The sequence below is a fragment of the Pimephales promelas genome, chromosome 4 (genome assembly GCF_988280905.1).
Source record: "Pimephales promelas chromosome 4, fPimPro1.hap1.1, whole genome shotgun sequence".
Taxonomy (NCBI): Eukaryota; Metazoa; Chordata; class Actinopteri; order Cypriniformes; family Leuciscidae; genus Pimephales; species Pimephales promelas.
In genome coordinates, this window is record NC_142772.1 from 12,595,470 (window position 1) to 12,667,558 (window position 72,089).

At 37.2% G+C, this 72,089-nt stretch overlaps 2 protein-coding genes across 6 annotated transcripts; both read left to right on the forward strand.

The window, feature by feature from the left end:
- The first annotated feature begins 13,195 nt into the window (after positions 1–13,195).
- LOC148981642 (uncharacterized) lies at positions 13,196–26,467 on the forward strand. Of its 5 annotated transcripts, none has more exons than XM_089129973.1 (10): positions 13,196–13,341; positions 16,167–16,229; positions 18,921–19,111; positions 20,223–20,418; positions 22,324–23,109; positions 23,206–23,286; positions 23,378–23,458; positions 23,552–23,632; positions 23,726–23,806; positions 24,816–26,467. In XM_089129973.1, exons 3-10 carry the CDS (start codon positions 18,930–18,932, stop codon positions 24,936–24,938), a joined length of 1,611 nt encoding a protein of 536 aa, XP_088986099.1. In that variant the 5' UTR covers positions 13,196–13,341; positions 16,167–16,229; positions 18,921–18,929; the 3' UTR covers positions 24,939–26,467. The 5 variants fall into 5 exon arrangements, with proteins under 5 accessions (XP_088986099.1, XP_088986102.1, XP_088986101.1 ...); XM_089129976.1 differs by lacking the exon at positions 13,196–13,341 and adding an exon at positions 14,127–14,400 and having other exon boundaries at positions 22,972–23,109; XM_089129972.1 differs by lacking the exon at positions 13,196–13,341 and adding an exon at positions 14,130–14,400.
- Positions 26,468–28,127: 1,660 nt separating this feature from the next.
- LOC148981643 (uncharacterized) lies at positions 28,128–47,024 on the forward strand. The gene is made up of 5 exons (XM_089129772.1): positions 28,128–28,161; positions 35,506–36,258; positions 37,531–42,704; positions 46,603–46,752; positions 46,847–47,024. The coding sequence occupies exons 2-5, from the start codon at positions 35,506–35,508 to the stop codon at positions 47,022–47,024; spliced, it is 6,255 nt and encodes a 2,084-aa protein (XP_088985898.1). The 5' UTR covers positions 28,128–28,161.
- Positions 47,025–72,089: the final 25,065 nt, after the last annotated feature.

Consider the following 72,089-nt stretch of genomic DNA (forward strand, 5'->3'; position numbering starts at 1 on the left):
AGGGCAGTATAGCACTACGTATGACTCAGATTATTTTTTCTTCTTCTGAATTTTACAACCATTATGGCTGTTTTTGAACGTAAACATAATTCTTAAATGAAAAAAGGGAAAAACTGGTTTAATTATAATATTTGTATAATTTAATTTAGAAACAAATGATGTATAATTACATTTTTAGAAGATATGAGGCTTTTAGTGTTTACTGTTTACTTTTTTGACATTACTTTAATCTTTTGCCAAAGTTGCACATGCCTACTGGCTAATAAATGTGATGTATCTGTCGAGCTATCTGTATCTATCTGTTTCAAGCAATTTCAAGCATGCTAAGAGTCCCAAAAGTATCAAAAAAGAATGTTAAAGTTTGATTTGTTGCCACAGCAACAGTATCAAAGATATCAAGAATCCATTCACAGGTCTACATCTGCTGTATTTTTACATTATACAGATGAAGTTTGAAGCAAATCGGTTAAAAATAAGAGGGTGATATCAAAGCATTTTGAAAGTAACACACTTCCTGCTGCCAGTTGGTGGCGCTATAACTTTGACTCACAATAGTCACATCCATGTAATCAGCCTCTTACAGTGAACACACTGCTGAAGTTTCATCAAGATCAGTTAATGTATGCTGAAGTTCTGACACACTACCTGTTTCACGTTTCTCGCCATAATTTTGTTTCCTTGCCACGGCCAAACCGTTCGAGATATTAAAAATCCCCTCGCAAACTTTCATCCTCAATGCCTTGACTTCATGCTGACCGAGTTTCGTGCCGTGTGTTTGAATTCTCTAGGAGGAGTATTGCACATTCCATTGCGAGCGTTTTACAAACAAACCTCAATAGCCGACTTCCTGTTGGGCTGGGGTAAAAAGTAAGAGCGTGAGGTATAGATGAAACGATGAGATCAACATGTGTACCGAGTTTCATATTATTACATGCAAGCGTGTTTGATTTATGGACCAAGTGTTCGGACCCCGTTCCAGGGGGCGCTGTCTAGCCCCCCTGCCACACCCAGGTACCATCTTCAGCCCGGCTCTGATGGCAGTGGGATCTGACCTGTGTGCAAAGTTTCAAGAGTTTTCAAACCCATTAAGGGCCCCAAAAGCCGCTAAGAGTCTCAAAATCATAAAAAAAAAAGAATTTTAAAGTTTGATGCGTTGCCACGGCAACAGTATCAAAGATATCAAGAATCCATTCACAGGTCTTCATCTGCTATGTATTTACATTATACAGATTAAGTTTGAAGCACATCGGGTAAAAATAAAAGGGTGAGTTCAAAGCATTTTGAAAGTGACACACTTCCTGCTACCAGTTGGTGGCGCTATAACTTTGACTCACAATAGTCACATCCATGTGATCGTCCTCTTACAGCGAACACACTGCTGAAGTTTCATCAAGATCAGTTAATGTATGCTGAAGTTATAACACACTTCCTGTTTCACGTTTCTCGCCATAATTTCGTTTCCTCGCCACGGCCAAACCGTTCGAGATATCAAAAATCCCCTCGCAAACTTTCATCGTCAATGCCTTGACTTCATGCTGACCGAGTTCCGTGCCGTGTGTTTGAATTCTCTAGGAGTAGTACTTCAAATTCCATTGCGAGTGTTTTATGAACAACCCTAAATAACCGACTTCCTGTTGGGCTGGGGTAAAAAGTAATAGTATGAGGTATATATGAACGATGAGATCAACATGTGTACCAAGTTTCATATTATTACATACAAGCGTGTTTGATTTATGGACCAAGTTTTCGGACCCCGTTCCAGGGGGCGCTGTCTAGTCCCCCTGCCACGCCCGGGTACCATCTTCAGCCCGGCCCTGATGGCCGCGGGTTCTGACCCGTGTGCTAAGTTTCAAGAGTTTTTGAGCATGTTAAGGGCCCCAAAAGTGCCCGAATAGTCGTATAAATAATAATAATAATAATAAATATAGCTGCGAGCAGCGATGGCGGGCCCAAGCCGGAGGCACCGCAACCCCGGTTCCTTTAGTTACCTAAAGGCACCCGGGTGGCGGTGCCGAAGGCTTTGGCCCTTTCATGATTAAATGTTAAAACGGCTTGCCATACTCTGTCATTTCGACTAGTCACAATTATGTTACAGATATCTTAAATGATAATACAAACTATCCAAAGTGTAACGACTAGACAGAAAGACTTTGTTGATATCTACAATGTTAATTCCGGACAGGCAAACTTAGCTTTTAAATGTTAAAAGGGCTTGCCATACAGGGACGTAGGCTCAGAGAGAGGCTCACCATATTCAGACCAAAATATCTGACTTCCTCTTGGTCCGAGCTAATGACTATGTATTAGAAAGTTGTACGGCTTGAGGAGTACAATGTATATAGCGATTTTTGTAACTGTAGATAAAACTAACAACCCCACTTTTAAGTATATATATGGTGCCTTTAGTGTTATTCTGCACGACGTGCAAAAACTTAACCCCCGCTTTTTTAAGTATATATATATATATATATATATATATATATATATATATATATAAAGAGGGTTATTCTGCACGACGTGCAAAAACTTAACCTCCGCATTGACTGTCGAAGAGAAGTGTGCAGAAGAGCTTGCATCAGTGAGGGCTTTGCAAAATATATATACATACAAACACACACACACACACACATATAAATGAGGTTAGTGTTTTACAATATTAAGGAAAGCAAATGTATTGAAATATAGCACATTAATTTTAAATTCATTCAGCTTCAATTACCAATTTGTAGTTTACCAATTTATCTTACTTTTATTTAAAGCAAACTATACATTTAAAAGGGGGGGGGGGGGGGGCAAGTCAAGTCAAGTCACAGGCTATGTCAAGTCAAGTCAAGTCTTGTAGTAGGTTAAGTCAAGTGCAAGTCAAGTCACCTTATTATTTTAATTTTACATGCAGAATCTGATCTTAATAAAATGAAAAGACAAGATAAGTATTTGCCAGTAAATTACAATAATTTGCATTGTAAATACTCATGTTCAGTAAAATACACCATGGAATCAAACAAAATTGTAACTTCATAAAATTATTTATTTTTCACTTCTGCCAACAGTGTGTTTGAAATGTTTTAAATTTTCAACATTGAGTCCATAAAACAAATAACAGCTTAACATCCTACAGACTCTCTGAACACCTTCCTCTCTCTCAAACACAGTTTACAAACAATATTAAACTTTGTTACATTTCTCCTCTCTCTCTCTCTCTCTCTCTCTCTCTCTCTCTCTCTCTCTCTCTCTCTCTCTCTCTCTCTCTCTCTCTCTCTCTCACACACACACACACAGTGGCGGTTCTAGACCATTTCAACTGGGGGGGCCAAGCTGGGGCCAGTTGTACTGTTAGAGGGGCCAGTTACATTTAGACCTTATCATTTTCTGCACTGCACTGAATGCATAAATAAGCAAAATACCATGTTTATAATTATCCAACAATTTGCATTTGCATTATATTTTTACATTTGCATTACATATATCAGTCTGTATTTGAATTTCCATTTTATTTTTTTACATTGAATATACAGTATGTATATATATATATATATATATATATATATATATATATATATATAATTTTTACAAATTAATCTACGATTTTTGTGGGTTTTTTTTTTTTTTTTGCAAAAAGATCAGCAAATTATCCTCTAAACTGGCCTTTTTAGGGGGCTTTCCTCTCAGGGTGAATGAGCTTTTTTATAATTGTTTTTTTCCTGACATCTTTGAAAGACAGAAGCAATAATTAATGCATCCTTGGCCAGGATATAATTATAAAATATGACATGATTTTAAAAGTGACCTATAATATCGACTATGCAATACACTTTAATTTATCTAGTGCTAATAAAATTATTAAGCCTATTTGGAGAGAGAGATGTTTATAATGTGACAATATGTCAGTCATCGTGATTCGTGTAATAAGATGACTAGGCCTAGACTACTTGTTCTGAGCAGGTGTTGTCAGTGAACAGGCTGTAAAACTGTTGTCTAAGTTACAGACTGATACTAATTAAATGGGAAACGAATCGATTACCTAACGTAACCTCGGTTCTCTCTAGATGAGGGAACGAGCATTGCGTAAGCTAGCTTACGCTACGGGAAAGATTCATCTTACATCAGTCAAGTTGTCATAGTTTTTGTCAAACAAGTTGTGAATTTGTTGTAACATTAAAACAGGAGATCATGACTTACTCCGTGCTCCAAGTGATGTTCGGAGCTCCAGTGATTAGTTTCATCTGTGGGACGGGTGAAGAAACTTTCGGAAGATGTTGTAACAGAATCATATGAACAATTCCAGGATATGCTTTTTTTCATTGGTTGTTGCGTTAAATTTTACCCAGATACAATAGTGCCCTTTTCTGATTGGCTATTAAGTAGCACTTCTCTTTTTTTGATTGGCTGATGCGTAGCAGGGTCGACTGCTGAACTCCAGGCGAGACGCGCTTGATTCTCACGTGAGAGCGGCGCGGCCAGAGAAATTGCGTATATTAAATATATTATTAATAGTTTTTCCGCATGAGAAATACAATGTGTGACGGGAGTGTGAGACAAAAGACTGAAACGAGTGACTGTCATGCTCAATGCGTGACACACTATAAAAAAAATATTTCACACTGACTCCACATTTAGGGGGGCCACAAGGGGGTCCAAGCTTGTTGTCGCAGGGGCACTGGCCCCCCCAGGCCCCCGCCTAGAACCGCCACTGCTCACACACACGCACACACACACTTTCTCTCTCTCTCAAGAAGCAAAAACATGACTGCTAAAGGTTGTATCAGCGATGGCGGGGTAACATCACTTAACATCACGAGTGATATTCCCTTAGGCCACGCCCCCTTGTCTCCCCAAAGTATTATAAGCAATCATGCGCATCCCGTGTGCAGAATGATGCACTTGAAGCAACACCAAGTCACAGCACGCAACGCTTCACATTGAAAAGAACATAGCGAAGGGATGGTATCTATAATCTATGCTTAGTAGGGCTGCACGATTTGGGAAAATGTTATATTGCCATTATTGAGCCAATATTGCAATTGCGATTTGCGACTCCGATATAATAAAATGGTTTCATGAGTCCAACTTGCTTGGTTCTAAAGTAAAATGCACACACAGATTAATGTTTATTTCTCAACTCAAACTAAAAACAACAACAACAACAATAAATGATTGATAACACCTATAATGATCAATAAACCATCAACCAAACCAACATTACAGTGATTCCATCAATTGAAAGCCATCAACTTTTTAAAAAATTATTAGGCTTAAAAAAAATATATAACAGCTTTTAAATTAAGTGAACTTCAAACAATCCCCACATAAACCCATAATAAAAAACATATTTACCTGTGCCCTTCCTGTCTTAACAGGTACAGAAATTGAATAAAGTTATCAAACAGTCTGCGCTGCCTGAATCATAAATTATATATATAATAATCCTTATTAAAGCTACAAAAGTTCTTTACTCAAGATCAGTGAGTAATTTTCTAATTTCCCTTTGTTCTTTTAACTTTACTGAAAGAACGCTTTATTCGCTGCTGGCCCTTTAAGAGCACCCGTTGCCGAGACGCGGATCTCACACGCGCCTCATAGCACAACTCACAACTCTCACATTTTGGCATAATTGTGTGTGCTATTGTTCGTTCAAGCTCGAAAGAGAACTGTTTATTCTGGGCTGGCACACGGTCAGTGCATGCGCATTATGCGAGTCTCATCTATTCTAATCTAGGGCACTCACAGGCAGCTTTTCACTTCTTGTCGTGCAAAATGCGAAAAGGCATTTGAACCAATAAGAGGGGGATCTTGTAACACTAGTCAAAGGATGACAAAAAAGAAGAGATGCTGCGCTAATAGCCCTACTTTGTTTATTTCATTTAAAATCGCGGCATTTTGCGTTATATAATTGCATAGGTTTGAGATCGCTATTACGACTGCGATATAATTAATCGTGCAGCACTAATGCTTAGTGTATTCTAAAGGGCAATAAACTCCACTCCAGCAAGATAGTCATTTTATGCAAATCATAGACCTTTATGCCTTATCTACAAATAAAGTATAATATTGGGAACATTGATCTTGAAGAGAGTGTCGTCGTGTTACTGTCGCAACCGAACGCGACGCGCTAATGCTGATGCATGGAGAATGACTGAGGCGAGATGACTTTCCGTTAACTTTAACTTAGAGACTAAAATATTAATTTTACCACACATTAAGCTATTGAATGACTTTAGAAGTCTTGGAATATAGTGTGAAAACTTGATTGTGCTTTACAGTTTTTTATGCCTTTAGTGGGGCTTAACAAAATAACACAATATGCAGAATGTCGGACGTCACTTATAGGCTAAACTGTTTTTATAGATAAAACTAGGCTATTTACATTCGGCAGTCATGAAAACAAATCTCAGATAACGGTTGACTAGGTAACAATGTGTAATTTTGCGCCGGAGTTCTCCTTTAACTTACATTAGCTAGCTAACTACGAACGAGCTAACCAGATAACATTAACAAATTGACAAGCACTTACTGGGCAGAATATGGCTCTTCAAATGACGAACGAAATTGGAGGTTGTCATCTGACTGTCCGCGATCTTAACGTTGCATGTCTTGCAAAGCGCTGTTCTTTTGCCATCTTGTTGTAAGAAATTCTTGAATCCAAAAGCGACGACGACCCTCGTTATCCCTCCGGCTGACATGTTGATGTGATCTGATGTAAGTGGGCGTGGTGTGCGCGTAAGGTATGAGAAGGCATGACTGATGATCTCTGATCCAGTCATGACAGCGCTATTCTCAGCCTGCGCTCCAGCTGGATCAACTTTATTTTTTTTTACATAATTTATATATTTTATATTCAAACTGAAAACATGATGTGATTAACACTCAAGTCATATTATTACATGCAAGTGTGTTTGATTTATGGACCAAATTTTTAGATCAAGTTTATGGACCAAGTTAATTTAATTAATAAACTAATTATATAAAACTATTAATGCACTACAATTAAACTGGTTATATGCCTTTACTTATAAAAAAATAAAAAACTTATTTAAAAAAATACCAGGCTTAAGGCATTTATTTTTTATGCAGGCCATACACACAGGAGTGAAATGGTTAATACCCCTCCCCCTACAAACACACACACATTCACAGACAGGCAAAGACAGCAGGCTCAGATTGAGCAAGACCACATTCAAACAAACATATCTGACTTTCTGTGGGTCCTAGCTAATGAGTGTCAATTAGAAAGTTGTCCGGCTCGAGGAGTACAATATACATACCGATTTTTGTAACTGTAGATAAAACTAACAACCCCACTTTTGTCAAAAGGTGGCGCTACTGAGCCCTCACCACGCCCGTTTCTGAAACTTTGCACGTGTCTACTGGCTAATAAATGTGATGTGTCTGTCGAGTTTCATGCAATTTCAAGCATGCTAAGGGTCTCAAAAGCATCCTAAAAGAATGGTAACGTTTGATGCGTCGCCACGGCAACAGTTTCAAAGATATCAAGAATCCATTCACAGGTCTACATCTGCCGTATGTTTACATTATACAGATGACGTTTGAAGCAAATCGGGTAAAAATAAAAGGGTGATATCAAAGCATTTTGAAAGTGACACACTTCCTGCTGCCAGTTGGTGGCGCTATAACTTTGACTCACAATAGTCACATCCATGTGATCGTCCTCTTACAGCGAACACACTGCTGAAGTTTCATCAAGATCAGTTAATGTATGCTGAAGTTATAACACACTTCCTGGTTCACGTTTCTCGCCATGATTTCGTTTCCTCGCCACGGCCAAACCGTTCGAGATATCAAAAATCCCCTCGCAAACTTTCATCCTCAATGTCTTGACTTCATGCTGACCGAGTTTTGTCGAATTTGGATCAAAGCTCTAGGAGGAGTATTTAACATTCCATTGCGAGCGTTTTACAAACAAACCTCAATAGCCGACTTCCTGTTGGGCTGGGGTAAAAAGTAAAAGCGCGAGGTATAGATGAAACTATGAGATCAACATGTGCACAGAGTTTCATATTATTACATACAAACGTGTTTGAGTTATGGACCAAGTGTTCGTACCCCGTTCCAGGGGGCGCTGACGAGCCGCCCTGCCACGCCCGGGTACAAGCTTCAGGCCGGCTCTGATGGCCGCGGGTTCTGACCCATGTGCAAAGTTTCAAGAGTTTTCGAGCACGTTAAGGGCCCCAAAAATGCCCAAAAGGTTACAAAATAATAATAATAAATAATCCTTAGGAAAACAATAGGGCCTTCGCCCTTTCAGGGCTTGGGCCCTAATAATAATAATAATAAATATAGCTGCAAGCAGCCATTACCGGGGCCAAGCGCAAAAAGGGGCAACATATGCCAAAATGGCAAGGAGTGGCAGACCAACTGCAGCAAGGAGCAATTAAGGGCATTTTGAGAAAACTTTGGGCAAATGGCTAAGAAAATCACATAAACATTAACTTATAAGACGATTTAATGGGTTATCACTTTCTAACAATAGGTGGCGCAGTTCCGAAATAGATGTGATGTGGTCAGAGTGAGGTGACAATGACGCATGCAAAGTTTGGTGTCAAAATGTGAAGGCATTGCAGAGATAAAGCCTAAATAGTAATTTTGGCAGCATGCCTAAACTTTGATGCTGTGGTATACGAAAACGGTTTTGTCTATCATCGTGCAATTCATAACTTTTAGTCGGCACGGTCTGGAGATGATACGATTCAATTTTCGTGAAAATCGGACAAACGGTCTAGGAGGAGTTCGAAAAAGAAGGTTTTTCAAAGAAATAAAGATGGCGGACAGGAAGTTTGTCTGATTATGGAAAACCTGATATCTATGTTTTCGGCATAACCCAACGAATCTATTAAGATCAGTTTCATTGCAATAGGCACATTTATTCAAACGTTATTAGCGTTTTCAGAAATTAATTATAACTTTTGACCAACAGGTGGTGCTGTCTCAAAATCTTTTGAGTACCTTCAGGGCATGCTGCTTGTGGCACACACTGAGTTTTGTAATGTTAGACCAAAGCATTTATTTAGTATAGTATTGTATTTCACAAAACTGTATTGAAGTCAATGGGAATTTCACGTTTTGTTCTATTATAGCGCCACCAAGAGGATCAGTCCCCCAAATTTTTTTTATGTGTCCTCAGAGTGACCCCATACATATGTGTGTCAATTTTGGTGTAAATATCTCAATATACTTCCGAGTTATAAACATTTATATGAAAAAACACGTAAAAAATGACTGACACATGACTTTGTTTGAATTTTACTACCCCTTACTATCAATATTTTCGCATTTGGGCATTTGCGTATGGTTAACGAGCTATGTTTCCGTTTTTCTGACGGTGGTTTCGTCTTGATCGGAGCAGTGGTTTCGAAGATATTGCCACATGTTTTTTTCCTACTAAATCACTACGCTACACAAATTGTAAGACGAAACCCGACATATTTGATATCGTTGGACTCGGCAACGATTCAGGAACTCAAAAGGATGACTCCAGTGAAAATAAGTGTACCACACCAAAAGTTATAAGCGTTTGGAAAAAAAAATCACCACTAGGTGGCGCTGTTCCGAAAGTTCTCAGGGTCCTTCAGGGCATCGTACTGATGACCCATACTGAGTTTTGTCACAATTCGTTCATGTGTTCAAAAATACAGCATTTTAGCACATAATTCAAAATGGCTGACAGCCAAAATGGCCGAGCTGGTAAAATTGGATATCGGTCAACTCGGCATGACGCCTTGAATCTAACGAGACCAAGTTTATGATATTTGGAGAAACTGTTCAGAAGTTATGAGCAAAAATAGCCATTTTTCATATCTTCGGACCAGTAGGTGGCGCAGCGCCGCAACGCTGCATGTAGGCTCAGGTCATGCTTATGATGACATGTCGACATGTTATGATTTGTTGTGTAACATTTGTCTCGTGGGTGTGTAAGTTAAAAGTTAACCTGAGAATGTGAATTTAGAGAAGTTTTTAAATAATTGCAAGAGGTTAAAAATGAAACTGTTAGTTAGGTGTGTTAATGTGGCATGTTTTGTACTAGTTTTAAGGAAATGTTCATTTTGTCATGTTTTGTTTATTTGAGTCGTGATGTTTTATGTGTATTTATTTTAACACTAGGGGAGCTGTTCTAAGGTAGCAGCATTGTAGTTGTAGTCTATTTTGTATAAAGCAACGGTAAGAAACAGTTATTTTTGTTGTCCAAAGAATTCGAATAATATTGTTTACCAATTATGTGTTTGTCACTTTTGATTATCAAATTTGTAATAGTATTGGGGTTGGTCGTGTGATTAGCTTATAGATTATTGGGGTTTATGTATTTATTGTGATGTTATTGTAAGTATGATGTGCTGATGGCAAATGCATGCATTGAAATTAAAAGGTAAGACTGAAATGTAACTCTGGGGATAAGGTGAAGTATGCTATTGGTGGTTTGGTGAATAATGTAATTTTGGCTAAGAATTAAAGTAATGTTAACATATGCATTTTTTGAAATGTGGTCGGGGAAAATGCTTTAGACTATTTTTGTGTGTTTGAGACGTTTGATAACTTGTTTATCAAATTGAGTAACATGCATTGTGTGATTTGAGATACTGATATTGTGATGTGCAGGGAGCGATGTGTAGCTAGGTAGATGTAAAATTTGTTTTTTGCACAGGAGGTGCCAGTGTATTTATGGTTTTCTTCATTCTTTATTTGCAGATGTCTTTCAGTTTTATTCATGATTGTCATAAGTGAGGTATTATGGTGGATTTTTTATGCAGTGCTTGGTTTAGTTATGAGTAGTTATATTATTAAATAAGGCATAAAAAAATAGTTTGGTTCCGGTTTCCGACCGACCCTGTCTAATTATGTGCGACTGAAATTTATTTTATGGGCTTGGGGAAGAAATAATAAAAAATGAAATTAATACACGAATAAAACAATTGTGGCGAACTATTTCACACATTGTTGGTCAAACTGAACTATAATGTACAAGTCTTTGTTTTTTTTTTTTTTTTTTTTTTCATTTTAGGACACTTTTATTCATACACATACAAATGCATGCATTAGGCAAGCACACACCACATGATACGTTAAAGTGTAACTTTCATTTGCCTCCCAAGTTTCATTAAAAATCATCCCAAATCCTAATCACCTCTTCTACTGTCTACCAGTTCATTTGCCATGTATTTGTTCGTTTCTTTTATTATTTTATGCAATCCAAAACACTCTAACCTGCGCTTTGTATCTCCAGAGCCTGGTACGCTTGTCCGGGACGAATTTTGAAAGGCAAATAAAAGAGAATTTTACTTGCCCGAAAGGACAAGTAGCCTGATTAGAACATCCATATCAATAATCACTAATCCGAGAGAATGATTCTGATTTTATTAAATTTATTGTAAGTTGCGATTGATTATTAGCCTACTGATGGTTGCGCTGTTGACGCTTGTGCAGTCTCTCGAGGAGATCTACATACAGGTGCGCAGCACAGACACACACACACACACAGACACACACACACAAACTCAGTTAACAACATAGTGCCTATAAAACATCTAAATGTTATATTTTATATTGCTATATTTTAACATATGTATTAAGCAGGCTCAATTGTTTTCCTGAATACGATCACGATTGAAAATGTGACATTGATTTTCTACAACAGTTCAATAAACAATAACATTTTAGTCACTTACATGATTTTAGATGCAATATAGGCTGTTTTTGTTCTGTTTCAGCAGCGAAAATAGCTCCAAACAAAAATCACAGTAGAACCACGGTGAATCTCACAGGAACACCCATTCGTTTTCATTACTGAATAATTCAGCATTTTGAACGAATCGGTTGAGTCAAAGATTCAATGACTCCTTCATTAACATTTGTCTCATTCTTGAATGAATCAACCGTTTAAACGAATCGTTTGAATTTATGAATTACTGACTCACTCATTAATATGGCCGCCTGCCACCACCTATTGGCGGTTTAGTGTTATGTTTATAATAGCCTATCTTTCCAATGTTTCTTACTGCCACTGAGAAAAGAAAAAAAAAAGAAAAAAAATCTCCTACTGACCCATGACCTAAACTGACAAACAATTGGAACCAAACTTTTTTTTATGCCTAATATATGTTTTGTTGTTTCACATTTGTCTTGTGGGTGTGTAAGTTAAAACTTTTGCTGACAGTTAAAGCTTTTGCTGTCAGCTTAACCCTAACCCTGACAGTAACTTTAGAGAAGTTTTTGAATATTTGCGAGAGGTAAAAATTTAACCCTTAGTTTGGTGTGTTAATGTGGCCTCTTTTGTACTAGTTATAAGGAAATTTTCATATTGTCATGTTTAAAGGGATAGTTCTTTGAAATTCATTTTTGATATGTTTTAGCTTATCTTAAGGGCATCGAAGATAGGTGTGTTTGTTTCCACAGTATTTTCAATTTTGATAATTTTCTGTCAAAGTGTTGTTGTTGGTCAGTCATATAATTACTGAATGTTTTCACCCTCGGTTCGAAAAACCTCAAAGAGCATGCACAGAGAAGTCTAAATTAAACATGATTCAATGACTCGTAAATGTAGCCTAAGTACACATTGATGGACTAAGACACGAAACAAGCGTTTTTTTGTGAGAAAATTAACAGTATTTATAGTTTTTTCCTTGTATAATCAGTGACATGTGCAACCTGAAGGTATGCTTCAGTTTGCGCATGTGCCGGAAGTGATTGCTTGAGCGTGTATGTCACTTATTGTTTACAGAGATTTCGGAAGTTTTACCTTTCACTGTGAAGATCTAAACATATTTAGATGTACAGGAAATTGCAATGGAATGGAATCTAAATATGTTTAGTGAAAGGTAAAACTTCTGAAATCTCTGTTTAAACAATGAGTGATGTACACGCGCAAGCGATCACTTCCGGCGCATGCGCTGAACGAAGCGCCCGTGTCTTCAGATCAGTTGGACATGACTGTGGTATAAATACTGTTGTTTTCTCACAAAAATTGTTCCTTTTGGTCTTAGGCCATCAATGTGTAGCTACTTACATTTACGAGTCATTAAATCATGTTTAATTTGGACTTCTCTGTGCATGCTCTTTGAGGTGAACCCAGCGTGACCTCTTAAACCTGCATTATGGCTGAGTGACGACAACGGTTTGACCAAAAAAACATCAAAATTGAAAATACTGTGGAAACAAAGACACCTATCTTGTATGCCCTTGAGGTAAGCTAAAACTTATCAAAAATTAATTTCAAAATGAACTATCCCTTTAATTTATTTGAGTCCTGATGTTTTATGTATTTATTTTACCACTAGGGGAGCTGTTCTTTAGCAGCAGCTATCGTGGTCGTACGCCATTTTGTATAAAGCAACGGTAAGTAACAGTTCTTTGTGTTGTCCAAAGAATCCGAATAATATAGTTTACCAATTAAGCATTTGACAGTTTTGATTACTGTATCAAATTTCTAATAGTATTATGGTCGTGTGAATACATTATTGGATTCATATATTTTATGTTGTTCAGAGTGCGATGTTTTGATGGCAAATGTACGTAAGTAGATGAGGTAGGCTATGACTTATCTCTGGGGATACGGTGAATAAGCTAAAGTTTCAAAAAGTCGGTGTGTTTATTTAAAAACGTCGAATATTCGATGGTTGTGGGACAAAACCAGACATACGATTATGTGTTAAAGTTTTATTATTTAATCTGAGGGATAGGCCTATGTGTCCACGTGCTAAACATGAGATTTGAAGTATGTTTTGGGACAAGAAGTTTATGATGTGGATAATGGTTGGCAAAATGCAAACTAGGTGTTTTTGTTTAACTAAAGTTTGACTGAATGTCAAATTTACTTTTGAAAATAGTTTATCTTAACCGTTGCCAGAGCGTCGGCGCAGTGAAGCGTTTTTTTAGGCCTAGTTTACAGTTACTATATCATAATTATTTAATATTATCTCCACAATTTTTACATCGTTAAAAAGATGACTCAAGTTTCAGTATTTGTCCACTATTGTATTCTGAGAAACTTGTAGTAACTGTTTAATCTTATTTTGTGTGAGGAGTTATGTAATTAAAAAAATAAGCTGGTATGAATTATGACCGTCAGACCCTCCCATTCAGGAAAAAAAAAAAACTCCTGTGGTGTCGTCATGACAGCGCTTGAGAAAACGACGTCCGTCTGGGCTTTTAGCTCAACAATGTGCAGATTTTGGGGAATATTGATAGATTCGCATAGGTTTACCTCATATTTCTATAGACAAGAATAATATTTATTGAATTTATACCCAAATGCGTCGATGTAATCTTTATGAGCGCTTGCTGTTCTTAAGTACTGTGTTTTCAATACATACTGGCCGCCTGAAGGCGCTCTCTGCACAGAAATTTCTTTATATAGGCCACACGAAGAATAATCATAACCATGTGAAATTCCAGGTAGGTCTTGACAGAAACAGAGAAGTTTGTCGTAACATGTAGATAAAGATGTTTGAAGATAATAAACATGATTGCAATGTTATTTGATTTACCTGTCTTTTTCGAGCTTTGTGAGGTATTTTCATAATAATAGCTATAATATTCATAAACGAATGCTAATCGAGACTATCATTGTGCAGAATGGGCTATATGCACGCATAAGTTCCGCATTTGACGTAAGGATGCTCGTCCATTTCCGGTTGTGTAGATTAAAGCGGAGGAAAACCGGAGAAAACGGGATTATGGCAGAGTCTTCAATATTTACTCTCCTCCCGTCTTTGAAACGAAACGTACATACGTTTAGATGTAATTTTATATATAGTTATGTTTATTTAATATAATTTTAAAAAGAAGCATAAACACAACGAGGGGTGTCTGTTTTATCTGTTTTTGTGACTAACGTTTCATTAGTATAACCATGGAGTATAAAATTCAATATAAATTCTCGGTATTGCATTGGACTCTATGATCGGCGGAAGTTATCGAGCATCCCTAATGCTTCACCGGAAATAACGCCGTGCATAGAGCCCATACTATAAAACGATATATATTCTGGTTTTTTTATTTATTTTTTTTTTTACTTGAAGCCAAATTAGATCACAAAAGATTATTTAAAACACTCAAGTCTCGTTATAAAGTAAATTTGGAGCAGAAACATGGTTTTAATCTAGTAAATTGTCGTGGATTGATGGTGTTCTAAGTTAACAAGCTAGCTTGCGCACCGCTAACCATCTGTAATTTTTATCATTTTTTCTAAATATAAATGCTTACTAAAATGTTTCTTTTTTCAAAAAGGACAGTTGATACGGTTTTAAATGTGAAGTGAGACTGATTGATACAATGCCATTTTTTCATTTAGACGTTTAATAAAAATACATTTCTAATAAGTTAATTAAACTTTGAAGCCATTTATAATTATGGTTTTTTTTTTCAATATGACTAATTTAATGTACATTTACAATAAACTGAGAGGTGTCGGCTTTCAAATGAGATCATGCTAGTGCTTTTAGTACAAAGGATTCATGAACTGTATCTGTTTTAGTTTGGGTATGCTATTTCTTTGGATTTTTCAAAATTGGGGTTTAACAGGTGGGGCCACAGCCCTACAGAGTTTAGTTCCAACCCTGGGCAACACACACATACTTACAGTTTTCAAATGAGCCTGAAGGACTTGAATAGTTGATCAGATGTGCTTAATTAGGGTTCAAGCTAATTTCTGCATGGTTGTGGCCCTCCATGAACTGAGGTTGACACCCCTGGGTTAATGCAATGTCACAGGAGGAGATTAAAGATAAAAATGTCCTAAAGGTTGATTCATATTATGTCAACAAAATGTTGATGGATGTAAAATTTCAAAAGTTTCCTTTTAGTAAACTTAAAGACAAATTATGTTCTCAATGCTTGATTACATGTGTAGAGTTCCTGATGATAGTCTGAGCAAAGTTTCATGTTGTGTGGAGCTTTAGTGTTTTAAAAGTGGCTATTTTTTTATGCCATCGTAGTCGTGCTCCTAGCTGTCATGTTCAAAAGTCTTTGACTGAATAAAATTAGGTAAAAAAATTAAATGTGGGGTTTCCATTCTGCTTTTAAAGAAAAGTTTGCCAAGGGTAGATTATCAAAAACTTTGTAGGTTGCATTTTGGTGACAGTTCTGCTTACTAAGAGAAAAATAGAGGATGTGTAGATTATGTTACAATGACAAATCATATTATGTCTTTGTTTTCACAGGATTAAGTTAATATTATTGCAAGACAATTGGTGTACCACTTTTTTGAAAGTGTGTGAAAGAAGGTAAGGATTTGTTTATGGAAAATTCAGGTTGAAAGTGTTTTATTGCTGAAAACAATTATGTGCCAGTGGTGTTAGTTGTAATCACCATTAGATGTAGTTCAGTCTTAAATGAAAAATATTCCTTTATTTACTGATGCCCTTAAAGGGATAATTCACTTTGAAATTAATTTTTGATGTTTTAGGTCAATGTCAAGTAGGGCTCTCAATCTTACTCTATAATACTATTTGAATTCCATTCCATATTTATGTAATATTCGAATATTAAATGCTCAAATTCATCCTATTATTAATATTTACAACATTACTAGGGCTGGGTAATAAATATCGATTTCTCGATATTAATCGATTTTCATTTTTACGAACTGAACGATTATTGAATTGATTAGTCATCCTGTTTCATTTGAATGAATGGATCATTGTATCGCGTTGTGCGCATCCAAAGAATCGCAATAATCTTTGTCCTTTGTTACTATTGATATGAAACAAAGTCTCAATTTTCAAATTATGTCCATTTTGTTTAGAAATTCAAAAAACATAAATAACGCTTTGGCACTGTGGCGTGAGATTGCTCTGGCGCAGCTCAAGAGAAGCAGCAGTGCTGATTTTTCTTCTGGCTTAATAATACCAGTCACAGCACGAAATAAACATGAATGAGCATCTGAAAGTGTCTTAAAAGATGGAGTACAACTTATCCAAATCTGTATCATGTCACATTGATTTGCTCAATTAGCGTTTCAACTGTGGATAGACGTCAGTTAAGCAGCTTGTAATCAATGTCATGTATTGTCATATTTACCTCAGAAAATCTACATAAACTGGTTAGTCAGCTAAAAAAAAAATAACTCTTGAGAGGAGCAATTTGCTAAATATATACACCATATTACATATGCATTATAATCTTAATGTTCTTGAATATTTAATGCAAATTTGAATAAATCCGGGAAGTTTTTATGACAGCCACCATTTTAATGTTTATATATATATATATATATATATATATATATATATATATATAATGAAGCCTAGTAGGCTACAACTAGACTCTCATAGTTTACAGCATTAGTTAAGAGACTTGATTTCCTTGAGAAAATTTGCCATTTATTGTAACTGATATCCAAAATAATCAATATTGAATTGAATGGAAATCGAATTGCAAGCTTGTGAATCGAAATTGAATCGAATTGTGAAACTTGTGTCAATACCCAGCCCTAGACATTACACATTCTTATGGATCGCCAATGTCACCATAGCCTGTGGTTGTTGTTGCAGGTTATGTCCACTAGAGGGACATTTAATATTACTAATACACATTTAGATTGCATCCATAAACCAACTATACAGCGTGGTAACCTTGAAAATCCACCAGTATTCTAATAATAACTTAGCTCACCTTATTAGATAGGGTCCTTACATGCTGGCTAATAACTTTTTTTAAAGCTGGTTCTCAGACATTGACAGCGCTGTGTTGGACTGATTTGTGCAGCGGTGTTCCAAAGGGCAACATGACATTATGACTTTTGCGTCAACATACACGCCACTTTCAATTCAAGTGGTGTGTTATTTATACGTATTTTTGAGCCATTTCATGAGATCAGTCTGTAAAGGGAGAGAGTGTGCGTGGTACTGGCTAGCTTTCGCACGGCATTCGCAAGGTCTCTCTCTTGCTCTCTCCCTCTCTGCCGTTGTGCGCAATGTATGTTATGCGCGCAGTATGTTCTATCTTGCTCTAGATTCGAGGAGATTTTAACTAATTTGTGGACATTAGGGAGACGCTATCAACATGCGGGAGACTCCCGCAATTTCCGGGAGGCTTAGGATGTCTGTATGGGAAACCCATAGGGGAAACCCAGATGATAGCCTACAGCTTGGATAACTTGTAAGTACACATTGATGGGCTAAGATAAAAACGAGCGGTTTGTATTAAAAAACGAACAGTATTTATATTGTTTTTACCTCATGTAACCACAGGCACAAAGTGCTTGCACCCTCAGATCACTTGGATGTGACTGATTACAAGAGGTAAAATCTATAAATATTGTTCGTTTTTTCACATAAATTGCTGGTTTTGTGTCTTAGGCCATCAATGTGTACTAACATTTACAAGTCATTAAATCATGTTTAATTTGGACTTCGTTGTGCATGCCTTGAGGGGAACCCCATAGACCTCCATTATATGACTAACGGACACAAATGATTTGACCTAAAAATATCAAAATTTAAAATACTGTGGAAACAAAGACACCTACATCTTGGATGCCTTGAGGTAAGCTAAAACTTATCACAAATTAATTTCAAAGTGAACTATCACTTCAAGTCATCTTATGGGCGTGTATTTTTTGGCTGCTCCAGGAAATTGATGAAAATTGATTATCAAAATAGTTTGCAATTAATTTCTTTGAGTTGTTGAGTTGGGCTATTATTACGCCAGTCAATAAAAAGTAGAGATGTTTGAGTACAAGTAAAAAAAAAAAGGTTTGTTGAGTGGGGAGTGAAGTAGATCTATGGGGCACTGAATTGGACAAAAGTGAAGCAAACTTTGTGCGAAAAGTGATATGTATAAAGTTATGCCTTTTTTCATTTGTCTATAAAAATAATAATTGTTGTCATATGTTGTTTAATTGGTAGAAAAATGTCCACATTGTCACATACATGTTCAAGTTGTTGCTGTTGTTTTTTTGTCTCGCCCCCCAGAAATTCAAAATGGAGAACAAACGAACAAAACATGAAGTTGAAGGATATCTTCATGACGTTTCAGATATTACAGAGGGGGCAAATCGCCGTAAATATTTTACTGCCGTTTTGCAGGAGGCAGGAAGAAACAGCCGGGTAGTTGTTTTTGATGTACAGAGGCATCATGTTTTTGTAAATGCCCAGAAAGACAGGTAATTGTAAATAGTGTGATATGTTAAAGTAGAATGTGAGTAATTATTAGTTGTATATTTGTTAGAGATGCACTGATTACTGTTTTCTAGGTTTATCACGATTTTTCCTTGAGGTTGACCTATTTATACCAATTTTAGATTAATTTTTTCAAATTGCTTTACAGCATACACAAATGTGTTTTCTATCTTCTCTTTAATAGAATAGTTTACATAGAACATTTTGAACAGGTAATTACTATAAAAAAGAACTATATAAATTACTGTGGGAAATTCACCCATCTAAGTGCAGTGTTATTTTCACATCCAATATCCAACAATTTTTTTATATATATATTTAGCATTTAAAGTAAAGTATAAAAGCATTTTATTTAAAATTAACTTAGCCTTGCAGTATATAGATATTTCTCACACACCAGCCTATTGTAATTACTTCTGCATCAATGGCAAGTTATTTCTCAAATAGTTCTTCTGTCATCTGACACCTCTGCAGCTAGGCTAAACAGGATAAGTGGAGCATGTGCAGGGAAACTATTGGAAAATAATAAAAACAGGTTTAAATGAGTACATTTTCTATAAAAATGTTTAATCTCCATTTTCTTTTTGTCATAGCCTAGCCTACTTCAGTTCTTGTTAAATCAAATTACACATGCACATTTTTGGATGAAATCATATTTATTTTGTCCATCAAAAGTGTGCTTTCACTTTAATTGAGCGCAGCAAAAATAGACTGGGTGTTGAAAGTAGCGCTTCACTGCTGCTCACGCACCACTCCTGCTCATGGTGTCAATGCACTGACTGGTTAACATGCACGCCAAAGAAAAATAAAATATGTGCTTGTGGTGTGAAATGGTTTTAATGTTAGAGATTTACTACATGTGCGTTCCGTGTGCAGTCTCTGCACGTGTGATACTGATGCGCGACGTTAATTAAGCGGCACTTGAGTACATTTGACGGGCATAAAATCGTCATATGTCAGACTGATTGGCCGGTTGCCGATCATGGCCGATCATGTGAAAATTGGCCGATTTTGATCACCAGGTGATCAATTGGTGCATCTCTAATATTTGTCTATTTAGGATTATATTAATGACAGTGTTTCTTATTTTTGTAGGAGTCCAGTAAGGCTGTGTGAGGTGGCATTGTCTCCATCACGACAAAAAAAAGGAGAGGTTGACATCATTGTGAACAACTCATCTTTGTTGACTTGTGTGCGCAGGCTGGAGTTTGCCTTTGATAATTCTACAGGTGATGTTGTTGAAGACTGGACATGTCAACAAATACTTGAAAATCCTAGAGAATATCAAAGGGTAGGTTGATGTTAGTGTAATGTACACATGAATGCTACATATCAAATTTCATGTGGGTTTTTACAGTAGTGTTTGATTAATATGTTTGTTGTGTGTGTATGTAACTTGGAAAAAGTTTACCTGTAGTACCTGAGATGTAGTATAGACCCATTGTTTTGTTTGACTTTTTGGTGTGTGGTGTAACTTATGGCTTGTTTCCACTGAGTGGTACGCAATGGTACAGTTTGGTATGCAATTATTTGTGTTTGCACTGTCAAAAGTTATGAATGGTACCGAACTGCTGAACTGTACTGTACCACTTTTTGGTATCCTTCTGTTGGGGTATGTAGCACAGTGGTGAGGTACTAAAATGAAGAGCTAGATGTACTAGAACTGTAGAACTTTGTTTGGTTGACAGTAGGGATGGGCGTGATTAATAGATGATCGATTATTGATCATTAAGAATTTTGTTCATCACGTTAATTTGTTATTGATTATCATTAAACTAATGCTGCTGCGTTGCGTAGTGTGAGTGGAAAGTGAACGTGTTCTCCGGGCTGGTCATGTTAGTGCGGAGGTACCTGTGCATCCCGGTAACGTCAGTCCCCCTCATCAGAGCAGTATTTTCAGCGGCTGGACTGAAGCATTTGTTTACACTCGGTGCGTCCGCACGAGTGTGAAGAAGGTGCACGCAGGAAAAATTATGTCTTTGCGGTATTCGGTGTTTCACAATCAGGCGAGTGCGTGAAGTATAAACACCTCGTCCGTTTAGGGAGGTGAGTGGCACGCGCAGTGTTCAGAGACTCGCGCTGATCGAGCCAGGTGAAAGTGTAAACATAAGGCTTGACGGTCAACATGCAGGTTGCGGTCGCGACTGACCCCAGATCATGTCATCAACATGCTTATCTTTCTCAACAAAATCAGTAGAGTGGAGCAGAAGTTGTATGTGAGTTATTTTTTATGAGGCTTTAAGTAGCCTAGCCTAATTTATTGTTAGGTAGGATAATCTCTCTCACCCTATTCAACTTTGTGCCTTGGATAGTTGAGTTAACGTGACATTTTGACAACCGATATAAATATTATTATGTTTTTGGTTTAAGTTATTTATTTATTATTTTGGAACAAACGAGTGTCTCATGAGGGCCAACTTGCAGCTGCAGGTTCAGTTGCGTTAGAGAACCGTCGCGCATATCTTCAAATTTAGCCTAATTGAACGCCCAGTTTAATTCAGACAGGTTTAACTGATAGTTAACTGCCACAAGTTTATTATCTTGTAAAAAAGATGTAATCGAGGAAAAACACGCTGTATTTTTGTGTTTTCATTGCATTTTATATTTATAAAAAGTTAAATAAATAATAAATTTGAATATAAAAATATTAATGATCAATCAATAGTCGATAGTTAATTCTTCTGATGATCAACTAAGAAAATTTAATCGAATGCTACTAGTTCAGTTCATTGGTCATACTTCAAAAAATAAACTAGTTCATTTATAGTTATTTTTTTCCATATGTTGCGAGCTTTTTGTATTATTATTATTGCCACAGCCCATATACAACCACAGACAACAATTATTTTATCGATAGGCCAAGTTTTCACAGAAATGTAAGATTTTTTTCTATTGTCATCCACCTTGTCATAAAATTTGTTTAAATGATCATACGATGCCTCATTGTTCTGATTTGTCTACAGTTGCCACGGTGGTGGTTGGTGTTGCCAAATTGGGTGTTTTTTTGCTACATATTATATTAGGGTACTGTTGGTGGTGGAAATGGAAGTTAGATAATGGTTTATCAATTTGACACGTACTGTACTGTACCTTTCCAAATTGTACCGCTTAGTGGAAATGAGTTATTAATGTTTTTGTTGCCAAGAAAAGAGACTGTTTGTTAGTGTAATCATTTTTTATATTTTTGTTGTTCTAGGTGAACGTTACAATTAAAGTAGTCCAGTTGACTGAGGAGACCCAGTCAATGACTCGTAGCAACCAAAGATTGCTAAGAAGATCGTATGATGTGGCAGATCAAAGCAGTGCTTTATTGTTGACTGTCTGGGGAGGAGATACCCTTGTGCCCGGGAAGTGGTACAAAATAAAAAATGTGTCAATTCGTCAATTTGATGGTTGCACTTGTTTATCAACCACGAAGCAGTCTGTTGTGACAGTTGTGCCTGATGTATCAAGTGATGTTGCACAAGTAGTTGACCAATTTAAGGTCCAAGATGGAGAGGTTGTGACGGCAGAAGTTCAAGCTGAGTATCAGTGTCCAAGGTTGCATCCTTTGCCTGCAGTCAATTTCCAGACCCTGATGACGAGGTGTCCAAAATGTGCCGCATACTGCAAAACATCCAAAGTAACGTCAGTACTTCGTGCAACTGTTACTATACAGGACAAGTGTGATCAAATGAACACTTTTGAAATGGATAATGTTGTGCTTCGTGAGTTGTTGGATGTTCCAACACACAGTCAGGTGGAACCAGATGACTTGGCAGCGAAGTTGCTAAATGATGATGAGGTCAATTTGCACATAAAATACAGAGGAAAACGTGTTGTCTCTGCATCATTCATCTCCAAGGCAGCAAATCAGTCTTCTGAATCACAAAGCAGAGACGTTGCGGTTACATCAAGAATGCAAGAATCTGAAGGACTGTCTGAAGATTTCATGCTGGAAGAAATGTTTATGGAAGAAACAGCTGAATGTTCAGAAGTTGTTGTAAGTAGTGAAAGCATATAACAATTTGCAAAATTACTGTCTGTAAAATTTAATGTTTAACACTTGTTTACACATGAAACTTCTGAATGTTCATAGAGCCAGGGTTTGATGGAGAAGGGTAAAGAAGGTGTTTCTGAGACTGCAAAACAGTGTTTTGAAACTCGCAAGAAAGATGCTGTAAGTAGTGTAAACATAGAATAAGTTACAGAAGTATTGTGTGACTGCAATGTTTAACATGTTTACGCATGAAATTTCTGAATGTTCATAGAGCCAGGGTTTGATGGAGAAGGGTAAAGAAGGTGTTTCTGAGTCTGCAAAACAGTGTTTTGAAACTCGCAAGAAAGATGGCGTAAGTAGTGTAAACATAGAATAAGTTACAGAAGTATTGTGTGACTGCAATGTTTAACATGTGTTTACTAATGAAATTTCTGAATTTTCACAGAGCCATGGTTTGATGGAGAAGGGTAAAGAAGGTGTTTCTGAGTCTGCAAAACAGTGTTTTGAAACTCACAAGAAAGATGTTGTAAGTAGTGTAAACATAGAATAAGTTACAGAAGTATCGTGTGACTGCAATGTTTAACATGTGTTTACGCATGAAATTTCTGAATGTTCATAGAGCCAGGGTTTGATGGAGAAGGGTAAAGAAGGTGTTTCTGAGACTGCAAAACAGTGTTTTGAAACTGACGGGAAAGATGTGGTAAGTACTGCAAACAGAACAATTTACAGAAGTATTGTCTGAAAATGTGATGCTTAAACAGATGCTTAAACAGTTGCTGATGTCAAATAGAATAAACACAATGTTTTTTTTGTACATCTTAATGCAGTCTTAGCAAATTTCACACAAGGATCCTCACTAGCCCCCTTTCCACCAAAGCATTTTGAAAGCCGGTTCGGAGCGGGTGCCTGCGCACGAACCAGTTCTTTGTGTTTTAACAGCCAAAGAACCGTTTCTCGGCCGGGAAAACTGGTTCCAAAGTGGCACCAACTCGTTGCTGGACTAGAACTGTTCTTTTACCCTATCATGCTTACGTTGGTTGCTGGGGTGGGTTTAGATGTGTTATAAACATCTTTTCTGACCATAATATAGGATCGCAAAGCCAAGAGAAACATTTGCAGAAATACGATGGAGTCCGCCTTTGTAATTGTTTTGCTTGAAGTTGCCGCAAGCATTCGTATTTTTTTTTTTTATTGAAAACATTATAAGCAAAGAAGAAAATAGTCACAATATACAAATATATGGAAAGAAAAAGGACAGGACAGGGGTACAAAACTAATCAGAAAAGATTACATATCAAACGAAAAGGTTAAAAGACTTACATATTTCAATTGCTTTTAAAGTAATGTTGTACTTGCAAGTGTTTCTATCTAAGATGTATGGTGATGTACAGTGACGTAATGACGTCATTCCCTGGGCGCTATAGTCAGTGGAAAAACAAACAGGTTCTGAACGGGTTTGCAAGTTTAACCAACTTGGAACCAACTTTGAACCAGCACCAGTTCCGAATCAGTTCTTTTTTGGTGGAAAAGGGGTAAATGTCAAATTTTTAGACATTTAGACATAAATGTAGTGCTCATGTGCTTATTTTCAACACATTGTATTGTACTTGCACTGTAACTGTATAAAAGCCTTTTGTTTAATAATGAACATTTGTATAGTGGAAATAACATGTTAACAGTTTAGACGTTGAACTTGTGATTTATTTTAGGGTCTGGCTTTGCAGGAAAAGGACCTGTTTGACAACAGCAAGGCTGGAGTTTGTTTTGAAGGTGCATGTAAAGCCACTGTTAAATCAAGTGGAAAAGGTTCTAAGAAATGCCACAAAAAGTAAAGAAGTTCAGTTCAATACTTTGAACTAGTTTTTTCTCTTTTTCTTTTGCACAAAATAAAGTGAATTTTTGTTTTATATTATAGTGTTACAATACATGATCACATGTAAAGCCACTGTTAAATCAAGTGGAAAAGGTTTTAAGAGAGGCCACAAAAAGTAAAGGTGTTCAGTTCAATAGTTTGAACTAATTTTTTCTCTCTTTCTTTTGCACAAAATAAAGTGAATTTTTGTTTTACATTATAGTGTTACAATACATGATCACATGTAAAGCCACTGTTAAATCAAGTGGAAAAGGTGTTAAGAGAGGCCACAAAAAGTAAAGATGTTCAGTTCAATACTTTGAACAAATTTTTTCTCTCTTTTGCACAAAATAAAGTGAATTTTTGTTTTATATTGTAGTGTTACAATACATCATCACATGTAAAGCCCCTGTTAAATCAAGTGGAAAAGGTTTTAAGAGAGGCCACAAAAAGTAAAGATGTTCAATACTTTGAACTAATTTTTTCTCTCTTTCTTTTGCATAAAGTAAAGTGAAATTTTGTATCATTTTATAGTGTTACATCACGTAAAAGAGATGTAAATGTAAGCATTTTTCATGTTTAATTATTGCGGAAACTGTTTGTTCACATTTTGGACAAGTTTTTACTTATTTATAATGTCCATATGTTATTGTTATTTGTGTATTTTTTGTGTTTTTATACATTTTGAATGTAAGAAAGCAGTAAAAAATTGACGCATGTTAAAGTTTTGAAAGGTTAGTTCACCCAAAAATTGAATTATCATCATTACTTATACTCATGTTGTTTTACACCTGTAAGACCTTTGTTCATCTTTGTAAAACAATTTAAGGTTATCTTTCATGAAATCCAAAGGCATGTAAGATACATATAGATAGCAACATCATTGTATTGTTTGAAATTCAGAAAGGTTGCCAAATCATGCTTTAAGTAGTCAACCTTACTATAACTTTAATATTATGGCGATTTTTGTGTATAAAAAATAGACTTTAATAATTTGATTCTTTGTCATTATAGTTTATCGTGAATTTTGTGCAGTTTTTCTTGTTTACATCAAAACTTCAAACATTTCCGTCCTTTCTGGATTTCAAGAGGTAAAATTATGTAACTGTAATGTTTGGGTTTAGATGATAATTGAAAATATCTTTTTCATTGTTTTATGGTAAATATCTTAATTTGTTTTACAAAGATGAAGAAATGTCTTTAAGGTGTGGAAAAACATGATGTTGAGTAATTAATGATAAAAATTGTATATTTGGGTGAAATTGTTTTAAGTAGAGGTGAATGTGAAGTGATGCATATTAAAAGTAGGTTTGCAAGGTTCGTTTTGTTTTCATAAGCAAAAAAATGTGTTTATATTGAGGATTGTTTAATAAAGTTTTTTTTTTTTTGCTAAAAGTAAGTGTAGTTTTTAATTTTATATTGTGTTTTGGCGTTTCCTGGTTGTGTTTGTGCAATTCACATGAACATATTTACAACAATAGTGGAAAATAAAATGGCAGGTTAACGTGGCTGAAGTGTTTCTGTAGAACCTAAAAATTGTTTAAGTGGGTTATTTTAAAAAGTCTTTAAAAACGTAGATATTAAAATTTGATTAATTGTTGCTTATATGTAGGATTTATGTTTGAAAACTTTCGAAAACAATTGATTGTCTTGTTTATAAATTGAGTACAATAATGTGCATGACATTTTTTTGTTTTACCTTTTAATAATTAAAAAAATCTACATTATGTATATTTAAATTTAAAAAAAGTTTTTTTTCCTATTATAACACCTTTTTACACAATGTTTTGTATTGTAGTTTTTAGTTATTGTTAAAAGAAAATGAAAAAATAAATTGTGTAATGATGACAATATGGCAACCAAGATTGTATCAAATATATTAACTGATTAATTAAACCATTTTAGTTGTAATTATTATCCACAATATTTTTTAGACAATGCAGATGTAACATTTGAAATTTTTTAAATAGGGAGAAACACAAGGTAATGCCATATTAACTTAATATGGTAATTGCATTATATTATATATTTCAACAATTTAGAGGTAAACATTTTCAGCTTGTTACATTTTTTCAAAATTAAAAAGTAAGCATATGTTTTAATGCAGTATTTCTTTTGTAGTATGTAAAACAGCTTTAATCTATACAATAGTTTGATTGCAATTAATAGCAGTGTCTGCTAAACGACTAAATGCAATGAGCTACGTTTTGATTGGCTTTCAATTGAAAAATAAAAATTGTTAGAAATGTTTGAGAAAAAAATGCATCTTGTGTGTTATGTAGAAATGATTTTTACTTTAAAAAGTATAGCCTGTATTTTTTATTAATTTAGAGTAGTAAAATTGACAATATGTATACATTTGTTGTTGCAAAAATAGTGTATATCTAGTGTCCTTAATAAATTATGAGTTATGATAATGTTATATAATAGTAATGCTGAATGTGAAAGGCAAGGTAAATATTTATAAATTCCCAACCACTAGGGGAGATGAGAATGTTGTCAGATAACATATTTCCTTTCTGGTAGACAGGAAGCCTTTTTATGCTCATCTCTGAAACGGTAAAATGTGCTATACAGACAGAGACAGGTTGATGCTGGGAGGATGGTGGGCTGGAAAAGGTTGGAAAAGAGTTTAATAACTTGTCTGAGAAGGTGAATCGTCATACAGGTCTAAACTTTTTATTTTATAAAATAGATAAGCACCCAACTGGGAAATGTACTTATTGTAATGAACCAGAAACAGTGGAACATGTTCTTTTTTAGTGTAGAAAATACAATATTAAAAGGAAGCACCTCTTTTAGTCACTACGGAACGCAAAATATCATGAGGTGTTATTGTCAGGTCTCTTGGGGAAAACAGCAGGACAGATATATTGTTATATAATTAGGTTTCTTAAAGAAACTGAATTAATTAAAAGAATCTAATAGGTATTATATATATATATATATATATATATATATATATATATATATATATATATATATATATATATATATATATATATAATACCTATTAGATTCTTTTAATTAATTCAGTATATATATATATATATATATATATAATTCTTTTTTTTTTCTTTTTTCTTTTTTTTTCTGCTTAATCTTTCGTTTCACAATCCAGTCCAGTTGGTGGCGGTAATGCACCGTTAAATGGTTTGCCAACCGCCATTAAACCCAAGAAGAAGAAGAAGAAGAAGAAGAAGGTAAAATGTGCTTTTTTTTGCTTTCACTTTATAATCGTATTAATTTGTAATTAGATACTGCTCATCCATAATATTTTTAATATAGTTCAAGTATTTTTATGTTACTTGATATGGTTTGTGTATTTGTGAAAAATACGCGATAGATGGTGTTTTAATTGAGTGAGGCCTGTTCACCGTGGCGTCGATCGTTGTAAAGTATTTTATTTAAGTAACTTATAATATATATATATATATATATATATATATATTAGTTGTTGTTATGAATGTATATGATACGTTTTGTGAAAAATATTTTATGATTTATCGAAATTATGATCAAATGTTGGAATCCTGTGCTAAAATAAGTTTGAAAATCACCAAACTTGCAACATTTTGAGATTAGGATTTATATAAATAAAACAAGAAATATGACAGACTGAAGTGCATATTTTTCTGTGAGGTAAAAATATTCCAGTTGTCATTTGTCGTGTTATGCTGTTTGATCACATACGCTCTGCGTTTATCTAAATTACATTCAGATTCGTCAATTAGAATGCATTCATGTCGATTGCGACATAAATTGCATGTTAGCTGCAGAGTTGTAGTGGTAATTAAGTTTGAGTGTAGTGTGTACAGGTACTGAAAGGTGAATGTGTGTAGCTACTGGAATGGATTGTGTAATAATTCACCTAGCTGTATGTAATACATGTTTAACTTATATTTGTATTGTATTGCGTGTGGTAGACTTAATAGACATTTTGCCATTATGATTATGCACGGCAATAAAATGTTTTAATGTTGGTTCAATTACAAGATTTTTTTTTATTGTGGAACAGTAAAATGTCTGCACAATCAACTTTTGAAAATATTGTAATATTGTGCTATAGCAAACACTTTATCAGTTAAGTTTGCGTCTTTATCTCAACATGTTGTACAATGTGACGTATATTTATATCAAATGTTAAAGCAGAGGTATAGTTTCAGTCATGAGACACTAAAATTAACTTAAATTCATTGTTCACATTTTCATGCTTAAACATGTTATACGCTTGAGAATGCACTGTTCAAATAGGCGGTTTTTTTTAACACATAAACCCGAAGCTCACATGCACTGCAGTCCTGTCAAACAGGATCTGGTTAATGAAGCAAATATCTTTGAGTGTTATTTTGCTAATATTGTCAACAAAAGATTTACCACAGTTGGGTTTGGACTAAAGTGTAGGGGAGTGTGGGGCACAAGGCAACGTGGTGCTAGTTGTAAACACAGTTTTAAATGCTGTAACTTGGTGTATTTACTAGGGCTGCAACTAACAACTATTTTAATAGTCACCGACTATTGAAACGATTAGTCGACTAATCGGATAATTATTACATTTTTCTAAAATTTAGCATGAGATTGCTTTAATTCTGTGGAAAATTATATTAAACACAAGAAAGAAGGGGGTAGTTCAATAAAAACTGCATATTTTATTGAACTTTGCTGCTGATAGGCCAATTCATACTAAAAGTAAATAAAAATGCCCTGTCTAAAACCAATTTGGCACAGTGCTTGGTCAGTATAGACATAAATATATAAATAGAGAACCTCTATAATTTTTATAAAGGACAGGCACATTTGTTTTACAAGAAAAAAACAATCAAGTAAACATTTTTTTTCCTGTAAACCAGGGGCAGGCACATTAGCAGCAATAAAACAGTAAACAAAAATATTAAGTGCATTTATTGAAATACATTCAGTGGTCAATCTGTTTTGCAAAAGAACTTTACTACTCGTGATCCAAAACAAAACGTATTGACTTCTATGTTATTTATTGTATTTTCTGCACTTTAAGGTGCACCTTCAATGAATGACCTATTTTAGATCATTTTTCATAGGGCGCACTGGATTATAAGGCGCATAAGATACTGACTTGTTGCGTTATACATCCACTAGATGTGCTGGGAATGTAGCGAGTGCGCGGCGCTGGAGGTGAGGCATTTATTAGTGTGAGCGCACTGGGGCGTGCATGTAACTTACATTCGCAGCCTGACTCATATGAGTATTCAATTCAATGTGCAGTGGCTTGCTGATAGCAACAGCTGGCTGATTTGAAGGAGACAACCCGTTACTGTGAATGGGGAGCGCTTTATGAACATTCTGTGACGCGCGAGCAGCACTGGGGACAGAGTGTGTCTGTTTGTGTGTCTGTTAAGAGTGATCGCAAGACACACATAACCTGATTTATACGAGGTTGAACTGGCTGTGTGACAAATCAGGCATAAGATGGACACAAGCGTGAGTTTGTGGGTAAATTTAATAATGGGGGCGTTGTTAACTAATGTTAATTGATCCATATATGCTCTGGATTATAAGGCGCACTGTCGTTTTTTGAGAAGATTAAAGGCTTTTAAAATATGGTAAATCTTACTGAGGCGAGGCTAACTCCGTTTCATTCAACTTCAAATTTTATTCAACTGTTCGACGTGCTTTCTCTTTAAATGTTCGTGCATCACCGACGTGCTGCTGTGATACGCAAGGACTGCTTTGCATGATACAGGTAATCTTTTTATTCACTGTATTCAGGCTAAAATGCTCTCAAACTTTAGATGTTTTGGTATGTGCAGCTGATGCGTTGGACACCACCATTTCTGTATGTTACCGCTCAGCAGAGAATGCCCATGTGCGACTCAGCAGACATTGTAATGAAGAGACATGCCTCAGTCGAAAAAAACATGTGTGGCGACAAAATCGACAATGAAATTCATTGTCGACTATTTCTATTATCGATTTTTGTCGACAACGTCGACGAATCATTGCTGCCCTGGTATTTTCTAGTTGCCATTTCAACAGTATAGAGAAAAAAATGCGTCAAAATTCCGAAATCTTTGTAAGATGTCACTGAACATTTATTTAACCTTAGCATATGTACATTTTTTACTTAAATAAAATGTTCATCTCTATTTTTGTGTTTATTTAAAATTAGACAAATCTGTTATTATTATTATTATTATCCTGATGTGTTGTTTAACAGTTGATATAGTTTGTTAATGTTTCGCTAATTAGCAGAAGACACTAGTAGGGTTTTAAACCCCAGTTGTACAAGAGGGGCATGTTGTAACAATGCGTTACAATGTGCCCCTGTAGAAATATGCTATTATATTGGCCCTTTTTGAGTACTTTTATATTTTTTTAATTTTGCGACATAAACAAAAATTTACCATACCAATGTTTGGTATCATTTTTTTCATCACAACATCACCTATATGACCAGATAATTAGTTTATCACTTTGATGTACTGTATCAACATACTGGACCCAAAATCACACAAAAAACATAAAATCCGAATAGAAATATTATAGCTTTTCTACTACAAAAAATACAAACATGCCCAATGAAGCATTTTAAAAGGTTTAATATGTAAACCCAAGTTGTAAATGTCAAAATATACAGGTAAAATTCAGATATAATCAAGCTATACAAAAAAAAATATGATTTACAAAAAAGCGAGTGTAGCCATGGGCTTTTTTTATTCATTTTAGCTTTGCCACTTTTAAAAAAAAAATTTGCACAAAAATATACAGAGAGCTATATTTAAGGCCTTGAAAATGAGGGTTCTCAAATAGTGCACATTACAACATACAACATAAAAAATGTCAAATTGGGATAAAATGAAACTATACAGCAAAATGCAGGTGTGGCAATAGGCGTTTTTTCTTTTCTTTTTTGCTTAGAAAGTACAAAACATTTCATGTTCAATTACACAGCTAGCTACATTACAGGGCTTTCATTCCTTGAGTAAGAGGGGTTCCTCAATAGTACAAATATACCACACAAAAGGTAAAATTAACACAAAATTAAACCATACACTCAACTATTTACGACAAATATCAGGTGTGTTTATTTGTGGTTGTTTTTTATATCTGTGCCAATTCTCAAAACAGTTAATCTCATCTACTCCTAAACTACCCAAACTACTCTTAAACTATCTACACTACTCCTAAACTACCTAAACTACTCCTAAACTATCTACAACACTCCTAAATTACTCTCAAAATCTACTCAAACTAGCAATAATTTCTCTCTCAATATATATAACGTCTATGTTTCTCTCTTTGTCTACTCCGTAAATCTCCTGCATTTCACATTCGCGTCTTTGGCTCAGTAGGCTCCTCCTTCATTCTGTAAAATGTGCAGCCTGAAGAGCAGAATCAGCAGATTCACACATTTTTTCTTCGTTTTGTTTTATGACAAAAACTGACAAAGTTATTAGAATAAATGTAACATCTGTCACATCACATCTTGCATTCTTTTACAAACGTGTACATTTTTTTATATAAAGTTTAAATGATCATATCTCCGTTTTTACTTGGTCTATCAACACAAAACAAAAAGTAAAATAGAGTTTCAAGTCAGCACTTTCGAAAGAAGTGGACGGCTGCACTCAATGTGACTTTGTTTTTATGCTTCGACGTCTTAAACAAAACATGTAACTTGATCACATTGGCGTGATTGGCGACCCCGAAGGGTTAAGAACACAAGAGAAACATGTAAATAAAGACTGAGAGTCAATGTTCAGAAATTATTAAGTATTACTTTGCTTTGAACCATGCTGTATAGCTGTTTTCCAGTGTGTTTGTTGTCAAGCTCATAATTAGTATATTTTTAATTATTAAAAAATGCCATTATTTTATATGAAAAAGTTAATAATTGTATTTTATGAAGAAAATATTTTGGTTTTGTCATTTTTTTCTTTTTTTTATTAGATCAGATAGCAATTTAAGCTGTTATATGGTTATGTTACAATGTGCTTGTCACATGTTACAATGTATCCCACCTATGGGGCATGTTGTCACATTTTACTCCCATTCTTTCAGGGTAAATCAAGAAAAAAAGTATACACTGTATTAATATAACAAAATTAGACATAATTGTGTGGTAAATTAATGGGGGGGGGGGGGGATCTCTAAACCCTAAGTAGTTTTACTGAAATTGACAAAGTCAAAAAGTGTTAAGTTGTGTCCTGCTTTCCCCTAATCAAACATTTGAGAAAAAATTGGATGCATTGCGTACAGGTCTTAAAGGAAGACTCCAAGCTAATGTCGGCACTGCCAAACTAAGACAACGCATGCACTAATAAAAAAATGCTTTTAAACATTTATCATAATGTAGAGGAGACGTTGAATAAGCCCTATGTCATAAAATGGTGTAGTGTTCCAGTTTGTCCTTAAAGGGGTAGTTCACCCAAAAGAGATAATTCTGTGATTGTTTACTGACTCTAAAGTTGTTTCAAAATTGTACTTATTTCTTTTTTTGTGCTCAACACAAAATAAAATATTTTGAATAACCTATTATATTGCATAATGGGGAAAAATACTTATATAAAAATATGTAGAGCTTAAATAAATTGATCAATAAAATCCGAATAAGGTCAATAAATTTATTGTAGAAAGAAGGTGTAACTAGTCAGTTTAATAGAAGAGTTATTTTTTGTGTAAAAATTTTCAGTTGAAATTGTGATTGTTCTATTTTAATAAAACAAATACTGACAATAAATAATAGAATTTTATTATTATTATTATTATTATTGATGTCTGTAATTGCTTATTAAAGTTATGTGATAAATAAAAAATAAAAATATATGTAATACAAGGCATTGTGTAAGTTAAATGCATTATTTTACAGTTTAAAAATTAATTGAAAGTATATTAATTGGTTTTGGTAATTTAGGGCACTTTCACACCTGAAAAAAATTTAAAGTTCACGTTTTGATTAGGACTGTCAAACGATTAATGGTATTTAGAATGAAAGTTGTGTTTACATAATACATGTGGGTGCATTGTGTATAATTATTTTGTAATATAAATTAGGGGTATGCACAAATACTCGAATTTTCAATCTGTAATTATTATTTGAAAAATAAAATACTATTCAAATTTTACTACGTTGCTTTGCTGTCCATGATAAATCCTAAGCTCTGACTTGGAGTTATAATTAAATGCACTGGATGGCGCTGTGGAGTGTGTTAACAAGTCTGTATTTGATCACATAATGTTGTCGTCTGCCTCGCGAACTTTGGAATTACTTGAAAATGATCTTAATAAATGGAATTACTTTTGATCAAATTAATTAATTAATTTATTAAAATATTTTCACCACAATGAGAAATCACATGAAATCCAAACAGTTGAATGAGGAAAGACAGTTGTCCATCACTGCATCACGACTGCAGATAAACTCAGCTGGACCCCATGTGATCAGATATGATAACTTATATAATAGCAAAATGATTTTGATACATATACTTCCTTTAAGTTTTGTTGAGGGAATCCGGTTTAAGAACAGAAAACGTAAAGTGCTGTTAAAAACGCTGTTATCTTTGTATCTCTGAAGCATCTGTCAGTGCAGCCTACTGTTATCTTTTCAGCTAAAAGAAAACTTTAACATATATTGTAAGCTTGTTGTGCATATTGCCTAATTGTAAGCTTGTTCAGAAATGGTGACAAAAACTTAAAAAAAAAAATGTAAATAACGTCTTTTTCGTTAAATGTCATTTAAATAAACTAATATTCGAATATTTGATTTTTATGAACCCTAATATTCGAATGCAATATTTTTTTAAAAATGCCCATCCCTAATATAAATACATACACATGCATGTAGCCTATATTTAGAAAAAAATTATTTATATATAAAATATTTATATTTATATATAATATAAATTATATATAAATTTATATACAGTATATACATGAAAATATTTTTTAATATAAATACAAGCATGTGTGTGTATTTATATATAGAAAATAATTATACACAGTGCCCCCACATGTATTATATAAACACAAACTTTTATTTTGGATGCGATTGTTTGACAGCCCTAGTTTTGTTACATTTTATACTTTCAGAAAGTTTTGGTTTGGGTTCACACTGCAATAATGCGACTGCACTAAAAAAACTTTGTGACATACTTGCATCCTGTGGTCAACATTTATGGTTATATCTAGTTCTATTTTAATCAAATACTGATAATCCTTAAAATTAATTTTTATTGGTGACTAATTGACTAGCAATGTTGTGTGAAGTTTTGTTCTGTGAACTTTTTGGAATATTTTCAGAACTCATCAGAAAATAAGTCGTTGTAAAGTATTGCTGATCTACGTGAAAATATTTTGGTATCAGTGTATTTTTGTGTTTGTAAACACATTTGTAATATGTTCAGGAGAACATTTTTTACAAAAAGGGAGGTAGAAATTAAGAACAAATGCTGATTTATTAGCTTATGACCTAATGATAAATGTTACTTATAAGACGTTTTAGGCTACTTTATAAAATTCAGTAAGTACTTTACTAAACTTGTTTGTCTATGTTTGTTATGTAATTGCAGATGCCACGTGGAAAGGGCTTTCGTCGATCCCGGGCGGCCAAGAGGAGGAATGCTGAACGCCTACTGCTCAGTTTTTCCATGGATTCTGCTGAGGTTATGCCTCCTCTTGAAAAAAAGGCAGTGTCCTTCGGCTCTACTATCGAGAGCATGGATTTCCCAATTTTACCAAATATTCCGGCAATTGCCAAACTTCCAATGACTTCCAAAAACTTCCCGGCATTTGCCAACCTTCCAATGACTTCCAAAAATCTTCCAATGTCTTCCAAAAACGTTCCAATGTGTTCATCTTTAGATGTCATTAACTCTGATAATTTTACACAGAGAATCATACAGGGTTCCTTTCATCAAGGTGATTCCAGTTTTGGTTTCAACAGTGGCAGACAGTGTGCAGCAAACAGCCTCACAGCAGTCTTGATGAGTAAGCTGAAGGATATGTTGACCTGGACAACAGAGGACCTGGATACAGTTCTGTTGCATGGAGATGAGCTGTACACCTCTATGAGACGGCAGGGGAAGATCAATGATAGACGTGGTTATGTTGCTGTTCCAGAATTGCCAACTGTGCACACACTCTTCAACACAAAATTTTCAATAAAGATGTCAGATTCTCTGAGTGGGTTTTTTGGTGTTGATGTTTATGAGGAAACATTGCGAGATGTGAGCATGTCTATAGAAGACGCACTTCAGAGGGCCCTGTTTCAGTCTGATGCATGTCTGTTGAACATTTATGGCTACATTTGTGCAGTTATTAAGGTTGGTTCCATGTTTGCCCTAGTTGATTCACATTCTCGTGATGGTAAAGGTATGGTATCCAATGCAGGCACAAGTGTAGTAGTTTATTTAGACAACATTTACATGTTGTTTAATCATGTTGTTAACCTCGCCGTGTCACTGAAAGGTCAGGGAAAACCATTTGAAGTTACGGGTGTGACAGCAACAACTGAGACAAGTTTATGTAAGTCTGGTCAACAAGGCAGTGTCTCACAAGTTTCAGCTACGCGTACAGTACAGCAAAGTAAGTGCATCGGTAACCGTAGTCAACAAACAAGTGCAGACAAATCAATGAAGACGTGTCCAGATTCAAGTAAGAAAGATGCACGTGTGCTGACCAAGTCAAAAGTTGTGCATGCAAGCAAGTCACATGATCATTTGTTAATGGAAGATGTCATTAGTGGACCTCCAGTATATGCAGAGTTCAGTTTCAAACCTTTGACCACTGAGACAACTTTATGCAAGTCTGATAAAAAAAGCGGCGTCACACATGTTTCACAAACGAGAGCAGCAAAGCAGAGTAAGTGTGTCGGAAACCCTGGTTGCAGAGAAAAAACATGTGCAGAGAAACCAGCAACTATCTGCAAATTGGTTGAGACCAATGTGGATTCAAGTAAGAAAAATAGACGTGTACAGACTAAGTCAAAACTCCCACATGTGAAGAAAGTACATGATGATATATTTATGGATGATGTAATTATTGGACCTACAGTAAATACTGACTTCAGTTTTAAACCTTTAACATCTGCAGATAAGGACGCTTTGTGTACGCGATTAAAACTGACTAATGAAAGTGTTGCTGTTCAAGACACAAATGTGTGCTCTTTAGGAGTACCGTGCCAAACGAAAAGCATTAAAGGAGATGGTAATTGCTTGTTTCGATCAATAGCACATGCAGTTTGTGGTAATCAAGAGAAACACCTGAAAATCAGACGTGCAGTTGTGAAACATCTTGAAGCTAACAGTTCTAAATTTGCGAGATATTTAAATGTAGAGATTACATCAATGAAAGATTATTTGACAAAGTCTAAAATGAATTTTTCAGGAACTTGGGGAAGTCATGTTGAAATATTTGGTCTAGCTGACTTTTTGAAAATCAATGTAATGACATTTAACGATGACAGATGGAATGCACATGTTCCTACCGAACAGTCATTTACAGATAATGCAATCTATCTGAAGCACTGCAATGGAAATCACTATGAAGTTGTTACATGTGTTAAAAATAGAAATCAAGAAAATGTTTGTGCACAGTCATGTAGAATTGAAGAAGATGATCTGAGCATAAATCGCAATTTGCGAAAAAGAAAATTAAATGACACAACTGAGAACTCTAAATGCAAAAGAGCACGTGAGGTTTACCACAGCAACGCTGATTTCAGGCAGAAAAAAATTGAGAACTCTAAAACAAAATACCGTGAAGACAGTGATTATAAAGACAAAAAACTTGAAAATCTTCAAAGTAAATATAAAAACAATATTAATGTAAGGCAGTCAAAACGTGAAAATTCAAAGATTAAGTATTCCACAAATATTCATTTTCAAAAACTTGTTCGCCACTATTCTAAGATTAAGTATAAAAGCAATAAAGCCTTTAGAAGAAGTGTATGTGAATATTCAAGAAATAAGTATCGCAAAAACTCTGCATTTAAGGCGAGTGTACGTCAATATTCAAAGAATAAATATCACAGAAACCTCTCATTTAAAGCTAGCGTGTGTCAATACTCAAAGATTAAGTATCACAGAAACCCAGCCTTTAAAGCTATTGTTTGTGAAAATTCTAAAAGGAAATACAACAATGATGAAAACTTTCGTATAAGTAAATTACAAAAAAAATCAGAAATTTCTGCAAAACTGAAGGAGAGACAGAAAGACATTGATTTCACTATTAATCAGTTTCATCGAGAAGTCAGTACAGGTCCAGAATTTGTTTGCTGTGTTTGCCATCGTTTATTGTTCAGAAAACAGGTTGTTGAATGTAGAAAAGATTGCTATAAAATCAGAGGTCAACAAATTAATGATCTGGCAGAAAGATGCATCACATTAAAGCATTTACATAATTGTAATACTGAATGTGAGAACAGATGCTTATCAGGTAATCCGGCTTGTAAATTGTGGATTTGCTATACATGCCATCGTAAAATCCTTGGTGGAAAATTGCCTGAAGAGAGTGTTGCCAACAACATGCATTTGGTGGATGTTCCAGAAGAACTAAAAGGTCTGAACTCTTTGGAAGAGCATCTTATTGCACGCAATATTCCTTTTATGAAGTTGCTTTGTCTTCCCCGTGGAAAACAAAAAGGATGTCATGGTCCTGTAGTGTGTGTTCCTGTTAATACCAAAGATGTATCAAATATTCTCCCACGTAATGAATGTGATGACCACATGATAAGAATAAAACTGAAACGGAAACTAACATACAAAGGCCATTATGAATATAAATATGTCAGCACTGATCGTGTCAGACATGCGCTGTCTTATTTGGTCAGACATAATAAGTGGTATAATGATGTGGAGTTTAATGAGCAGTGGGTAAACTCTTTGAATGCAACTGATGAATTAGACAACAATGATGATGATTTTGAAATGGAAGAACAAGATGTAACTGATCAAAATGAAGATGATAAAGCTGGAGCTGGAGATGACCCAGAGGAAGACATAACATATATTAAAGAACAAAGTGGTCTTTTGTCAGACACATCACTACAACCTGTTGATTTGGGTTCAGAAATAATTGATCAACATTTTCATGATGTACTAAATGTTGCTCCAGGTGAAGGTAACAGTCCTGTCAGGCTGCTAACTGATAAAGACAATGAGGCAAAGTGTTTCCCTGTTCTCTATCCTACTGGTGGTCCAACATTTCATGATGAAAGACAGGAAAAAATCACATTGTCACGATACCTAAATGCAAGATTACTAAATGCAGATGGACGTTTTGCACACAGCACAGACTTCATTTTCTATGCCCAATATATATCAGAGGTTGATCAAATTGTTTCTAATGTATCAATTGCACTAAGGAAAGGTTGTGAAAAAAATTGCTTAAAGGTAACACAAGATATGCTAACAAACTCTGATTCCTTGCAAAGAATACTAAATTATGATGAAGGTTATAAGTTCTTAAGACCAGTAAGGGGAACTCCTCCATATTGGATGTCTACACAAAAAGATCTGTTTGCCCTGATAAGACAACTAGGTATACCAACATTCTTTGCATCTTTTAGTTCTGCTGATATGAGATGGCCTGAAATGATGAACAGTATTCTTAAGCAAGAGGGGAAACAAAAAAACGTTGATGAGCTTGACTGGTCTGAAAAGTGTGGACTCATAAGGAGAAATCCTGTCACTGCAGCAAGAATGTTTGATCATAGATGGCATTGTTTTCTAAAAAATGTCATAATGTCACCAGCAAAGCCTATTGGGAAGATAAAAGACTACTTTTACCGTGTTGAATTTCAACAGCGTGGTTCTCCTCATGTGCACTGTCTGTTCTGGGTGGAAGATGCTCCGAAGCTCAATGATAATGATGCAGACAACGATCCTGCGGTTGCTGAGTTCATTGACACTTACATCACATGTGAGACACCACCAGAAAATGATACTGTACTTTACGAAACAGTTAACAGTGTTCAGAAACACAGTACAAGACATTCAAAAACATGTCGGAAGAAAAATACAGTTTGTAGATTTAATTTCCCACGACCACCATCCAGTCGTACATTTATTACAAGACCAAGTCATGTAGATGAGTTGAAAGGCAAAGATGGTGATGACACAGCAAGTGCAATTATAAAGAAAGTCAAAACTGCTTTAAATTCTGATGTCAATTTTGATTCAGTCGATGCCTTTTTTTCATCTATTGGGATTAATCAAACTATCTTTGAAAAAGCATACAACAGGTGTACCAAAAAGAAAAGTATTGTCTTGAAAAGAAATCCAGAAGATGTTTGGGTAAACCAGTATAACAGAGATTTACTGCGTGCTTGGCAGGGGAATATGGACATTCAGTATGTCACAGATGCCTTTTCTGTAGTGGTCTATATAATCAGTTACATCACAAAAGCAGAACAAGAAATGGGTCTCTTGCTTCAGCGTACTCAAAGCGAAGCTATGAATGGAAATGTTGATGCTAAAGCATCATTAAAACAGTTGGGAAGTGTCTATCTGCACAACAGAGAAATCTCAGCTCAAGAGGCAGTGTACAGACTGACAGGCATGCATTTGAAGGAATGCTCTCGTAAAGTACAATTTATTCCGATAGGACAAAATCCTGTAAAGATGAGTTTGCCTTTGAATATGATCCGAAACAAAGTGGAAAATGACCAATCTGATGATGACAGCAGTTTTTGGATGACAAGTCTCATTGACAGGTACAAAAACAGACCAAAGAAAGAGCCAGTAGAAAATCTATGTCTTGCCAGTTTTTGTTCTGAGTACAGAGTTCTGACAAAATCAGAGGTTTCCTCACATAACAAGACATCCGAAAATAAAATAATTAAACTCAATAATAACAATGGCCATGTCAAACGAAGGACACAAACTGAACCTGCAGTAGTGAGGTATCCAAGGTTTTCACCCACTAAAGATCCAGAAAAATATTATCATTCATTGCTGCAGCTTTTCTTACCATATTATGATGACTGTGATCTTAAGCCAAGTAACTATAAGACATATGAGGAATTCTACAAAAGTGGTGTCATAAAAACTGGTTGTGAAGTGAAACAAGTGAAATCCATTGTTGATGGCAACAGAGAATTGTTTGAAAAGGAAACTGACAAAATAGACCAAGCTAAACAGCTTTTAGAGCAAGTTGTGGATTTAGAAGATGCTTGGGCCCAGATATGTCCTGAAACAGAAAAACAGCGCGATGAATGCATAGACCTGATGAAGGATAAACTATTACCTGATGAAGAGGACACTCAAGAACTTATTCCAGATCTGACAGGAAATCCTCAGACTGTGTGTACTATTGAGACAAACCACACTACAATGCCAAGAGAAGATGCACTGCATTTACTGAGGTCACTAAATGAAGAACAATCTGCTGTGTTCTATAAAGTGCAAAAGTGGTGTCTACAGAAAATACTTGGAGAAAACCCTGAACCATTTCGGTTATTTCTTACTGGTGGAGCAGGCACAGGAAAAAGTCATCTAATTAAGGCAATACAGTATGAATCTTCCAGACTGTTGTCTCAGTTGTCTGAGAATCCTGATGATATTACTGTACTTTTGACCGCGTCAACCGGAGTGGCTTCCTTCAACATTGGAGCTTCAACCATACATAACAAATTTTTAATTGGTGCAAACGTCAGACTGCCATATCAGCCTCTCAGTGATGACAAAATGAATTCTTTACGTACAAAATTGGGTAATTTGCAAATTTTGATTATTGATGAAGTGTCTATGGTTGACCATCGTCTTTTGTCATATATTCATGGAAGGTTGCGGCAAATAAAACAAACTGGTGACTACTCTCTTTTTGGAAAAGTGAACATTCTTGCAGTGGGAGATTTTTATCAGCTTCCGCCTGTTAAAGGAACTGCTCTCTACGCTAATGCCAAAGGAGTAAACCTATGGGAGAATAACTTTGAACTTGCTGAATTAACTAAAGTTGTTCGACAACAAGATCCAAGTTTTGCTGAAATGTTAAATCGCCTCAGAGTACGCAAGAAAGATGAACCTCTTACCACTTCTGATATTGCTATGTTGAAAAACTGTGAAACAGGGGAGAATTGTAATGATCTTCACATATTTGCTACAAATGCTGAAGTTGATAAATACAACATTGAAAGGCTACATGAATGTTGTCCGGAGGCAATCAGCATACATGCTCAGGATTATGTGAAAAATTCAAAAACTGGACAAATGGAACGTAAAGTTGGATTTCATAGGAACATTTTCAATTCATCTTTGTCTGCATGCGTTTCTCTGGGTATTGGAGCAAGGGTTATGTTAAAGAAAAACATTGACGTTGCAGACGGCCTCGTTAACGGAGCATTTGCGACTGTGGTTTTCATCAGTAAAAGTCAAAACAAGGATGATGATTTCCCGTCAGCTATTCATGTGGAGTTTGATAATCCAAATGTCGGTAAAATTCAGAGATCTAAAATGCACCAGAGATTCTCCCAAAACTCAACAGTCATTGAAGTACAAGAAGACCAAGTCACAAATGATGGTGGTATAAGGCGTCAGTTTCCTCTACGATTAGCATGGGCATGTACAGTTCACAAAGTGCAAGGACTCACAGTAGATAAAGCTGTTGTATCACTGAAGAAAATCTTTACAGCAGGGCAAGCTTATGTTGCATTGAGCCGTGTAAGATCTCTAAGTGGGTTGATAATTGAGGACTTTAAAGAGTCGGCTATATTTTGTAATGACAAAATTGAGTTGGCCTTGAAAGATATGCCAAAATTCCCTTTGGAAGAGTACAGTTCTACTAAATCATTTGGTACATTCAAAATAATGCTGGTTAATGTACAAAGTCTGAAAGCTCACTTTCAGGATGTTCTTGCACATAAAGCTCTAATGAATGCTGATTGTATTTGTTTGACAGAAACATGGCTAAATGTTGAGGACAAAGGAGAAGAACCACAAATACCAGAATTTGTGTTCAAGCACAACCCAAGAGCTAAGTGTTATGATAACAGTAATGCTGTTTTTACTGATCTAAAACATCAGAGAGGCGGTGGAGTTGGCATATATTGTTCTGAGAAAATTGAGTGTAACATCTTTACTCCTGAGAACTGGAACTTAGAATGGTTATACTTTACAGTTCCACATGTCAATTTGACTGCTGCACTTTTGTACAAGCCCAATTCATATAAAACTGACATGTTTCGACAACAGCTATTACAGGTTATTGAAGAGGTGGAAAAGCATCCAGGACAGAAAGTAATTATGGGAGACTTTAACGAAGACATCTTTACTTCATCTTCAGTTGTAAAGTTAATGGAAAGTCATGGATACAGTCAACAGGTACAAAATCCTACAACGGAAAAAGGTACATTAATAGATCATGTTTATACTAAAGCTATGGAAGGTATAAGTGTTGACGTTGTGCAAACGTACTATAGCTTTCACCAGGCGATAGTCATTTCACTGCTGTGATAAAGATTTGTGCTAAAGATTCCGCCTGCCATTGGGGGAGGGGTGGGTAGGGAGGAAAGACAGAGAAGGCGGCTCCCTAGGGGTGGGAAGGTACTGAAGACTGGGTTGGCTGGCACAAGGGGTTGATTGGCACAAGGTTTATTTTTAAATCTTTTTAAGTTTTCATCAAACTACTGGATGTCTTTTTAATTGATGGTTAAATTACACTTTTTCCCTTTTTTATCACTTTTAACCTTTTTACTGTGTATCTCCGGCTCCCTCTCCTAAATAGGAACTCTGATTTACCCTTACCATGGTCACCATGGTGTGTAAATTACCACTAAATGTTTATAGAGCAGATATTTGAATAAGCCATTGCCACTGTTGTTAAGATGATCATCCCAAGTTTATTTATATTCACCAACACATTTGGGCAAGAAGTCAAGCCACATGGCAATTACAAATTAGTTGAACTTGTTTTATTTTTTGTTTTATGGTTTAAAACTGTGCCAATCAACCCCATAATACATAGCTAGTGGATTTTGATTAGTGTATGTTGAAGGAATTGGAACATAACATCATGGAAGTAATAGCAAAACTTGTTTATTTATAGATATAAATAAGGACTTCTGAAATTACTCAGCAGCTGTTTAAAAATGCCAAATATTTTGTTGTAACGTTTGTTGTGAAATCAGTTAAATCGGCAATTTGTATATTTAATATGTATATATATATATATATATATATATATATATATATATATATAGTATATTTTTATATAATATTTATATTGTATATTGATTTTTGTTTGCTTTTGTTTTTGGCAAGGTTATTTAAAAGTTTTATTTAGAATTATGTCAGCCAACCCAGGTTACTTTTAGTTTTAGGTTAGGTTACCAGGTTTTTTTTTTTTTTACTTATCACTAAAGGTTTAATAAATGCATTAAGCTTGAATCAGCAAGTTTTTTGGTATTATGCAAAACCACACCCAGTAGTGTTATGACTTTATAGAATGGTTGTAGCTTGAGATTTTGACTATGGGGCCAGACCATCATACACTGTAAAAAAATAATAATAATAATTTCATGATTTGTGATCACAACATTTTTTCTTTTGTCAAATCAACTTAAATAATTTATGTAGTTCACATAACATAATGTTTTGACTTTCTGATGATTAAATCAATATCAATCATTGTATTAACTCAATTTTCCATTTCAATGAACTTTAAAAATGAAGTAACCTGGTTGCCTTAAAATTTTAAGTTAAACCAACAATATTTCTTTACAGTGTATTAAGTATTCAGGTTTGTAGAATTCAAATTATTTACTTTTAGTAGTACTACATTTTTAATGAACATCCTTTTTTTGAATCAATTCTGAACAATTTTGAGATTCAGAATGGCTTTCTCACAAGCTATGTCCATGCTGTAAAGTTGCACTTGGTGATTCATTTATTATTTCTTTAGTTTGTAAGTAGAACCACCTCTTGTAGTAGTCATTTTTTTTCTAAAATGTTGTAAAATAAATGCGTATGTCAGATAAATTGACATAAAATTCAAATATGTTTCCTGATCTAGCTAAAGTGTTTGTCTTCAATATCGCCATTATGTTATGCTAAGAACTTTTAAGTTGTGTAGTTCTACTTACAACACTGTTTTTCTTCCCTATTATTTAATACCATAAAACATTTTTTGTACAGCTAATTTTATTTATTAATTTCAAGTAAATTACAATTAAAAAAATGTAAGATGCCAAAAACTGAAGTGTTACTTTCACGTTTTGAGGCAGAAACCTTTCTCAAGCCACAATGTGAAGCTTAAGGACAATTTATCTTCTGGATTTCCATTCAAAAATTGGACCATTTTCATCCTCCATCTTAAGTGACCTACTTCCTGTTAAAAGAACAGGAAGAACATTTCATCTCTTACTGTGACAATGGAGTGCCCGCTTGAACATCTGGGGGGGGGCAGTCCTTCCTAGTTTATTGTTTCCTTCATGTTTTACCCTGGACTAATTATGGTTCATTTGTTGGTCCTGTTGAGGGTCCCTGATTTAAGTCTGAGTTTTACCTTTCGTGGCTCAGTATTATAAGTGTCTTACTGCATCGAGCATTTTCCTGGTTTCTTAGTGTTTCTTGGTTTCACAGTTACTGGACTCCCTGCCTGTATCTCGTCTTCCTGTTTGCCTTATCCCTGCATTGTATTATTGCTGATCTGGACTGCTTACCTCGTTTTGACCCATGCATGCTTCCCTGTACCTGTCTCTGGATTCTCCTCTTAATAAAGCCTGCGTTTGGATCACCTCTGTCCATGTTCCATGTGCAGTTTCATGACACTTACCATCAGTAATCAGAACAAAGAATCATCTTCATAGAGACCTGATGTGAGTATATTTATTAAATGCTGTTTTGAATTTGCTTTTCATAACAATATTATTCATAAATGTTCTTAATATTGCATCAAACAACTAAATTTTGTTTTATTGTTTCGTAGGATTATGATGAGGACACTACCATCATCTTCTGGTTTAGAACAACTGACCATCTGATCATCTATTTGAGAAAAAAAACTACTTTATTTGATGCACAGCAGACAACAAAAAGACTGCACGTCGCTAAATCTATGCTTCTAAATACAGACTTTATGTGAGTGTACATAGTTTTTTCATATTCAGATTTTTTTTAAATTACAACATAATGGAAAAATATTTTTTGTTATGTTTGTAGGAATATATGAGAACATTTCAAGATTATACAGGATGATACGCAGATGTGGTATAGTCATGACACCATGCATACTTTCATTCACAGAAACTGTTCACAACAGGACAGTAGTAGCAGAAAGAACTAATTTTCATTACACTTTGTATTGCAATGTGAATACAACGTATATTTAATGTCTTAAGGTGGAAAAGTAGGACTTAAAACTTGCTTGTTCAAGCTTAATAAGGTCAACAAAGGCACTAAACTTCAACATTCTAGATGTCTTATTCTGATTTTGGACTCCTATTTTAATGTTAATTTTGTTAATTTTCTTCTGTTGACATACTGTTTTCTGAATTACCTGTTTGTTGTGTTCTTATTAGTTTCCTTGGTTAAACATTATGCTTGGTTGTGTTTATTTTTTTTTTCTTTCATCATCTCTATTCAAACTCTTGTATTTGTTCCGTTTATTGCTATTGATTATTTTAGTTTAGTTTTGATTGTTGTCGCCTTGGCTCCATCTTTGTTGCTCAGTCCATTGGTTGTAGTATATGGCCTGTCATCCCTCTGGTTCAATGGCTCCCTCATCATTCAGACTTCGCTCTGGTCTGACAACCCTGGTTCCACAACATCATCTGGTTCAGTGGTATCACACTGGTTCTCCAACCCTCTGGCTCCATCAAGGTAACCTACTCTATCATTCTAACTGAAAAACATATTTAAAATGACTTGATCTGAGCATATTTAGTATTTATAATTGCTGTTCTATGTGTTCTAGGACTATGAATACACTACACATCGTCTGTCACCTTCTAGTTAAAACAACAGACTCTACCTGCACCCTCCAATCATTTGGCTCCACTGTAGTCCATCCCTCCAGCTTCACCATGTTTGTCACTCCCACCAGCTTGATCTCAATCTGCAGATTTTCTACGTCCACCTTGGCCCTCCAGTAAAGTGGTATCACCTTGGTTCTCCAGCCTTCCTGACTTCACCTTGGTCTTCCATATGTTCTGAACTGGTCTGTACCACCTCTACCATGAGCCTCTATTCCTGCGCCTCCTCCACTATGCCATTTTCTTTCCTCCACTGCACACCCATGGGCTCCTCCACCAGTTGTGTGGTGTCTTTCTCGGTGTTCTCCACCTTAGTCTCTTCTCCCCACCACCATACTGCTGTTGTGATGTTGTATTTAGGCATGAAGAGCTGCTTTTTAGAACTGCATGTAATTTTAATGTTCTGTTTCAATATTTATATTTAATATTTATATTTAAACAATATGAATGTAAGCCAGAGGAGAACTGGCCCCCGACTGAGCCTGGATTCTCCCAAGGTTTTTTCTCCATCCAATCTGATGGAGTTTTGGTTCCTTGCCACTGTCGCCTTGCTTTTGGCTTGCTTTGGGCTTGCTCAGTTGGGGTTATTTAGTGTTTAGCAATGTTGTTGATCTGTGTTGTGCTACTTACATGTTATCACTCTGAAGCTGCTTTGATACAATCTGTATTGTGAAAAGCGCTATATAAATAAATGTGACTTGACTTGACTTGACTTGTTTCTGTTCTAGGACTCGTAAGTAGATTTAAAATATAGATATCAATAGTTTCTCAGTCCATACTTATGTTTAAGGTGCCTATGTTTCTAGTGTGTTCTCATTTGTTATATTGGTTGGCCATTATGCCTACTTGTGTTTAGTGAATTTGTTATTATTTCTATGCATTTTTACTCATTTGGATAATACAAATGTATGGCTTTTCAGTTTTAAATTGATTTACTTAATTAAATACAGAAATGCTACTTATTGTCGATACATACTAAGAATTCTGTCATTTTTATTATAATTTATGAAAACGTTAGTTTTGCCTGTGAACTTTTTTTGTAGTCTTGAATATTTTGTTTAATGTATACAGTGACTGTATAATGTGTGTTATAATGTGTGTGTGCCTGTACTTCAATTAAAGCTCATATTAATTTATAATATCAATTAAAGTGAGGGTATACATTAAACTGTTTAAAGCATGCATTGTTATTTGCATCAATCATTATCATCTTATGCAAATATAATCTATATTGTTTTTTGCCATTTATTTACAGTATATCTACTAAACCTTATAACAATAAAACCAAATATGTATTTCAAATGGGCAAAATGCTAAATTTATGATTTTCAATCAAATTACATTTAAATGGGCTTCCCTTGTGAAATAAAGCATTCCACTGTTTTAAATAATAGTTTAATAGTTTATCACAAAGGAAGCACAGACAGACAGACAGACAGACAAACAGACAGACAGACAGACAGACAGACAGACAGACAGATAGATAGATAGATAGATAGATAGATAGATAGATAGATAGATAGATAGATAGATAGATAGATAGATAGATAGATAGACAGACAAACATTTAATGCAAAAACCAGTGTGAATAACAACATCTCAAAATTAACTAGAGAGTGTGGATACATAGATATGGCATATTTATAAATGTAATCCATGCATTTATTTGTCATTTAAACGGATGCAAACAGGGAAAAAGAGTAGAAAACACTTATTATCCTGTCGCCCCCTCTAGTAGACAGCAATACGTATTACGGCCTTCATTAAGATTAAACAAGTCAAAGGATTTTGTTGGGAAAGTAAGTCTGGCCAGTTAAAAAAAATATAAGTGTGTCACACCAGTCTGTAGGTCTGAGCTGAGTTTGGTGAAGCATAAAGCATACTTTATTAAGCCAACATAATAAATTAACTCAGAGAAACATTGACTAATTCAGTGTGTAATAAAATTGTATTAGTTTTATAATAAAACCACATTTTAAACATATGCCATGTTATACCAACATTAATCTTTTTGAATCTTAATTAAACATTAAGATTTTAATTAATCCCATATTTGGTAATTTTGTCAGGATTAATGTACATTCACTGATTCTAGCTTCTCTCTTTTCTGTCTCTTTATTTTCGTGTTAACTCATATACACATGCTTACATTCATAAATATAAACATTATTTCTATTCAATTTTCTAAATTATTTATAGCCTACATATGTCACAAACGGCCTTTTGCTGTAAATAAAAGACGAGAGTGGTAAATGTTACGGAGATATTATCATGGTACAGTTCAGTATTGATTTTTATTTCCACTTCCCTTTCATCTAAGAGATTGAACTATTTGCACTGTATTTATTCATGGGAAATACAACATGCCAAAATAATCTGTCATAGAGCCTACTGTGGTTCACATTATTAGGGTCGCTTGCAAGTCACAACAGCACAAATTACGTGACCAGCAAAATATTTCAATATTTCGTCAAATATTGTGTGTAGTTAAGAGTGAGTGGTAGTTTCAGACATTATTTTATTAAAGTGCATTTGGCAGTGCCACACTCGAATTGACTCTTATTTTGCCTGACAGAAATAAAATCTCGTCGCTTACTGAAATCGGTGCGTTTTGACCAAATTAGATGAAAGGGGCGTTTCAGCGACGCCCATGTGTGCAATGAAATATCGAACCCATAAACCAATGTTTAAACCTTCACCGTCATAACTTTCACCTTCTTTTTGATTATATTCTATTTGTAACGTAGACATAACAGCCTTTATATGAACAATCAATAGACCATTTCACAAGATGTAAACAACACTGGTCCAGAAACACTTTCAGTTTGTAACTGTTTTCTTTATTTCACATGTAAAGAAAACATCTTAAAGATGTTTGTTTAACTTTTTGATTCAGTTTTAAATGTTCTGTTGGTTGTATTTTATCCCAGCTTTTATGTAGTGTTAAAAAACTGAAACAGGAAGTGCTTCTGGACCAGTGTTGTTTACATCTTGTGAAATGGTCTATAGGCAAGTAAACAGCAGGGATGTGGTTAAAAATATGTATCCTGTATAAAATACAAATGTAAGTATATATTATTCAATATTTATAATGTCTCATATGCCAATATTTTATATTAATATTATGTTAATTATGTGTTTTCTGTTGATAGAACATGTCTTGGTGCCATAAGTAATATAATGAGGGTTCAAAGCACTAAAGGTTAAGTCCCTAATGTAAGCCTATATCAGCCATTTCAACTGAAATACAAAGGCTGTGATATTAATGTTGGCCACTAGAGGGAGCTTATTGATCTTTGAGAATTTGTATAACTATTGTGACAACATCGCTTTACATAGAATCTGTAATATGCTGAGAATGTTAAAACTTTTTAAATAAAATAAAACGCATAATTTCAAGTTGACACAATTAAAGATATTGCTGTCCATTAATAAAAATTTAAATTAATATGACATTTTATTCTTCTTTTCAATATAATATACATTTTCTATAAAATACTTATTTTCTTTTGGCCAAATATATAGATTTATGTGTGCAAAAATGCCCCAATAATGACTTACTGATTTTTATAGATACAGTTAAGCATTATCACATGAACAAGAATGGTGGTTTTATTGAATATAACCTATTTGATTGAATGATTCAATGACTCGCTCGTTAAAATAAAAATATACAATAATGAATAAAATAATTAATCAATGGGCTCCACTTAAAGACAAATCTGCAAGGTAGGCACTACAGTAAGCACTAGTTTATATTTGTTCATTATTGTCTATTTATTGTCATGCATATATGCTACACAGTATAACTGTTTCATTAGATTCAGCTACATAATAAGGAGCTTAAATAATTGTTACTATTATTAAATGTCATCTTGTTGTGTTGTTTGGTGAAACAATTGATGAAAAATGAATATGCTGTATCTAGAACTTTTATTTATAGAAAATATTCACATCATTAAAATCACACTGTAATTTCACTCTTTACATTGTCGTCGTCTCGGCGCTGGCTCTGCAGAACTGCGGATCGTACACACAAGTCTTGTACAGGACCATATAGGCATCTAAAGATTCATATGCCCTCAGTTTCTCTTTACGATCGGTTTCTCTATACGGTTGGTGTAGAAGTCAGGCCACTCAACCGAGGTAACGTACGTTAATCCTGTCAGATCGTCCATGCATTATGTGAGCGTGTAGGCGGCTACAAGTCGGCCAATCTGGTTCTGTCCGTTAAAAATAACTTTTGGAAATAACAATAGCGGTCCTGGACACTGAGTGATCTTACACATTAAGATAATATCGGATTTTCTCCAGTCATTGTTAATAAACAAGCTAACAATCCTTGCTGCTAGCGTTAGAGAAGCGGCCAGATGGATCTTTCTGCCTCCACCTAAGCTCCACCCACAAAAAACGTCACCATGTTTACCAACTATAAAAGGGTCTATAACTGCTGAAATGTAACTGACATATAGCAACCCTTCTCAAAGTACATGCAATTTAATTGCAATACAGACAAAGACACTGCATGCCAATTTTGAAATCAATCAGACCAACATTTCTAAAGTTACATCAAAATTCACAGCAGTGGCAAAATTAAGAGTTAAACAAACATTGTAAGTAGAATCAGACTAACTAAAACACCCAAAGTCATAAGATGATTTTAGGCAAAATGGCAGAACATTATCAATAGTCAATAATAATAATGATTTATGATGGTACACTTTTGACCAATAGGTGGAGCAGTTACAAAATTGATGTGATGTGGTCAGAGTGAAGTGACAATGACACGTATAAAGTTTGGTGTCAATTTGTCAAGGCATTGCAGAGATAAAGCCTAAATAGTCATTTTGTGCAGCATGCCTCAACTTTGATGCTGTAATATACAAAAACAATTTTGTCTATCGTCACACAATCCATAACTTTTAGTCGGCACGGTCTGGAGATGATTTGATTCAATTTTGGTGAAAATCGGAGCAACGGTCTAGGAGAAGTTCGAAAAAGAAGGTTTTTCAAAGAAATAAAGATGGCGGACAAGAATTTTGGCTGATTATGGCAAACCTGATATCTATGTTTTCAGCATAACCCAAGGAATCTATTAAAGTCAGTTTCATTGCAATAGGCAAATTTATTCAAAAGTTATTATCATTTTTAAAAAATATTTATAACTTTTGACCAACAGGTGGCGCTGTCCCAAAATCTTTTGAGTACCTTCAGGGCATGCTGCTTATGGCACACACTGAGTTTCGTAATGTTAGACCAAAGCATTTGTTTAGTACAGCATTTTATTTCACAAAACTGTATTGAAGTCAATGGGAATTTCACGTTTTGTTCTATTATAGCGCCACCAAGAGGCTCAGTCCCACAATTTTTTTTATGTGTCCTCAGATTGACCCCATACATATGTGTGTCAATTTTGGTGCAAATATCTCAATTCGCTTCAGAGTTATATACATTTATGTGAAAAAACACGTAAAAAATGACTGACACATGACTTTGTTTGAATTTTACTACCCCTTACTATCAATATTTTCGCATTTGGGCATTAGCGTATAGTTAACAAGCTATGATTCCGTGTTTCTGACGATGGTTTCGTCTCGATCGGAACAGCGGTTTTGAAGATATCGCCAAGTGTTTTTTTCGCGCTAAATCGCTACGCTACACCAACCGTAACACGAAACCCAGCATGTTTAGTATCGTTGGACTCGGCAACGATTCAGGAACTCAAAAAGATGACTCCCGTGAAAATAAGTGTACCACACCCAAAGTTATAAGCGTTTGAAAAAAACAATTCACCACTAGGTGGCGCTGTTTCGAAACTTCTCAGGCTTCTTCAGGGCATCGTACTGATGACCCATACCGAGTTTCGTAACAATTCGTTCATGCGTTCAAAAAATACAGCATTTTAGCACATAATTCAAAATGGCCGACAGCCAAAATGGCCGTTCTGGGAAAACTGGATATCGGTGGACTCGGCATGACGCCCTGAATCTAACGAGACCAAATTTATGATTTTTGGACAAACCGTTCAGAAGTTACGAGCAAAAATAGCCATTTTTCATATCTCCGGACCACTAGGTGGCGCTGCGCCGAAACGCAGCACGTAGCCTCAGGTCATGCTTGTGATAACACGTACCAAGTTTGGTGTGAAAACGAGTAAGCGTTGCGGAGATAAAGCCTTACGTCTGTTTTCGCAAGCGTTACGTAAAATTTGTTTGTGCGTTTATCAAAAACGGTTATTCGAATTATCTTGAATTCCATAACTTTTTGTCAGCACTGCCTGGAGATGATCCGGTGCGATTTTGGTGAAAATCGGACAAACGGTCTAGGACGAGTTCGCAAAAGTACGTTTTTTAGAAAATTCAAAATGGCGGCCATGTTTTTATGACGGAAAATGACGTCATAGGGTGGGATCGAATCGGCATGAGCTCAGGAATAAGAGGAAAAAAGAATTTTGTTGATAGGTCTTACGGTTCAAAAGTTATTAGCATAATAAAAGTGAAACTTTGGACAGTTGGTGGCGCTAGAGGGAATGAGTTAGAGACACCAAAATTGGTGTATTTAAAGTTGGGACTGTCCTCTATCAGAATGTCAAACCAAAACAACTTTCCCGCAAACCGGTCTATGGGCTGCCATAGACGCCCAGTCGGAAGAAGAATAATAATAAATATAGCTGCAAGCAGCCATTACCGGGGCCAAGCGCAAGAAGCGGCAACATATGCCAAAATGGCTAGGAGTGGAAGACCAACTGCAGCAAGGAGCAATTAAGGGCATTTTGAGAGAACTTTGGGCAAATGGCTAAAAAAATCACATAAACATTAACTTATAAGATGATTTAATGGGTTATCACTTTCGAACAATAGGTGGCGCAGTTATGAAATAGATGTGATGTGGTCAGAGGGAGGTGACAATGACACATGCAAAGTTTGGTGTCAAAATGTGAAGGCATTGCAGAGATAAAGCCTAAATAGTAATTTTGGCAGCATGCCTAAACTTTGATGCTGTGGTATACCAAAACGGTTTTGTCTATCATCGTGCAATTCATAACTTTTAGTCGGCACAGTCTGGAGATGATGCGATTAAATTTTCGTGAAAATCGGACAAACGGTCTAGGAGGAGTTCGAAAAAGAAGGCTTTTCAAAGAAATAAAGATGGCGGACAGGAAGTTTGTCTGATTATGCAAAACCTGATATCTATGTTTTCGGCATAACCCAAGGAATCTATTAAGATCAGTTTCATTGCAATAGGCAAATTTATTCAAAAGTTATTAGCGTTCTCAGAAATTAATTATAACTTTTGACCAACAGGTTGCGCTGTCTCAAAATCTTTTGAGTACCTTCAGGGCATGCTGCTTATGGCACACACTGAGTTTCGTAATGTTAGACCAAAGCATTTGTTTAGTATAGCATTGTATTTCACAAAACTGTATTGAAGTCAATGGGAATTTCACATTTTGTTCTATTATAGCGCCACCAAGAGGCTCAGTCCCACAATTTTTTTTATGTGTCCTCAGAGTGACCCCATACATATGTGTGTCAATTTTGGTGCAAATATCTCAATTTACTTCCGAGTTATAAACATTTATATGAAAAAACACGTAAAAAATGACTGACACATGACTTTGTTTGAATTTTACTACCCCTTACTATCAATATTTACGCATTTGGGCATTAGCGTATAGTTAACAAGCTATGATTCCGTGTTTCTGGCGGTGGTTTCGTCTCGATCGGAACAGCGGTTTTGAAGATATCGCCAAGTGTTTTTTTCGTGCTAAATCGCTACGCTACGCCATCCGTGAGACGAAACCCGACATATTTGGTATCGTTGGACTCGGCAACGATTCAGGACCTCAAAAATATGACTCCCGTGAAAATAAGTGTACCACACCCAAAGTTATAAGCGTTTGAATAAAACAATTCACCACTAGGTGGCGCTGTTTCGAAACTTCTCAGGCTCCTTCAGGGCATCGTACTGATGACCCATAACGAGTTTCGTAACAATTCGTTTATGCGTTCAAAAAATACAGCATTTTAGCACATAATTCAAAATGGCCGACAGCCAAAATGGCCGATCTGGGAAAATTGGATATCGGTCGACTCGGCATGACGCCCTGAATCTAACGAGACCAAGTTTTTGATTTTTTGAGAAACCGTTCAGAAGTTACGAGCAAAAATAGCCATTTTTCATATCTCCGGACCACTAGGTGGCGCTGCGCCGAAACGCAGCACGTAGCCTCAGGTCATGCTTGTGATAACACGTACCAAGTTTGGTGTGAAAACGAGTAAGCGTTGCGGAGATACAACCTCACGTCTGTTTTCGCAAGCGCTACGTAAATTTTGTTTACGCGTTTATCGAAAACGGTTATTCGAATCATCTTGAATTCCATAACTTTTTGTTAGCACTGCCTGGAGATGATCCGGTGCGATTTTGGTGAAAATCGGACAAACCGTCTAGGACGAGTTCGCAAAAGTAGGTTTTTTGGAAAATTCAAAATGGCGGCCGTTTTTTTATGACGGAAAATGACGTCATAGGGTGCGATCGAATCGGCATGAGCTCAGAAACAAGAGGAAAAAAGAATTTTGTTGATAGGCCTTACGGTTCAAAAGTTATTAGCATAATAAAAGTGAAACTTTGGACAGTTGGTGGCGCTAGAGGGAATGAGTTAGAGACACCAAAATTGGTGTATTTAAAGTTGGGACTGTCCTCTATCAGAATGTCGAACCAAAACAACTTTCCCGCAAACCGGTCTATGGGCTGCCATAGACGCCCAGTCGGAAGAAGAATAATAATAATAAATATAGCTGCAGGCAGCCATTACCGGGGCCAAGCGCAAGAAGCGGCAACATATGCCAAAATGGCAAGGAGTGGCAGACCAACTGCAGCAAGGAGCAATTAAGGGCATTTTGAGAGAACTTTGGGCAAATGGCTAAGAAAATCACATAAACATTACCTTATAAGATGATTTAATGGGTTATCACTTTCGAACAATAGGTGGCGCAGTTACGAAATAGATGTGTGGTCAGAGTGAGGTGACAATGACACATGCAAAGTTTGGTGTCAAAATGTGAAGGCATTGCAGAGATAAAGCCTAAATAGTAATTTTGGCAGCATGCCTAAATTTTGATGCTGTGGTATACAAAAACGGTTTTGTCTATCATCGTGCAATTCATAACTTTTAGTCGGCACGGTCTGGAGATGATACGATTCAATTTTCGTGAAAATCGGACAAACGGTCTAGGAGGAGTTCGAAAAAGAAGGTTTTTCAAAGAAATAAAGATGGCGAACAGGACGTTTGTCTGATTATGGAAAACCTGATATCTATGTTTTCAGCATAACCCAAGGAATCTATTAAGATCAGTTTCATTGCAATAGGCAAATTTATTCAAAAGTTATTAGCGTTCTCAGAAATAATTATAACTTTTGACCAACAGGTGGCGCTGTCTTAAAATCTTTTAAGTACCTTCAGGGCATGCTGCTTATGGCACACACTGAGTTTTGTAATATTACATCAATGCATTTGTTTAGTATAGCATTTTATTTCACAAAACTCTATTGAAGTCAATGGGAATTTCACGTTTTGTTCTATTATAGCGCCACCAAGAGGCTCAGTCCCACAATTTTTTTTATGTGTCCTCAGAGTGACCCCATACATGTGTGTGTCAATTTTGGTGAAAATATCTCAATTCACTTCCGAGTTATAAACATTTATATGAAAAAACACGTAAAAAATGACTGACACATGACTTTGTTTGAATTTTATTACCCCTTACTATCAATATTTTCGCATTTGGGCATTAGCGTATAGTTAACAAGCTATGATTCCGTGTTTCTGGCGGTGGTTTCGTCTCGATCGGAACAGCGGTTTTGAAGATATCGCCAAGTGTTTTTTTCGCGCTAAATCGCTACGCTACACCAACCGTAACACGAAACCCAGCATGTTTAGTATCGTTGGACTCGGCAACGATTCAGGAACTCAAAAACATGACTCCCGTGAAAATAAGTGTACCACACCCAAAGCTATAAGCGTTTGAAAAAAAAAATTCACCACTAGGTGGCGCTGTTTCGAAACTTCTCAGGCTCCTTCAGGGCATCGTACTGATGACCCATACCGAGTTTCGTAACAATTCGTTCATGCGTTCAAAAAATAAAGCATTTTAGCACATAATTCAAAATGGCCGACCGCCAAAATGGCCGTTCTGGGAAAATTGGATATCGGTGGACTCGGCATGACGCCCTGAATCTAACGAGACCAAATTTATGATTTTTGGACAAACCGTTCAGAAGTTACGAGCAAAAATAGCCATTTTTCATATCTCCGGACCACTAGGTGGCGCTGCGCCGAAACGCAGCACGTAGCCTCAAGTCATGCTTGTGATAACACGTACCAAGTTTGGTGTGAAAACGAGTAAGCGTTGCGGAGATACAACCTCACGTCTGTTTTCGCAAGCGCTACGTAAATTTTGTTTACGCGTTTATCGAAAACGGTTATTCGAATCATCTTGAATTCCATAACTTTTTGTCAGCACTGCCTGGAGATGATCCGGTGCGATTTTGGTGAAAATCGGACAAACCGTCTAGGACGAGTTCGCAAAAGTAGGTTTTTTGGAAAATTCAAAATGGCTGCCGTTTTTTTATGACGGAAAATGACGTCATAGGGTGCGATCGAATCGGCTTGAGCTCAGGAACAAGAGGAAAAAAGAATTTTGTTGATAGGCCTTACGGTTCAAAAGTTATTAGCATAATAAAAGTGAAACTTTGGACAGTTGGTGGCGCTAGAGGGAATGAGTTAGAGACACCAAAATTGGTGTATTTAAAGTTGGGACTGTCCTCTATCAGAATGTCAAACCAAAACAACTTTCCCGCAAACCGGTCTATGGGCTGCCATAGACGCCCAGTCGGAAGAAGAATAATAATAATAATAATAATAATAAGAACCGGCACAGATACAATAGGTGCCTCCGCACCTTCGGTGCTTGGCCCCTAAATATAGCTGCAAGCAGCCATTACCGGGGCCAAGCGCAAGAAGCGGCAACATATGCCAAAATGGCAAGGAGTGGCAGACCAACTGCAGCAAGGAGCAATTAAGGGCATTTTGAGAGAACTTTGGGCAAATGGCTAAGAAAATCACATAAACATTAACTTATAAGATGATTTAATGGGTTATCACTTTCAAACAATAGGTGGCGCAGTTACGAAATAGATGTGATGTGGTCAGAGTGAGGTGACAATGACACATGCAAAGTTTGGTGTCAAAATGTGAAGGCATTGCAGAGATAAAGCCTAAATAGTAATTTTGGCAGCATGCCTAAACTTTGATGCTGTGGTATACGAAAACGGTTTTGTCTATCATCGTGCAATTCATAACTTTTAGTCGGCACGGTCTGGAGATGATACGATTCAATTTTCGTGAAAATCGGACAAACGGTCTAGGAGGAGTTCGAAAAAAAAGGCTTTTCAAAGAAATAAAGATGGCGAACAGGAAGTTTGTCTGATTATGGAAAACCTGATATCTATGTTTTCAGCATAACCCAACGAATCTATTAAGATCAGTTTCATTGCAATAGGCAAATTTATTCAAAAGTTATTAGCGTTCTCAGAAATGAATTATAACTTTTGACCAACAGGTGGCGCTGTCTCAAAATCTTTTGAGTACCTTCAGGGCATGCTGCTTATGGCACACACTGAGTTTCGTAATGTTAGACCAAAGCATTTGTTTAGTATAGCATTGTATTTCACAAAACTGTATTGAAGTCAATGGGAATTTCACGTTTTGTTCTATTATAGCGCCACCAAGAGGCTCAGTCCCACAATTTTTTGTGTGTGCCCTCAGAGTGACCCCATACATATGTGTGTCAATTTTGGTGAAAATATCTCAATTCGCTTCCGAGTTATAAACATTTATATGAAAAAACACGTAAAAAATGACTGACATGACTTTGTTTGAATTTTACTACCCCTTACTATCAATATTTTTGCATTTGGGCATTAGCGTTTAGTTAACAAGCTATGATTTCGTGTTTCTGACGGTGGTTTCGTCTCGATCGGAACAGCGGTTTTGAAGATATCGCCAAGTGTTTTTTTCGCGCTAAATCGCTACGCTACGCCATCCGTGAGACGAAACCCGACATATTTGATATCGTTGGACTCGGCAACGATTCAGGACCTCAAAAATATGACTCCCGTGAAAATAAGTGTACCACACCCAAAGTTATAAGCATTTGAATAAAACAATTCACCACTAGGTGGTGCTGTTTCGAAACTTCTCAGGCTCCTTCAGGGCATCGTACTGATGACCCATACCGAGTTTCGTAACAATTCGTTCATGCGTTCAAAAAATACAGCATTTTAGCACATAATTCAAAATGGCCGACAGCCAAAATGGCCGATCTGGGAAAATTGGATATCGGTCGACTCGGCATGACGCCCTGAATCTAACGAGACCAAGTTTTTGATTTTTGGAGAAACCGTTCAGAAGTTACGAGCAAAAATAGCCATTTTTCATATCTCCGGACCACTAGGTGGCGCTGCGCCGAAACGCTGCATGTAGCCTCAGGTCATGCTTGTGATTACATGTACCAAGTTTGGTCTGAATAGGATGAAGCATTGCGGAGATACAGCCTTACGTCTGTTTTCGCAAGCGTTACGTAAAATTAGTTTGTGCGTTTCTCAAAAACCGTTTAGCGAATCATCTTGAATTCCATAACTTTTTGTCAGCACTGCCTGGAGATGATCCGGTGCGATTTTGGTGAAAATCGGACAAACCGTCTAGGACGAGTTTGCAAAAGTAAGTTTTTTAGAAAATTCAAAATGGCGGCCATGTTTTTATGACGGAAAATGACGTCATAGGGTGCGATCGAATCGGCATGAGCTCAGGAACAAGAGGAAAAAAGAATTTTGTTGATAGGCCTTACGGTTCAAAAGTTATTAGCATAATAAAAGTGAAACTTTGGACAGTTGGTGGCGCTAGAGAGAATGAGTTAGAGACACCAAAATTGGTGTATTTAAAGTTGGGACTGTCCTCTATCAGAATGTCAAACCAAAACAACTTTCCCGCAAACCGGTCTATGGGCTGCCATAGACGCCCAGTCGGAAGAAGAATAATAATAATAATAAATATAGCTGCAAGCAGCCATTACCGGGGCCAAGCGCAAGAAGCGGCAACATATGCCAAAATGGCAAGGAGTGGCAGACCAACTGCAGCAAGGAGCAATTAAGGGCATTTTGAGAGAACTTTGGGCAAATAGCTAAAAAAATCACATAAACATTAACTTATAAGATGATTTAATGGGTTATCACTTTCGAACAATAGGTGGCGCAGTTACGAAATAGATGTGATGTGGTCAGAGGGAGGTGACAATGACACATGCAAAGTTTGGTGTCAAAATGTGAAGGCATTGCAGAGATAAAGCCTAAATAGTAATTTTGGCAGCATGCCTAAACTTTGATGCTGTGGTATACGAAAACGGTTTTGTCTATCATCGTGCAATTCATAACTTTTAGTCGGCATGGTCTGGAGATGATACGATTCAATTTTCGTGAAAATCGGACAAACGGTCTAGGAGGAGTTCGAAAAAGAAGGCTTTTCAAAGAAATAAAGATGGCGGACAGGAAGTTTGGCTGATTATGCAAAACCTGATATCTATGTTTTCGGCATAACCCAAGGAATCTATTAAGATCAGTTTCATTGCAATAGGCAAATTTATTCAAAAGTTATTAGCGTTCTCAGAAATTAATTATAACTTTTGACCAACAGGTGGCGCTGTCTCAAAATCTTTTGAGTACCTTCAGGGCATGCTGCTTATGGCACACACTGAGTTTCGTAATGTTAGACCAAAGCATTTGTTTAGTATAGCATTGTATTTCACAAAACTGTATTGAAGTCAATGGGAATTTCACGTTTTGTTCTATTATAGCGCCACCAAGAGGCTCAGTCCCACAATTTTTTTTATGTGTCCTCAGAGTGACCCCATACATATGTGTGTCAATTTTGGTGCAAATATCTCAATTTACTTCCGAGTTATAAACATTTATATGAAAAAACACGTAAAAAATGACTGACACATGACTTTGTTTGAATTTTACTACCCCTTACTATCAATATTTACGCATTTGGGCATTAGCGTATAGTTAACAAGCTATGATTCCGTGTTTCTGGCGGTGGTTTCGTCTCGATCGGAACAGCGGTTTTGAAGATATCGCCAAGTGTTTTTTTCGCGCTAAATCGCTACGCTACGCCATCCGTGAGACGAAACCCGACATATTTGGTATCGTTGGACTCGGCAACGATTCAGGACCTCAAAAATATGACTCCCGTGAAAATAAGTGTACCACACCCAAAGTTATAAGCGTTTGAATAAAACAATTCACCACTAGGTGGCGCTGTTTCTAAACTTCTCAGGCTCCTTCAGGGCATCGTACTGATGACCCATAACGAGTTTCGTAACAATTCGTTCATGCGTTCAAAAAATACAGCATTTTAGCACATAATTCAAAATGGCCGACAGCCAAAATGGCCGATCTGGGAAAATTGGATATCGGTCGACTCGGCATGACGCCCTGAATCTAACGAGACCAAGTTTTTGATTTTTGGAGAAACCGTTCAGAAGTTACGAGCAAAAATAGCCATTTTTCATATCTCCGGACCACTAGGTGGCGCTGCGCCGAAACGCAGCACGTAGCCTCAGGTCATGCTTGTGATAACACGTACCAAGTTTGGTGTGAAAACGAGTAAGCGTTGCGGAGATACAACCTCACGTCTGTTTTCGCAAGCGCTACGTAAATTTTGTTTACGCGTTTTTCGAAAACGGTTATTCGAATCATCTTGAATTCCATAACTTTTTGTCAGCACTGAGTTCGCAAAAGTAGGTTTTTTGGAAAATTCAAAATGGCGGCCGTTTTTTTATGACGGAAAATGACGTCATAGGGTGCGATCGAATCGGCATGAGCTCAGGAACAAGAGGAAAAAAGAATTTTGTTGATAGGCCTTACGGTTCAAAAGTTATTAGCATAATAAAAGTGAAACTTTGGACAGTTGGTGGCGCTAGAGGGAATGAGTTAGAGACACCAAAATTGGTGTATTTAAAGTTGGGACTGTCCTCTATCAGAATGTCAAACCAAAACAACTTTCCCGCAAACCGGTCTATGGGCTGCCATAGACGCCCAGTCGGAAGAAGAATAATAATAAATATAGCTGCAAGCAGCCATTACCGGGGCCAAGCGCAAGAAGCGGCAACATATGCCAAAATGGCAAGGAGTGGCAGACCAACTGCAGCAAGGAGCAATTAAGGGCATTTTGAGAGAACTTTGGGCAAATGGCTAAAAAAATCACATAAACATTAACTTATAAGATGATTTAATGGGTTATCACTTTCGAACAATAGGTGGCGCAGTTACGAAATAGATGTGATGTGGTCAGAGGGAGGTGACAATGACACATGCAAAGTTTGGTGTCAAAATGTGAAGGCATTGCAGAGATAAAGCCTAAATAGTAATTTTGGCAGCATGCCTAAACTTTGATGCTGTGGTATACGAAAACGGTTTTGTCTATCATCGTGCAATTCATAACTTTTAGTCGGCACGGTCTGGAGATGATGCGATTAAATTTTCGTGAAAATCGGACAAACGGTCTAGGAGGAGTTCGAAAAAGAAGGTTTTTCAAAGAAATAAAGATGGCGGACAGAAAGTTTGGCTGATTATGCAAAACCTGATATCTATGTTTTCGGCATAACCCAAGGAATCTATTAAGATCAGTTTCATTGCAATAGGCAAATTTATTCAAAAGTTATTAGCGTTCTCAGAAATTAATTATAACTTTTGACCAACAGGTGGCGCTGTCTCAAAATCTTTTGAGTACATTCAGGGCATGCTGCTTATGGCACACACTGAGTTTCGTAATGTTAGACCAAAGCATTTGTTTAGTATAGCATTGTATTTCACAAAACTGTATTGAAGTCAATGGGAATTTCACGTTTTGTTCTATTATAGCGCCACCAAGAGGCTCAGTCCCACAATTTTTTTTATGTGTCCTCAGAGTGACCCCATACATATGTGTGTCAATTTTGGTGCAAATATCTCAATTTACTTCCGAGTTATAAACATTTATATGAAAAAACACGTAAAAAATGACTGACACATGACTTTGTTTGAATTTTACTACCCCTTACTATCAATATTTACGCATTTGGGCATTGGCGTATAGTTAACAAGCTATGATTCCGTGTTTCTGGCGGTGGTTTCGTCTCGATCGGAACAGCGGTTTTGAAGATATCGCCAAGTGTTTTTTTCGCGCTAAATCGCTACGCTACGCCATCCGTGAGACGAAACCCGACATATTTGGTATCGTTGGACTCGGCAACGATTCAGGACCTCAAAAATATGACTCCCGTGAAAATAAGTGTACCACACCCAAAGTTATAAGCGTTTGAATAAAACAATTCACCACTAGGTGGCGCTGTTTCGAAACTTCTCAGGCTCCTTCAGGGCATCGTACTGATGACCCATAACGAGTTTCGTAACAATTCGTTCATGCGTTCAAAAAATACAGCATTTTAGCACATAATTCAAAATGGCCGACAGCCAAAATGGCCGATCTGGGAAAATTGGATATCGGTCGACTCGGCATGACGCCCTGAATCTAACGAGACCAAGTTTTTGATTTTTGGAGAAACCGTTCAGAAGTTACGAGCAAAAATAGCCATTTTTCATATCTCCGGACCACTAGGTGGCGCTGCGCCGAAACGCAGCACGTAGCCTCAGCTCATGCTTGTGATAACACGTACCAAGTTTGGTGTGAAAACGAGTAAGCGTTGCGGAGATACAACCTCACGTCTGTTTTCGCAAGCGCTACATAAATTTTGTTTACGCGTTTATCGAAAACGGTTATTCGAATCATCTTGAATTCCATAACTTTTTGTTAGCACTGCCTGGAGATGATCCGGTGCGATTTTGGTGAAAATCGGACAAACCGTCTAGGACGAGTTCGCAAAAGTAGGTTTTTTGGAAAATTCAAAATGGCGGCCGTTTTTTTATGACGGAAAATGACGTCATAGGGTGCGATCGAATCGGCATGAGCTCAGGAACAAGAGGAAAAAAGAATTTTGTTGATAGGCCTTACGGTTCAAAAGTTATTAGCATAATAAAAGTGAAACTTTGGACAGTTGGTGGCGCTAGAGGGAATGAGTTAGAGACACCAAAATTGGTGTATTTAAAGTTGGGACTGTCCTCTATCAGAATGTCAAACCAAAACAACTTTCCCGCAAACCGGTCTATGGGCTGCCATAGACGCCCAGTCGGAAGAAGAATAATAATAATAATAATAATAATAGGAACCGGCACAGATACAATAGGTGCCTCCGCACCTTCGGTGCTTGGCCCCTAATAATAATAAGAACCGGAACAGATACAATAGGTGCCTCCGCACCTTCGGTGCTTGGCCCCTAATAATAAGAACCGGCACAGATACAATAGGTGCCTCCGCACCTTCGGTGCTTGGCCCCTAATAATAGGAACCGGCACAGATACAATAGGTGCCTCCGCACCTTCGGTGCTTGGCCCCTAATAATAATCCTAAGGAAAACAATAGGGCCTTCGCCCTTTCAGGGCTTGGGCCCTAAATATAGCTGCGAGCAGCGATTGCGGGCCCAAGCCGGTGGCACCGCAACCCCGATGCCTTTAGTTACCTAAAGGCACCGGGATGGTGGTACCGCCGGCTTTGGCCCTTTATCGCTGCTCACAGCTATATTTATATTTAATATAAAGCCGGTGGCACCGCCACCTTGGTGCCTTTAGGGTTATTCTGTATGACGTGCAAAAACGTAACCCCCACTTTGACTGTCGAAAAGAAGTGTATTGTAGAGCTTGCATCAATGCGGACTCGATGCGCTGTGCGCTGTAACTCCATGTGGCTTTAAGCGCATCATTCTCCACTCGGGATGCGCATAAGCGTTTTGTGCCACACTGTACTGAGCCTTTCATATCATAATGCAATGACAAATTATTAATTGCCTTTCTTGTTCTGTTCTATCTATTATATGTAGATAATAGATAGGACAGAGCACTAAAAACCAAGCACTAAAAACTTAAGCTGTTTGCTGTGTAGTCTGAGAATGAGCTGTTTGATTTGCACCCTCTTCCTATTCACTGTCCTCCATAAAAACCAGCTATTCAGGTCCATGTTGTTCTAGAAAGTTTGTATGTTGCTGCCTCATTTAACATCTCTGCTATACATAAAATAATTATCTAAAATAATTTATCTTTTTGATTTTTGTTATCTTGTTTTTCATGAATGTATTTTACAACAATACAAAGAGCAATGTGTATTTACCACTAATATTGTCACAGTCCTCCGTCTGCACCAGTCTGTCTTGTCTTCAGCACTACACTTCCCAGGATCCTCTCGTCACCCTATCCCGTGTTCACTCCCTCATCAGCCACCTGTTCCTCGTCATCGTCATCTGTTTCACCTGTCTTCACCTCATTATGTTTGATTCTTCTGTGTATTTAGTTCCTTCTGTTTTAGTCAGTCCTTGTCGGTCGATGTTGTATGTACCCGGAGATTCCCTGTCCTCCTACCTGTATTATTGATTAAAATAAGTATCTTCATGTTAATCCGGACTCCTCCTATTCCTCCTGCCTGCACCCCAGTACTCCACCACCTCACACCGTGACAGATCGACCGACCTCCAAACATGGATTTACCAGCTGTACAGCTTCTCCTCCTGAAGCAGGAAGATCAATCCCTCGAGGCCCACACACAGAGGTATTTGGATTTGGTACCTCATGTTCACTATGATGATACCAGCCTCTGTGTGTTCTTCCGGGCAGGCTTGAATGCTGAAACCCAGGCACGCCTGCCCGGAGAGGGGCCTCGAGGGGACTTTGTGGCCTATGTGGAGTGGGTGCTGGTGTCATGTGGATCTCCCTTTACCATGTATGACGTCACCAGCCCCACTCCATCGCTCGAATGCTCTTCACCGCTGGGTCCGTCCAGCTCTCCAGAGATTGAATGCTCTTCGCCGCTGGTTCCGTCCAGCTCTCCAGAGATTGAATGCTCTTCACCGCTGGTTCCGTCCAGCTCTCCAGAGACTGTATGCTCTTCACAGCTGGTTCCGTCCAGCCCTCCAGAGACTGTATGCTCTTCATTGCTGGTTCCGTCCAGCCCTCCAGAGACTGTATGCTCTTCACTGCTGGTTCCGTCCAGCTCTCCAGAGACTGTATGCTCTTCACAGCTGGTTCCGTCCAGCCCTCCAGAGACTGTATGCTCTTCATTGCTGGTTCCGTCCAGCCCTCCAGAGACTGTATGCTCTTCACTACTGGTTCCGTCCAGCCCTCCAGAGACTGTATGCTCTTCATTGCTGGTTCCGTCCAGCCCTCCAGAGACTGTATGCTCTTCACAGCTGGTTCCGTCCAGCCCTCCAGAGATTGTATGCTCTTCACTGCTGGTTCCGTCCAGCCCTCCAGAGTCTGTATGCTCTTCACAGCTGGTTCCGTCCAGCCCTCCAGAGACTGTGTGCTTTTCATTGCTGGTTCCGTCCAGCCCTCCAGAGACTGTATGCTCTTCACTGCTGGTTCCGTCCAGCCCTCCAGAGACTGTATGCTCTTCACTGCTGGTTCCGTCCAGCCCACCAGAGACTGTATGCTCTTCACTGCTGGTTCCGTCCAGCTCTCCAGAGACCGTCCAGCCAGCGCCAGAGACCGTCCAGCCAGAGCCCGAGACCGTCCAGCCAGAGCCAGAGCCCGAGACCGTCCAGCCAGAGCCAGAGCCCGAGACCGTCCCGCCAGAGCCCGAGACCGTCCAGCCAGAGCCAGAGCCCGAGACCAGGATCCCACCCAGCCTCCCTCTCCCGCCTCCTCTCATCTGTCCTCCCTCTGCTCTCCTGCCCTTCAGCTCCCCTGACCCAGCTTGGTCCTTGGATCCCCGGTCTTCGCCTCACACCTCCTCCTCAGAGACACTTCCTCGGCCCTCTGTCCCATCAGCTCCCCCGTGGCTCCTACCTCCCTCAGCTCCTCCATGGCCCCTCAGTCCACCAGCTCGACCAGGCTCCCTCGACCCTCCGGACTCCCTTCGTTCCCTCGTCATCCTCCCTTCACCTTTGGACTTCCTTCCCTTTGCTCCGCTCCGTCAGGTCACCCCCCCGGTTCTGTCGGACTCCTCACTCCCTCCAGTCACCCGTCAGCCCTCACTCCCTCTGGCCTCACCGTGTCCCTCTGTGCCCCTGTCGTCACTTCTGTCACCTGAGCCTACGGTGTCCCCATGGTCCCTCGGTCCCTCGTCAGCATCCGATGTCGTCTGTCCCTCTGCTTCACCCTGGTCTCCTCTACCATCTGCTCCGCCCCTGTCTGTCGGCCCCCTGGTGTTGTCAGCCCCGCTTCCATCGGCTCCACCAGGGGTCCTCCCTCCATCTGCTCCGCCTTGGTCTCGCCCTCAGCCTGCTCCGCCCTGGTCTCGCCCTCCATCTGCTCCGCCCTGGTCTCACCCTCCATCTGCTCCGCCTTGGTCTCGCCCTCAGCCTGCTCCGCCCTGGCCACGCCCTCAGCCTGCTCCGCCCTGGCCACGTCCTCAGCCTGCTCCGCCCTGGCCACACCCCTCTCAGTCCCCAGTTCGTCCCCCCTCCTTCCTCTGTTCTGCGGCGTGAGGTCACGCCTCCCGGGAGGGGGGAGTTCTGTCACAGTCCTCCGTCTGCACCAGTCTGTCTTGTCTTCAGCACTACACTTCCCAGGATCCTCTCGTCACCCTATCCCGTGTTCACTCCCTCATCAGCCACCTGTTCCTCGTCATCGTCATCTGTTTCACCTGTCTTCACCTCATTATGTTTGATTCTTCTGTGTATTTAGTTCCTTCTGTTTTAGTCAGTCCTTGTCGGTCGATGTTGTATGTACCCGGAGATTCCCTGTCCTCCTACCTGTATTATTGATTAAAATAAGTATCTTCATGTTAATCCGGACTCCTCCTATTCCTTCTGCCTGCACCCCAGTACTCCACCACCTCACACCGTGACAAATATAGTTTGTAATGGCTTTTTTTGTCATAGATTATAATCATATATTTATTTGGATTTGTTATTTATCTTTATAATGAAGTTGTCTGTATTAAGTAGATTGTGTTTAACACACAGTGATTTATCAGTTCAACAAATAGTTATAGAAATTCTACTTTATCTAAAAAAACCTGCACTTTACACACACACACACACATACATAAATACATGTAAATAAAAATACAAAAAGAAACATCAAATGTGTTAGTGTTTTAAAATCTTAAGGAAAACAAATATATTGAAATATAGCACAAGAATTTTAAATTCATTCAGCTTCAATTACAAATACAATCTTACTTTTATTTAAAGCAAACTATACATTTAAAAGATGGGGGTTATATGCCTATTTTGTCATTTAAAAAAAATACAAAATTGTTATGCAAAAAGACAAGGACTTAGAGACAAGGACTTATAGGAAAAATCACAGCCAGCCACACTGTGTGGTTCAAACATACATAAACACAGACAACAGCCCTCCCCTCCCCCCCCCCCCCCCCACACACACACACACACACACACACACAAACACAGACAACAGCCCTCCCCTCCCCACACAGACACACACACCCACACAGAGAGAGAGAGAGAGAGAGTGAATCGCAGGGGAAATAAATCCATTCAAACTACAATATCTGACTTTCTGTTGCTCAGAGCGAATGACTTTAAATTGGAAAGTTGATCGGCTTGACGAGAACAATATACGTGGAAAGTTTTGTAACTGTAGGTAAAATGAGCAAAGTTATAACACACTTTATGTGTCCTTTTTTAGTCATAAAATTCATTTCCTCGTCACGGCCAGACCGTTCGAGATATCAAAAATCCGTCCGGAATTGAGCATCCTCAATGTCTTGACTTCATGCACACCGAGTTTGGTTGTGATTGGTAAACACATGCGTTGTAATTTGATGTATTTCTCCTAGGAGAATTATTCAAACAACCCATAATTCCCAACTTCCTTCTTAAAACTTAGAGCACGAAAGTTGTTTGGCCTGATGTGATCTATAATTGTACCGAGTTTCATATTAATTCATGCAAGTGTGTTTGATTTATGGACAAATTTTCGAATCCCAGTCCAGGGGGCGCTGTCGAGCCGCCCTGCCACGCCCGGTTACCAGCTTCTGCCCGGCCCTGATGGCCATGGGTTCTGACCTGTGTGCAAAGTTTCAAGAGTTTTAGAGGATGTTAAGGCCCCCGAAAATGCCAGAGAAGTCGCACACAGCAAATAAAGGGTTAAAATTAACCTGACAGGCGCCCCTCCTCTCACTCACACAGAGAGACACTGAGAGACTGGCAAAATTCTGAGATTTTATCTACATTCAAACAAACATATCTGACTTTCTGTGGGTCCTAGCTAATGAGTGTCAATTAGAAAGTTGTCCGGCTCGAGGAGTACAATATACATATTGATTTTTGTAACTGTAGATAAAACTAACAACCCCACTTTTGTCAAAACGTGGCGCTACTGAGCCCTCACCACACCCGTTTCTGAAACGTTGCACATGTCTACTGGCTAATAAATGTGATGTGTCTGTCGAGTTTCATGCAATTTGAAGCATGCTAAGAGTCTCAAAAGCATCCTAAAAGAATGGTAAAGTTTGATGCGTCACCACGGCAACAGTTTCAAAGATATCAAGAATCCATTTACAGGTCTTCATCTGCCATGTATTTGCATTATACAGATGAAGTTTGAAGCAAATCGAGTTAAAATTAGAGGGTGATTTCAAAGCATTTTGAAAATGACACACTTCCTGCTGCCAGTTGGTGGCGCTATAACTTTGACTCACAATAGTCACATCCATGTGATCGTCCTCTTACAGCGAAAACACTGCTGAAGTTTCATCAAGATCGGTTGATGTGTGCTGAAGTTATGATACACTTCCTGTTTCATGTTTCTCGCCATGATTTCGTTTCCTCGCCACGGACAAACCGTTCGAGATATAAAAAATCCCCTCGCAAACTTTCATCCTCAATGTCTTGACTTCACGCTGACCGAGTTTCGTCGAATTTGGATCAAAGCTCTAGGAGGAGTATTAAAAATTCCATTGCGAGTGTTTTACGAACAACCCTAAATAGCCGACTTCCTGTTGGGCTGGGGTAAAAAGTAAAAACGCGAGGTATAGATGAAACGATGAGATCAACATGTGTACCGAGTTTCATATTATTACATGCAAGCGTGTTTGATTTATGGACCAAGTGTTCGGACCCCGTTCCAGGGGGCGCTGTCGAGCCCCCCTGCCACGCTCGGGTACCAGCTTCAGCCCGGCCCTGATGGCCGCGGGTTCTGACCCGTGTGCAAAGTTTCAAGAGTTTTCGAGCATGTTAAGGGCCCCAAAAGTGCCCGAATAGTCGTTAGAAAAATAAAAGAAAAATATATATATATATATAGCTGCGAGCAGCGATGGCGGGCCCAAGCCGGTGGCACCGCAACCCCGGCTCCTTTAGTTACCTAAAGGCACCGGGGTGGCGGTGCCGAAGGCTTTGGCCCTTTCATGATTAAATGTTAAAACGGCTTGCCATAGTCTGTCATTTTGACTAGTCACAATTATGTTACAGATATCTTAAATGATAATACAAACTATCCAAAATGTAATTACGACTAGACAGAAAGACATTGTTGATATCTACAATGTTAATTTCCGGATAGGCAAACTTAGCTTTTAAATGTTAAAGGGGCTTGCCATACACGGACGTAGGCTCAGAGAGAGTCTCACCATATTCAATCCAAAATATCTGACTTCCTCTTGGTCTGAGCTAATGACTATGAATTAGAAAGTTGTCTGGCTTGAGGAGTACAATGTATATAACGATTTTTGTAACTGTAGATAAAAATAACAACCCCACTTTTGTCAAAAGGTGGCGCTATTTAGTCCCTGCACCATGCCCGTTTCTGAAACTTTGCACATGTCTACTGGCTAATAAATGTGATGTGTCTGTTGAGTTTCATGCAATTTCAAGCATGCTAAGAGTCTCAAAAGCATCCTAAAATAATTTCAAAGTTTGAAGCTTTGCCACGGCAACAGTTTAAAAGATATCAAGAATCCATTCACAGATCTACATCTACCGTATGTTTACATTATACAGATGAAGTTTTTCATCTGTTTTTCATCATTATACAGATGAAGTTTTTCATCTGTTTACATTATACAGATGAAGTTTTTCATTCATATTATTACATGCAAGCGTGTTTGATTTATGGACCAAGTTTTCGGACCCCGTTCCAGGGGGCGCTGTCTAGCCCCCCTGCCACGCCTAGGTACCATCTTCAGCCCAGGCCTGATGGCTGTGGGATATGACCTGTGTGCAAAGTTTCAAGAGTTTTCAAACCCGTTAAGGGCCTCAAAAGCCATTAAGAGTCTCAAAATCATCAAAAAAAAAAAATTTTAAAGTTTGATGCGTTGCCACGGCAACAGTATCAAAGATATCAAGAATCCATTCACAGGTCTTCATCTGCCATGTATTTACATTATACAGATGAAGTTTGAAGCAAATCGGGTAAAAATAAGAGGTTGATTTCAAAGCATTTTGAAAGTGACACACTTCCTGCTGCCAGTTGGTGGCGCTATAACTTTGACTCGAAATAGTCACATCCATGTGATCGTCCTCTTACAGCGAACACACTGATGAAGTTTCATCAAGATATGTTAATGTATGCTGAAGTTATAACACACTTCCTGTTTCACGTTTCTCGCCATAATTTCGTTTCCTCGCCACGGCCAAACCGTTTGAGATATCAAAAATCCCCTCACAAACTTTCATCCTCAATGTCTTGACTTCTTGCACACCGAGTTTGGTTGTGATTGGTAAACACATGCGTTGTAATTTGATGTATTTCTCCTAGGACAACTATTCAAACAACCCATAATTCTCAACTTCCATTTTAATTGTCGTAAAACTTAGAGCACGAAAGTTGTTTGGCCTGATGTGATCTATAATTGTACAGAGTTTCATATTAATTCATGCAAGTGTGTTTGATTTATGGACAAATGTTCGAATCCCAGTCCAGGGGGCGCTGTCGAGCCGCCCTGCCACGCCCGATGACCAGCTTCAGCCTGGCCCTGATGGCTATGGGTTCTGACCCGTGTGCAAAGTTTCAAGAGTTTTAGAGGATGTTAAGGCCCCCGAAAATGCCAGAGAAGTCGCACACAGCAAATAA

Excerpts from the sequence above, each read along its gene's own strand:
- LOC148981642 (XM_089129973.1), top strand. The coding sequence starts at position 18,930 with ATGGAGAACAAACGAACAAAACATGAAGTTGAAGGATATCTTCATGAC. Across the intron at positions 20,419-22,323 it reads ATCCTAGAGAATATCAAAGG|GTGAACGTTACAATTAAAGT; the intron begins GTAGGTTGATGT and ends TTGTTGTTCTAG. Across the intron at positions 23,807-24,815 it reads AAACTGACGGGAAAGATGTG|GGTCTGGCTTTGCAGGAAAA; the intron begins GTAAGTACTGCA and ends GATTTATTTTAG.
- LOC148981643 (XM_089129772.1), top strand. The coding sequence starts at position 35,506 with ATGCCACGTGGAAAGGGCTTTCGTCGATCCCGGGCGGCCAAGAGGAGG. Across the intron at positions 36,259-37,530 it reads ACATTTGTGCAGTTATTAAG|TCATGTAGAATTGAAGAAGA; the intron begins GTTGGTTCCATG and ends GTTTGTGCACAG. Across the intron at positions 46,753-46,846 it reads AACCCTCTGGCTCCATCAAG|GACTATGAATACACTACACA; the intron begins GTAACCTACTCT and ends TATGTGTTCTAG.